At 36.6% G+C, this 72,089-nt stretch overlaps 6 protein-coding genes across 7 annotated transcripts; 1 reads left to right on the top strand and 5 right to left on the bottom strand.

Annotated features, from left to right (window-relative positions):
- Nucleotides 1–2,629: 2,629 nt before the first annotated feature.
- LOC111893442 (uncharacterized) lies at nt 2,630–3,150 on the bottom strand. Its single transcript, XM_023889496.1, has 3 exons — nt 2,995–3,150; nt 2,762–2,910; nt 2,630–2,663 (listed from the first exon to the last, which is right to left on the bottom strand). Exons 1-3 carry the CDS (start codon nt 3,148–3,150, stop codon nt 2,630–2,632), a joined length of 339 nt encoding a protein of 112 aa, XP_023745264.1.
- A 16,198-nt stretch (nt 3,151–19,348) lies between these two features.
- LOC111893446 (uncharacterized) lies at nt 19,349–20,575 on the top strand. Of its 2 annotated transcripts, XM_023889501.2 has the most exons (2): nt 19,349–20,254; nt 20,339–20,575. In XM_023889501.2, the coding sequence occupies exons 1-2, from the start codon at nt 19,659–19,661 to the stop codon at nt 20,412–20,414; spliced, it is 672 nt and encodes a 223-aa protein (XP_023745269.1). In that variant the 5' UTR covers nt 19,349–19,658; the 3' UTR covers nt 20,415–20,575. The 2 variants fall into 2 exon arrangements, with proteins under 2 accessions (XP_023745269.1, XP_023745268.1); XM_023889500.2 differs by having other exon boundaries at nt 19,349–20,575.
- A 112-nt stretch (nt 20,576–20,687) lies between these two features.
- On the bottom strand, nt 20,688–22,123 carry LOC111893445 (very-long-chain 3-oxoacyl-CoA reductase 1). The gene is made up of 3 exons (XM_023889499.3): nt 21,390–22,123; nt 21,231–21,300; nt 20,688–21,125 (listed from the first exon to the last, which is right to left on the bottom strand). The coding sequence occupies exons 1-3, from the start codon at nt 22,025–22,027 to the stop codon at nt 20,871–20,873; spliced, it is 963 nt and encodes a 320-aa protein (XP_023745267.1). The 5' UTR covers nt 22,028–22,123; the 3' UTR covers nt 20,688–20,870.
- Nucleotides 22,124–33,905: 11,782 nt separating this feature from the next.
- LOC111893464 (very-long-chain 3-oxoacyl-CoA reductase-like protein At1g24470) lies at nt 33,906–36,407 on the bottom strand. Its single transcript, XM_023889522.3, has 3 exons — nt 35,741–36,407; nt 34,437–34,506; nt 33,906–34,335 (listed from the first exon to the last, which is right to left on the bottom strand). Exons 1-3 carry the CDS (start codon nt 36,355–36,357, stop codon nt 34,093–34,095), a joined length of 930 nt encoding a protein of 309 aa, XP_023745290.1. The 5' UTR covers nt 36,358–36,407; the 3' UTR covers nt 33,906–34,092.
- Nucleotides 36,408–38,887: 2,480 nt separating this feature from the next.
- Nucleotides 38,888–42,700, bottom strand: LOC111893465 (uncharacterized). Its single transcript, XM_023889524.3, has 7 exons — nt 42,519–42,700; nt 40,094–40,365; nt 39,896–39,956; nt 39,628–39,752; nt 39,480–39,542; nt 39,211–39,335; nt 38,888–39,136 (listed from the first exon to the last, which is right to left on the bottom strand). Exons 1-7 carry the CDS (start codon nt 42,592–42,594, stop codon nt 38,989–38,991), a joined length of 870 nt encoding a protein of 289 aa, XP_023745292.1. The 5' UTR covers nt 42,595–42,700; the 3' UTR covers nt 38,888–38,988.
- Nucleotides 42,701–43,742: 1,042 nt separating this feature from the next.
- LOC111893458 (E3 ubiquitin-protein ligase AIRP2) lies at nt 43,743–45,848 on the bottom strand. The gene is made up of 5 exons (XM_023889516.3): nt 45,477–45,848; nt 44,825–44,987; nt 44,690–44,756; nt 44,377–44,611; nt 43,743–44,097 (listed from the first exon to the last, which is right to left on the bottom strand). Exons 1-5 carry the CDS (start codon nt 45,563–45,565, stop codon nt 43,887–43,889), a joined length of 765 nt encoding a protein of 254 aa, XP_023745284.1. The 5' UTR covers nt 45,566–45,848; the 3' UTR covers nt 43,743–43,886.
- Between the last annotated feature and the right edge of the window lie 26,241 nt (nt 45,849–72,089).

Here is a 72,089-nt window from a genome sequence, read left to right as displayed (position 1 = left end):
ATCCTGAACTGCAAAGAAATTTTCATTACAAGAAATTGAAGGAAATCTAATTAAACATTATGGAAGATTACGGTCATATGGTCATGAAATTCCGAGGACAAACCCTGGGTCTACTATGAGGATGGATGTAGACATCATGCCAAATTCCACAACTTTGTTTTCTAAGTACTATGTCTGCTTTAAAGTTGTAAGTGATAGGTGGAAGGAAGGGTGCATGCCTGTGATGGGCCTTGATGGTTGCTTCTTAAAGGGTATTTTTAAGGGATAAGTTTTGGCAGCTGTAGGGAGGGATGCAAACAAACACATCTACCCTATAGCATGGGCTGTAGTTAGGGTTGAGAACAAGGCCACATGGAAGTGGTTCATAGATCTCCTCATGGATCACATTGATGGTGGTATTGGTGTAGGAATTACCCTTCTTTCTGATGGACACAAGGTGAGCATTGGTTCATTTTTTCATCTGTTTTTATGCATTTTTCACTAATTTTGTTGTTGTTATTTGTAGGGGTTGCTAGAAGCAATAAAAGATAGGTGTTCAGAAGCTGAACACAGACAATGTGCCAGATACATTGTGGGTAATTTTGCTAAAAGGTTTACTGGTCAACATTTCAAGAAGCTTTTTTGGAGGGCTGTCAAAGCTAGTACTGAACAGAAGTTCAAACATGTTATGGAAAAGATCAAATATGTTGATAGTCAAGCATATGACAACCTTACAGACAGAGATCCTACTACCTGGCCTAAGGTATTTTTTAAAGAGGGAAGAGATTGTGAAGCAGTTGAGAATAGGGTGAGTGAGAGTTTCAATTCTGTTATTAGGCATATTAGAAGGAAACCAATCATCACTATGCTAGAGGAGATTATGATATTTGTGCTGAAGAGGATATACAGTTAAAGAGTAGAAGGAAATGAATGGGATTTGACTATTTGTCCAAGTATTAGGAAGCTTATACAAGATTTGAAGGTTAAACAAAGGTAACATGTAGTTGTACAATTCAACAAATGGTTTTTATTAGTTTGTGTTATTACTTATTAATTTGTAGTATTATTTCCTTATACAGATTGTGGGGGGTTACTCCTTGTGGTTATCAAAAGTATGAAGTTAGGTTCAATGATGCAGCATATGGAGTAGATCTAATTGTAAAGACTTGTGCATGTAGAATATGGAACTTACAGGGATACTATGCTTACATGAAGTAGCTGCAATCTCTTCCCTGAATCAAGATGTAGAAACATATGTGTCCCAATCATACAGTAAAGAGGTTTATCTAAAATGCTACAATTATAGCATTAACCCTCTCAATGGTAGTGATATGTGGCCAGAAGTTCCTTATCAAAAGCCTTTGCCTCTCAAAAGAAGAAGATTACCTGGTAGGCCATCAGTGAAAAGGAAGATGGATGCAGTGGAAAGAGAGTTGAGTGGCCCAGTAAGACATTCTGTGACAAGAATGGGAGACCTAATAAGGTGTAGAATGTGCAAGGAACCAGACCATAACAAGAAAAAGTGCCCATCTAAGCAGGAACCAAATACATCAGGTAAATGTCCCAATCATCTTTACATAAAACATCAGTTTGATAAGTGAGACTTCAATTTTTTTGCAGCAAGTTCCTCTAGAGGTAGTAGAGCAGGACCAAGTCAACCGCCAGCAGCAGCAACAAGTCAACCACCACCAACAGCAACAACCCAACCACCACCAACAAGATCAGCCCAACCACCACCACCACCAATAGCCTAACCACATCCACCACCACCACCACCAGCCCAACCACCTCCATCACCACCACCAACAGCAGTATCTGTAATGTTTGTCCCAAGAAAGGCCCCAATTGGTAGAAGTGGGCGGAGGCAATATTCTGACAGGATTGTTAAAATGGCATTAAGGAGAAACATACCTGGGGTTGGGAGCAGTGTAGAGAACCCTGTAGTCCTTGATTAAGTTAGTGTGTAGGTAGTGGGTGGGCACATCTTTTGTTATCAAGTTGTGATGTAAAGACAAAGTACTATGTTTTATTTATGCTTTTATTTTAGGTGTGTGGGCACATGGTGGCCCTTATTTTGTGGTCCCTAGTAGGAATCTTTTGTCCAATCTTTTGTGTATGCAGACAACTTGCCCTTTATTTAACATCGAATATTAATGGAGTATTTCTTGTTATTTGTATGCATTGTTGTCTCAGTGATTCCATTCCAGTCAAAATTAAAATTATGTATTCATTACAGTCAAATAATGGAATCATATATTGTTAGCATAGCTAATATGACAATTAATAAGTTTTAAATACTAAGGGTAGTTTGGTTATTTTCTACTTTCTAGTCTGTTACAAGTTAGTTAGACGTCTTGATGTGTAATCTTATTAATTGTACATATATGTAATAGATTAGTAGTTGTTCAGAAGAGAAATAAAAAGAAGTTTCTTTTCAATCATCATTTTCTCTCAAATCAATCTTTTGAACATGAACATATACTTCTTTGTGATTCCATTCCAAAATTACTACATTGTGATTCCAGTCAAAATTACTTCTTTGTGATTCCATTCCAGTCAAAATTACTAGTTTGTGATTCTATTCCAGTGAAAATTACTATTTTGTGATTCCATTCCAGTCAAAATTACTTAATTCCATTCCAAAAAGAAGTTAAGATAATGCCTTCATTCCATTCAAACAACATCTTTCAATACATCATTTCATCATATACACGATGATCAAAAAAGAAATCCTATGGTAAACTTATATATTTTTTCCTTCAATGCAATGGCATAAAAGTACTTTTCCTTCTTCATTTGTTCCATGTCTTCCTTCACCTTCTCTACTTTGGTCTTCAATGCTACTAATTCAGCTTTCATTCCCTCCACCACTTCCATTACAGGCATTTGTATAGGTTCTACATCCAACCATTTCCAATATTTGCATTTACTCTTCAGCATAAATAACTCATAATGAGATTTCAAATTAGGAAAATAGAATCAGAAAAGGAGGAAGATTCTAGTGAAATAGCTTACCTCATTGCATACCATGAAATGCCTCCCTGGATTCTTTGGTGTTGTTGACATTAAAATACGTGCAGGGAACCCACAATCACAAGTTTTTGGATCGTTCACTATTGATTTCTTGCTTGATCGATTGAGGGACGATGAGAAGCTGTAGGAGGAAGCCATCAGGATATTAGGGCACAATAAAGGAACCACATACACCCCTCTTTTAATAACATTAGCCCAACATGCCACATAGGATCAAACTGACACGTAAGATCGATCAATCCATTGCAACCGGCAAAAAGCAGTCGCAGGGGGAAATTTTACACAAATTAACAAGTTAAATGGCTATTAGAGCATGAAAACACATTTAGTGACCAAATGTGACAAATAATAAAAGTATGTTACCATCTCAAGTCGTTATCCCTTCGAAATAAATCCCACACACCCCTTAAGCAGGTTATTTCTCTTTTCGAGGTCTATAACCGTTTCTTTACCCTTTCTTCTTCCGGCGACACAAGCTTCCTCCGTCTCCGGCTAGAGTTCTTACTCCGACTACATTTCGTCCTTGGTAAGTTATAGATTATATATAAAATAATTGAATGCATATTACACCTATTTTTGTTTGTTGCAGTGTAGTTTATTCAGATTATCAGTTTTTATGTAGTTATGGGTAACAAAAACCCTTTGTCCTCAAATTATTTGTGTTCATATACATCAAATGAGAAGAAGAAGGAAAAGAGTATGTACTAGAAATGTCTCGTCCATCTTCCCCTAATAAATCACAGGCAAAAAGTTCTTTGTTCAATTCGTCCAACCTACACTCTTACACGTCCTTAGATTATATATCGAGTCTAAGATTCTCGTTTATAATTACTTAGTGATGACAATACTATCAGTTTGAATTTGATTTCAGTGTTAACTTTTTTATTTTCTTTTAGTTTGATTTAATGTATTATTTTTTAGGTTTATGAATTTTATGTTGGAATATGTTAAGAAAGTATAGACTCCTGTTGAGTGTTGACTTTGATCTTGCTCCTCCACAAGTTATAGACAACTATCTCTCATAATGAATCATCAAAAGGGCAAGAAAAAGAAAAGCAAAAAATACAGGAAACCAAAGTCAAAGTCCAAGCAACCAACTGGGCTCCAAAACCCTCTCCTTAGTGAAGATGGTGATCCTGTGGAATATCCTGATTCAACAGAGAACAAATCCTATTTTGATATGAATGACGCATCGATTTTTGTTACTGCTACTAGGAGAGTAAGTGAATTTACATATTATTTTTTTAATACTCATAGATCTTTTGTTAGAAAGGAATTGGCAAGCAAACAGGTTTCAATAGTCATGGAAGATTATATTGGTTCCAGTGGGCATTCACTTATTAAGTGGTCAATTTCTTCTAATGTGTCTTTTTGGTCATCTTGACTCTATGAATATTATTTTCCGGCACCATTAGCAATGAAGATACCTGATGTAAGTTCACAGTCATCCCTTTATCAAGACTCAAATTCAAACAACACCATTGAGGATGTTACAACCTCGACTGCCGGGATACAAGTAAGTTTTTTTCTACTTGATCACACATATAGCAAAGATCTTGATGAACAGAACCTATAAACGTGTGGTTATTGTTCTAATACAGGATACTCTAGATCTAATACTCATGAATTAGGGAACAGTTGGTTCGATTATAATTGAATGATTACAAATTTCACTGTCATATATATATATATATATATATTATTTTTTTACAATTTCATTAATATTGTTGGATGGGTTTAAGTTTTCGGTCATCTAATATATTCTTGTCGCTATGAACTCTTGTAACAGTTAACCAGTGGGGGCTCCTCGTCTGATAATTATCTCCATGAGAGTGATATGGCATCTAGGAGGTGGTAAAAAATGTGCATTTAATATAGTTAATTTTTGCATAAATTATTTGGAATTTTGGATTACTATCAAATGATTTTGGTTTTAATAAAATTTTATTTGGCTCTAGGCGTTTAACTTTTAGTCAATTTATTACTGGCAACGAAGCTTCCACTTCACAGACTATGATAAAGGAAGTAGAAGGAATGAATGAGGAACCTCATAATGATAAAGGAAAATGAATCTTACAGGAGCAAGAGGACCCAAAAATCCGTGGATGGTTGTAAGAAATAAAAAGGAAAACATGAACCATATTAACTATAGGACCCGTTGGCATGATGCGAACGAGCTTGGCCAAATGGCAAGGAATCTTTATACTCTGGCAGAATCTGCACATGCAAGTGGAAACCATGCTGTAAAAAACACTCTGAGGAATCAGGTATGTTCCTAAGAGAAAGAGAGTTTAAAGGTTCTCTTGTTTGATTATTAAACAATTTTTCTCTTGAATGGAAGGTTTATTTTGGGTTTTAAGCTCTAGTAGCATCTTTTCTTTCGTTTCATGGGTTTGAGTCCCATGAGCCACATTATGGTCGGATGAATCGGGTTCTTTGTGGGTACGCTCCTTTGATACTCTTCGGGGGGTTGGCATGTTTGTTGGCCATTCAAATATCGACATAAATGATGGTGCATTAACATTGAATGTTAATTTATATATGAAATGTATAATATCTGATTATTCACGTTCTGAATTTTTATGCAGACAAGATGGTATAGGTCAATGTCTTTTGAAGAGCATGCGCTGGTAGGCAATGATCTTTTCACTTAAAAGTTTGTCACTCTATAACCTCTACACACACAAAATGATATTGATATTGATCTTCATATTGTATGTAGTAACTATCCAGCTGAAAATGCATTTGTGATAAATTTACATGACTTGCATGTTCCCAAAGTAATTGCGAGGCTTCAATATCATCTCATCTTTGTTGTGGCGTGTGGTAGTTGTTGAACACGACTCTTTGTGTGGGAAACAACAATACTTTTTAAGTCACTTAAGAAGAACTTACACTTTGTGAGACTAGTACACACTTTGCTTTCTTGGATGGTTTGGATCAAATGAGCTCCACACCTATTTATAGGCCTCTTAGGAAGCTTCTAGATAACACACTTACTACTTACTAGATAGCTCTAGAACTATCTAACATACCCTATAAGCTTCCATGTGTTTCTAGAATGTTCTACCATGTTTTGGAGAGGTCTAGGTTGCTCTAGTGTCTTCTAGAATGATGCATAAGCTTCCAGGCTCTTCCATGTCGTTCTAGAGTATTCTAGACTCTTTTGGTATATTCCAGAGTCTTCCATAATTTTCCATAATGGTCTAGAATCTTCTAGAGCATTCTGGAACAAGCTAAAGTCTTCGAGGTAATATTTGTTCTATTGGGCTAGTGATGATCTTTAACACTCCCCCTCAACACTAGCCCCTATTCTTCGTACCATGTTCAGCTGACAGCGAAAACATTCACATTTTCCAGTACTCATCCCTTTGGTGAACAACTCTGCTATTTGGTCATTGGTTTTGATCTGTCGCATCTCAATTTCTTCTGTCAAGACTTTCTCTTTAATAAAGTGATAATGCACTTCCACATTCTTTGTTCTAGCAAGAAATACCAGATTTTCTGCCAGCTGAATTACAAATTGGTAGCGAAGTGGTACCGCATAGTCAACTTGTTGATGTAAGTCCTCCATTAGGAGTACCAACCATGTACTTTCTTGAGCTGCTATGGCCGCTACTTTGTACTCCGCTTCTGTGGTTGACAATAATATGGTTGGTTGTCTTTTACTACACCATGATATTGGCCCCGACCCGAGCTTGAACAAATACCCGGTGGTTGATCTTCGGGTATCATGGTCTCCTACATAGTCAACATCACAATATCCAACCAACTTGTGGTTTTCTCCTCTTTTATATAATAGACCATAGTCAATTGTACCTTTGACATATCTCAAGATCCGTCGGGAAGCATCCAAATGAGGTTTCTTCGGACTTTGCATGTATCGAATCATAACTACAACTGCATAGGCAATGTCAGGCCAAGATAAAGTTAGGTAGACAAGACTACCTACTAGCTATTGATACATTGTTACATCGTCCAACTCTTTTCCTTCATGAGCATATATCTTGGCATTTGGCTCTATTGGTGTTGATATTGGCTTACATTCAGACATGCCAAACTTTTGAAGTATATCTTTTGTATACTTTTGCTGGCAAAGGAATAACCCTTCCTTTGTGCGATCAACTTTTAGCCCCAAGAAGTGTTTAAGATCCCCTATCTCTTTCATTTGGAATCGCACCGATAGATTTTCTCTTGTTTGATCGATTTCTCTTTCGTCATCCCCAATGATAATGAAGTCATCCACATAAACCAACACAATTGACAACTTCCCTTCTTTTTCATTGACGAACATGCTTGAGTTTGCATGTGCAATTGAATAACCACTTCGGGTAAGAAATTCAGCAATCTTACCATACCAGACTCTTGGTGCCTGCTTTAATCCGTAAAGAGCTTTTCTCAGCTTGCACACATGATTGGAACTAACTGCATCCTCAAATCCCTTTGGTTGGTTCATGTAGATCTCTCGGTCTAATTCTCCATGCAAGAAAGCATTCTTCACATCCGTCTGCCATAATTTCTAGTCTTTACTAGCTGCAAGAGCTAGCAACACCCGTACAGTAGTTATCTTCGCCACTGGACTAAATGTTTCATCATAGTCTAGTCCATATTGTTGTGAGAACCCTCAATCCACTAAACGAGCCTTGTATCTTTCAATTGATCCATATGGGCGTTGCTTTAATTTATAAACCCACTTGTAGGAAATGGGTTTTATATCTCTTGGTCTTAGTACCAGTTCCCACGTTTGATTCTGCTTTAAGGTTGTAACTTCTTCTTTCATTGCCTTCTGCCAAGATTTATTCTTAATTGCTTCTTTATATGTCTCCGGCTCTTTAACACCGTCTTCTAAAATGGCCGCATTAGCATATTTAGGATTAGGCTTTCGGATTCATTCCGTCCTTCAAAGTTATGGAGGTAACGTCTCCCTTTCATCAGCGTTACTCTTTTGAGTTACTTCTTACTCAGTGACATCAGTGTTACTTGGATCTTCAGGTGTGTCAACACTTGACCAAATGTGAGCAGTTTACTCCCCCATCTTTTGTTTTAAAATTTCTTTAATATTTTCCGAGTCTGGTAATACTTTCTTCTCTGAAGACCGCCATGAGGATGCTTCATCGAACACTACATCTCTTGAAGTGTATCATCTTCCACTTGTTGGATCACAACACCTCCATCCTTTTCTTTGATTGTCATATCCAACAAATATACACATGACTGCTTTCTTGTCAAACTTGCTACGTAAATGACTAGGTACAAATACGTAGCAGACGCAACCAAATACTTGGAAGTAGATAATAGTAGTTTTCATGTTCCATAGTGTCTCAAATGGTGAGATGAAACCTAACCTTGGTTGGGGAAGTTTATTGATCACATGAGCAGTAGTTCGCAATGCTTCAGCCCAAAATCTTCTTAGGATATTCTTCACGTGTAGCATGCTTCGACAAATTTCTGCAAGATATCGATTATTTCTCTTGGCTACACGATTTTGTTGAGGTGTGTTGGCACATGTGAATTGATGACGTACCACATTCTTGCAGATAACGATTGAATTCTTCCGAGGTGAATTCTCCTCCATTGTCTGAGCGTAGACACCGAATCTTCTTTCTCACCTCTCCTTCGACCGTTGTCTTGAATGCTAGAAACTTTGAGAATGTTTCAGATTTTTCTTTCATGAAGAAAACCCACACATATCTCGAATAATCATCAATGAACGTCACCATGTACCGCATCCCGCTAACTGATTTCTGCTTGATTAAACCGAACACATCCGAGTGAATTAACTCTAATGGTTTCCTTGCTCTAAAATTTGACTCCTTGTATGGTGATTGATGAGCTTTACCATACTGGCATCCAGCAAAGACGACATTCGTTTTGACTTCAATTTGAGGTAAGCCTTTAAGCATGTATTTCTCCATTATTACCTTTAACTTGTGATAACCAACATGTCCCAGCCGTACATTCCATGGATTTGTTGTCTCGTTGTTATGAGTCGTGTCTACATAGGCAGACTCTGCGGAGAGCACATAGACGGACTCCACTCTCCGTCCTTCCATTGTTGACTTTTCTGATATTTTAAGATCTCGATAGACCTTCACATCTTGTGGGCCAAACAAGACGTAGTTGCCTGACGATGTTAGTTGCGATACCGACAACAAGTTCTTCTTCATACCTGGCACGTGATAGCCATTATGTAGTGACACCATGTCAGATTTATTACCAGTCAAGATTGTTGTTTTTCCAATCTGAGCAATTGGAAGTTGTGCATTGTTAACTGTAAGTACCATGCGACTCCCTTTGTACTTCTTCACATCTTGTAGTTTGTTCTGATCACCAGTCATGTGATTGGAGCATCCTGAATCAATGATACAGTTATTCTCATAATTGATACGCTCTCCCATCATTGCAATGAGTGCCAACTCATTTTCTTCTATGACACATAATGCCTCAGCATCCCATTTATCCTTTATTTCCTTTTTGGAAGTCACGATATTGCTTTCCACATACTTTTTCTTTGACTAACAATCCTTAGACATGTGTCCCCACTTTCCATAATTGTTGCAGTTGCCTTCGAACTTCCTCCCCCGAGAACTCTTATTGTCGGTCTTTTGAGATCTCCATGGTTGTGAGGTTCCTTGTTGACTCTTCCCTTTGTCATCATTTTTGTATCCTTCTTTAGAAGGTAGCTTGAAATTCCTCTGAGTTTTGCTTGTGTAGAGTGCTTCCTCTTCACTCTTTAGCGTGATGTCTCCCATTTGCTTAGCCATAGCTTCTTGGCTGGCCAACAAATTCTCAAACTCTACAAGTGATGGTTGAACGGGCGATCCTTGTATAGCAGTAATGAAGCTTCTATATTCCGGCCTCAATCCATGGATGATGATCTTCTTCATTCGAGCTTCTACAATGACAGATTGCGGATCTAGTTTTGTAATCTCCCGACATATCGACTTGACCTTGTGGAAATATTAAGCAATCGTCATGTCACGTTGTGAGATTAATAATAGCTCGTTCTCCAAAAGTTTTAGTCTCTTATCATTCTTCTTTGAGAAAAGCGTCACGAACGTGTCCCAAGCTTCTTTCGGTGTGTTCTCATCCCGAATATGCTCCAATATCTCTTCTTCGAATGTGGTCTTCAAGGCAAACATTGTTTTGCCTACTTTGATTTTCCATTTGCACAAAGTGCCATTAACATCTTCCTCTGGTGGCGTAGTTTCGCTTCCACCAATGACCTCCCATAGATCTTGTCCTTGTAAGTAGGACTTCATACATGTTTCCCACGTTTGGTAGTTGTTGTTGAGTTTCTTGATTCCTCCGACGACTTGGAGATCACCTATCGTGTTGGCAGTACCTCGGTAATACCAAACAAGCTAGTTTTGAAACTAAACTTGCAGAGTCACAAAATACTCACGACACAACTAGAATCACTCGTTCTCACTATCAAGAAACCTTACTCTGATACCAGATTGTTGAACACGACTCTTTGTGTGGGAAACAACAATACTTTTATTAAGACACTTAACAAGAACTTACACTTTGTGAGACTACTACACACTTTGCTTTCTTTGAGACTTTCTTTGATGGTTTGGAGCAAATGAGCTCCCCACCTATTTATAGACCTCTTAGGAAGCTTCTAGATACTACAACACACTTACTACTTACTAGATAGCTCTAGAACTATCTAACATACCCTATAAGCTTCCATGTGTTTCTAGAATGTTCTACCATGTTTTGGAGAGGTCTAGGTTGCTCCAGTGTCTTCTAGAATGATCCATAACCTTCCAAGCTCTTCCATGTCGTTCTAGAGTATTCTAGACTCTTCTAGTATAGTCTCACAAAGTGTAAGTTCTTGTTAAGTGTCTTAATAAAAGTATTGTTGTTTCCCACACAAAGAGTCGTGTTCAACAATCTGGTATCAGAGTAAGTATGTAGCTCCATCACCATATCTATTTCACCATTTATTTCGATTGTCTTCTAATCAATATAGTTTACAGTCGTAGGGTATATCCTTGTTTTCACGGGTTATGGCAGCCACGGAATCGGGGACTCAAAAATACAAGAGGAGGTATGAACTCATTCTTTTTGTATTGTAGAAATAGGCATTGCTTTTTCAACTTTGGATGATTAGTTGAGTATACATATGTTTTTGTGTATGCTTGTTGTAGATAATGAATCTCTTAGATTATGAACGTATCGTGTGGTGGCTGGCACCAAAAAAACCCAGGAGTGATCTGGATCAAATTGGTTGGGTACAACAAACATTTGTCCTTCAAAAGCGGTTATAAAATTTAGGGAATTCCATAGTTTTTCTTTTAATTGCTATTTTGGACCATTGACGTTGTCAAATATTTTTTTATTATCTCCAAAAAGATTTTAGAGTGATTGATTACATGAATGTCATATGGTTTATAAAAGTGTTTTTTGAAGGCTAACATTGAATTCAGTTATTCGGGTTCAAGTTAAGCAGTTTCGGTTTGGTAGCCAAAATAAGGTTTTCTTTGTGTTTTTTAAAAACATTAAGGTTTCACAACAAAACCTAACACGTATTGCGTGCAATATAATAATATGATAAAAGTTGTTTAAACGCAAGAAAATAAGTGAATGACGTCGTTTTGTTCCATTGTCGAACATTAGTAATAAGCAAACTCATAATTTTTACTGGAGTTAAAAGTTAGACACCTAAAATAGCATCATAAATGAATGCTTGAATGCCGTATTTTAAATGGCCAATTTTTCACTACAATGAAGAATTAGCCGTTTGTTTTTGGTTAAAACGTCAACTCGTGGTCATTACTTCATTCATGGCTTCAAGCAAACACTGGTGTTATCTGGGAAAATTATGGAAAAAAATATGGAAAGGTTTCCATATACAAGAACATAACTGCTATCCAGTATTAAATATACATGTTTAATTTAAATATTGACTAAAAGCACATCATACTTTAAAAAAGTGCATACAACTTTATACATTCTTGATTTTACCAATAAAAAAATACAAGACAAACTCAATTTCAATAAGCTTTCAAACTCACAAACACTTTCCTCTATACAATTTGCGTGTAAATATAGTAAAAAGGAAAAATAAGAAATATAATGTATGATGGTCTTGAGAGCCCATTGATTGGAAATGGAAGCAACTCAGCAAAACATTAATTTAAAATCAAGTGGCCTAATAGCAATAATTTTCAACCAAAGCTTAATAAGGAACACCCAAATCAGATCACACACATAGGCCAATAGGTCACAACCACATAGTCATGCGTACAAATATAGTCAAATACATACATAGACATACAAACAATTACATGCATACTCCAACACAAACATTCACATATATACATACGCAAAATATACATTTGACACTATTAAACTGGTGTGTATTAGTAAAAAGCATGAGCTGTACTGGAAGCAAAGAATATATACATCCATGAAGATGAACCAAGACTCTTGGTGGTCCACACGACAAACCTGAAAACATTCATCATGTTAGAGATTCTATTTGGTGAAAATTAAATGAAAAATAATAAATATTTTGAAACTCCCCTGTTAAAATAAAGATAAATAGATCCTCTATTTTCCTTAGAAACAACCATATGCATATGGTTTTATTTAGTCCTAATTCTCACCCATATATAAAACTTATAGAAGTCTCCCATAGCTGGCATGTCTTGTTACTGGAAGCAAGGAAAAAGGAAAAATTATTGCCTTTTGATAGACAATAGATTAAAAAAGAAAAGAATATTTTTTTCCTCTGAGAAGCAAGGAAATAAATATCATCTTTTGATCCTAGAATGCACCCCCTCTTTTCTTTTCGAGGCCACTGCTTCTCCTGTTGATTCTGACCTCCAGATCTTTGCATAAAAGAAAAGAAAAAATGATGAACAAGTGAGAGGAGTTAGTGGTGCTAAGAAGTGGGTATGGAGAGAAAAGAAAGGGTTAAAATCTACAATGGAAATAACAAAAAATAAACTCAAAAAGTCGATCTTACCCCTATGTTCATCTTCTATCTCATGCTAACATGGTAATGCAACCTTGTCATAGTGGTGGCATTCAGTGGACTTTACCTACAATCAATAATCAGAGTATCCCAAAATCAAAATAACATAAAATCCAAAGAATGTGTGTGACCAAGCCTTCGTCTTGCCACAGTCATCTAAAGTACCTGAAATAATAAACTGAAACACTAAGCCAAAGCTTAGTGAGTTCCCCCAAAGTACCACCACACACCATAACATATACAAACATTGCATGATGGGTCCAATCAGTCATCAGACTGTAAGCCCCTTGGGTCCACAACCATTAGGATGGATTATACCCGGGCCAATCAGTCATCGAACTGGAATGCCAATATGCAACGGGTCCACTCAGTCATCGGACTAGAATACCCTCGGGTCCGCACCCATCAGAATAGATTACCCCCGGTCTGTTAGCTTATGCACATAGCAGTAAAGCCTCAACCCAAAACATAACATGTCGACATATACATAACAGATAACATATAACCATTTAACAGACAAACATGCAGATCTACAGATCATTACCGCATAGCAACATCCTATATATCAGGACACAGATCTAACATATCACTATAGCATATCAACATCCTCTATACCAGGATACATAATCAAATGGGTCGGAATTAGTGCCTTCGATCCGCAAGAACAGTGAGAAAAATTCACCTCTCAATCTGAAAAGATCGTTGAACTACACACCGCTTCGACTATCGGCTCCACAGGTCAGCTTGAACGTTCGTGACGGTACCCTAGTTCAATCTGCGGGGGCTGTTAGCATATTCGCATAATATTATATGTATTTTATAATTAGTTATGTAGCCCATACGTGGCCTTGCTTATTGTCGGCCCATATATATATATATATATATATATATATATATATATATATATATATATATATATATATATATAGAGTGGTTCAAATGAGAACCAAAAAAAGTTAAGAACCGTAAGAACCCCAAATTCATAGTTATTAAACATGTGAATACTTATTAAATATGTAAAAATCCTGATTTTTTTTGTCCTATTTGGTGAGAAAATTGAAAAATCATAATTTTTATAATCTAATATTTTCATTACTATTTTAACAGAGAATATGTAGATAATACACAATTTAATATAGTCCATTGTAGTTTAATAAACAAAATTCACAACTTAATACAATACATTTTACACTAATTCAAAGATTCAGAAAAGTCAAACCCAAATTTTACCACCACCACCAACTACCACATGTCGCCAACAACCATTTGTGCCACCGTTGCAACCATAATTCCTTCTAAATCATATCTGCATATACAATTATTCATTGACAAGTTAAATACTACATTCACAGTTTAATATTCACTCATTTTGATTTTAATGCAAAACAATAAAAACCATTACATTCTTACATATTTATACAACACAAATAATAAATATATTCACAAGAAAATTAATACAAACATTGATACATACAAAATTCATATTTTAACATAAAATTTATAAAAATTCACAACTCAATACAGTAAATTCACAGTTTAATACAGTCAACTTACAATTTAATATACAAAATTTTACAGCTTAATACAATAATTTTACATTTTAATAAACAAAAAATTTTCATTCACATCCGTATTCTCAACAGAACACTTATAATTATATATGCATATGGAGGCTAATATTTTTTTTCAAAGTTTAATTTACAGAGTATTCATTGTTTAAATATTATGTACTTTATTCAAAAATTAGAGAAAAACATATATGTGTATAATGTTTATTTCATCTCATTGTTTAGAAGCAAACATAAAATTCATAATAATAATAATAATAATAATAATAATAATAATAATAATAATAATAATAATAATAATAATAATAATAATAATAATAATTCAAAGTTAATATAATTAATTCATAGCTTAATACAGTCAATTCGCAGCTTAAATACAATCAATTCATATTTAATACAATAAATTCACAATTTAATACACAAAAATTATATATTCACAACCATATTTTTAACTTAAAACTTATATTTATACCTTGATATTTAGATGTTAGTGTTTTTTTAAGTTTATCTTACATAATATTTATAGTTCAAATTTTATGTATTTTATTCAAAATTGGGGAAGACTAGATTTGTGTATATTGCTTCTTTCATCTCATATTTCAGAATCAAACATAAAATTCATAGCAAATTTACAGCTTAAGATAGTCAATTCACAACTTAATACAGTAACTTCACATTTAATACACAAAAATCACAATTTAATTTAAAAAATTTACAGTTTAGTACACAAAAAATATATATTTACAAAAATATTTTCAACTTAAAACTTACATTTCAAGAATTTTATTTACAATTTAATAAAATAGTTTATGAGAATGCACCACATAGATTCACAATTTAATAGAGTATTTCTAGACTCTAATTCACAGTTTAAAAAATTCACAATTTAAGACAAAAAAAATTATATTTACAACCATATTTTCAAATTAAAACTTATATTTATATGTTAATATAATAAATACACAATTCATAGATTAATATACAAAATTCATCAGATACATTGTGTGCACCACACAAATTCACAGTTTAATTCAACATTTGAGACACTAGTTCATAGCTTAATTTAATATTTTAGACACTAATTCACACTTTAGTGCATCAAAAAATACATATTCATAGCTTTATAACTTACATATTCACAAATTAATACATAAAAAACACATTCACGGCTTAACAACTTTGTGTGCACCATATACATCAAATCCATAATCACCATTAAACGTCAGATCTTACTAGATATATAAGGCGACATTAAATTAACAGTTTATATACTCATTTATAGCTTAATTTACCATATTTACTGTTTAAATTCTAAAAAAAAACTTCACTAGTAGCATTCACATTCACAACTGAATTCACAACTTAATAATTAACCAAATTTCATTGAGGCATTTCATGTAAACACCATAATTGGAGACCAGGTCTGATGCAGTGGTGGAAGCGCTGCCGACCACCATGAAATAGACCACACACACAAACACCATATCTAACATGAAAATGCACAAACATATTAGATCTAATAACGATCTGGTTGTGTTTAACAATAGATCAGAGAAAAACATATGAAGCTGAGTTGAAGAGAAACAGATCTGGTATAGATCCAACTAAGATTTTCGTTGGTGAGGAACTAACAAATAAAAAAACGAGTTCAAATAGTAGATTAACACCTGTATGTTTCCATGATGATTGTGATTTGTGAGTTGTGATGCTCCGACGACAACATCAACGATATGAGAACAAATCTGATGTGGATCTAACGACAAAATGATGAAATAGTAACAAAAACCTTTGTGAAGTAGCACCAAAATACTCAAATCTACATCAAATTTGACCAGATCAGGTGTGAAAGAAGATAGCAGCAATCATCGGTGGTGTTGCAGTCACCAATGGTGGTGTTAGCCCCCTATTTCTTCATTTCTGGAATCACTACAGAGAATGGAGCTGTAGATAATAGGGTAGCGACGAAGGAGGGGGGAGATGGACGTTGGGTTGTCCTCAACAACGATGGTGGTGGCAACAAAGTCGCCAAAGCAAGTCGTCGGTGGTAAGGACGGCGGAAATAGTGGATGTTTCCTGATGAAGGAAGAAATAAAGATGAAGATATGTTTGAAGTCAGGTGAAAAAAATGTCCGATGCTTATGTTAGAAAGATGAAGTGATGTTTTTTTAGAGGTTCTTAGGTTCTTAACCTTTAGAAGTTCTCATTTGAACTTTTACCTATATATATATATATATATATATATATATATATATATATATATATATATATATATATATATATATATATATATATATATATTGTTTAATGAAAGAAGATTTTATGGGAAAATTCTCACAGTTACATTTTCCTCTTGTATTTGATATAGTGATACGATCAGGTTTGAAAAAAAAATGCATGATATGAAGAGGGAACATTGAAAAGAAAAGAAAGTTGGGGTAGGAACTACGAAAGTTTCACACTTTGAATTACATTCCCATTTAAGGAGTCTTTAGTTTGATGCATTTACATGAATTTAATTGGATTCAAAATTAAAATGTTATAAATGTTTGTTTGATTTGATAGGAAAAGAAAGAATTTAGAAATCCAAGGATTTTAAAAAAATTGAAAAAGATAAATATGTCAAATCTTATTAATCATTTTCTAATAAATAATAAAAAATTAGTTAACTTATCAAAATAATCATCAATTTCGTAAATAGCATCTATAAGATTACATGTTATTAATGAAATTACATTATATTAGAAATGGTGATATGGCAACCAAAAAGATTTCTTTTTTAATGAAAAATTCATAGATGTCATTTGTAAAATTTAAAGTTTTATCTATGAAAATGATCTTTATAGTTTTTTAACACAAAAAAAAAAATAAAAAAAATGTTTTTGTTTTGTACTTTATTAAAAACATTTTATTTTTACTTTTCTATGTTAGAAGCTTTCTTTTGTTGTGAAAATGCTCTATAAATATTTTTAACACAAAAAAATATTTTTTTACTTTATTAATAACATTTTATTTTTACTTTTCTATGTTAGAAGCTTTCCTTTGTTGTGAAAATGCTCTATAAATATTTTTAACACAAAAAAATATTTTTTTCTCATATTTTCGTTGATAAAATTAGCACTTTTGCATATGGTGTTTACACTTTTTATTATAAAATTCTTCCCTATCGATATGACATTGTTTTATTTGCTACATCGCCGTTTCTCAAATGACATCATATCATTTCAAAAATGACATATACTTTTGAAGATATGATCTGTAAAATTGATGACTATTTTGGTGACTGAGCTAAATTTTTGCTATTTTTTGAAAAATGGTTAATGGGCTTATATATATTTGTCATTTTCTCTAAAATTATATCTAGGATTTTATAAGGATGGAAACAATAGTTGTCGTTCGTCCTAAGATGGACGAAACGATGTTCCTTATTTGCGCCAAACCCAAATCTAGTTTTAGAACCCGTCTGGATTCCCATTTTTGGGTACCGAGAAATTGGTTGGTGTTCCTGTTAGTACCCGAGTGCCACATCGGAGCAAACTTAGTTGGTGCCCTTGCTCCTGCTTCCACTCCGACCACCCTAAGGGTTAGTATCCCAACAAACCAATCCATTATTATATTTGTACTTGTTTGACCCTTATTTTTTTTATTTTTGGTGTATTCTAAGTAATTAACCTATGTCAAAATAGCCATTTTTTGAGTTTTGAATGGGTAAAGCGGTTAGAATAACTATGTGCCATGAAACATAGTATTTTGGTTAAAACAAATAGAGACATATATTTTCCATGTGGACTAATTAAAAAAAAAAGTAGACGGCTTTTTAATTTTTGAAGATTTATCTTCACTTTGTTAGTGGGATATATTTAGGAGTTCAATAAACAATTAAAAAAAAAGTAGACGGCTTTTTAATTTTTGAAGAATTATCTTCACTTTGTTAGTGGGATATATTTAGGAGTGCAATAAATATTTAGTTGGTTTATTAGACATTTTAATGAGAAAAAATAAAATTTTTAATTTTTAAATAAATGTATTACGATTTATTGTAAATGGTTTTTGCTAGATTATTTTCAAGATTACAAAAAACGCTCGATATTAGTTAGTTGATGGATTGGAGTTAAATAATTAATGAGAGACCATAAATTGCTAATTCTTTGAATTTTGAAAAACTAAATATAACTATTATCATAAAGAAGTTCGTAAATGTAACTAATAATCATAACAAAATAAATTAATATGATTAGTACAAAACTAATCATTCATTAAATAGTTTCTATTGAAATAAGAACTTTTTCAAAATATTAAAATTATATCGTTTATTCCTGTTTTACTCATTGTGTAAGCATTAATTAATCGATAAACGTTTTCTAGTTGGTCGGGTAACGTCTAAAGATTAATTGTGATTTTTACAACCTTGATTTTTTTAGTGATTCTCAATTAACATTGTAAAATTTAACGTATTATAATATTAAAATTAAAAGATTAAATAAAAAATAAAATAACGATAAATTAAGAGTGTTATTATATACTTCACTCTAATAAATTATGAAATCATAAAGATACATGTAGGGAGATACACAAAACAATTTAAGATACTTTAAATATACGATATATAATTCCCCTAAATTAACTATATGTAGTCATATGCATTGAAATTTTATTATATTTTAACTTATTTTTGTAAGAAAAACATCACAAATACTTACTTTTGTCATTTTCTCTTTATTATTATAATTAGTTAAAACAGGCTTACTTTGTATTGCTCGACATACTATGCTTCGGTTTGCAGAGTTTTCGGAGAAATTAAGGTGCCATTTCGATCAAAACCAACTCCATGCATCTATATATGTGTATGTATGTATATCTACGTTCTCCCCTTCTCTCTCTCTCTTTTTGTCTCTAGAACACACACTTGTCATGCATAAACTAGCAGTTATTCATATATACAACACAACATGTAGATAGAGAAAGAGATGAAGTTTAACACTTTACACAGAGAAAAAGAGTTACACTGAGAAATCAACACAAAAACACAGTTTAAGGATCTGTGTGTGTGTGTGAGAGAGAGAGAGAGATAGAGAGAGAGAGAGAGAGAGATGTCCTCTCAAGCAGGATCAATAATAACCAGATGTTTCTTTCTCTGTCTTGTCCTCTCTTTATCCTGTCTCGTGTTTCTCTCTCTAAAATCCACCATCTTTCTCAAGAAACCCATTTCCGGCGGCAACGTTCACGGTGGCTCCACCCTCAAGATCCGACCCAGATACACCTCCTACGACAATTACATTCACCACCAACTTCAGAAAACCACCAACCCGAAGCTCCGAGAAATATGGACCACCCGAGATTGGGACCGAAAAATTCGTGTTTTCACACAATTTTTTTCGGATCTAAAGCACAAAAACCTGTTATCCAATTCATCCAAAGCTCTCTGTGTCGGAGCTAGGGTCGGGCAAGAGGTGGAGGCTTTGAAACGGGTCGGAGTGTGTGACTCTATCGGGTTGGATCTGGTACCCTACCCGCCTCTTGTTATCCAAGGTGACTTTCATCGTCAGCCGTTCGATGACGAGACTTTTGACTTTGAGTTTTCGAATGTGTTTGACCATGCATTGTACCCGGAAAAGTTTGTGGGGGAGATCCAGCGGACGTTGAAGCTTGGTGGGATCTGTGTGTTACATGTGGCGTTATCCAGACGGTCGGATAAGTACTCTGCTAATGATTTATATAGTGTTGAGCCGTTGATTAAGTTGTTTAATGGGTCGGATTTTCTTTACTCCAGGAAAGTTGATGGATTCGGGTTGGATACTGAAGTGGTTTTTAGGAGAACGAACGCAATCCAACGGTCAGGATTTTAGTTCCTTTTCACAATTTTTTTCTTTTTGATTTTTTATCTACAAATATTCAGTTGTATGCTGTAGAAGCTATAAAACTATAAAACTATAAATCATAGAATTATAGGTGGCATTATGAGGTGTTTAGGTGAATTGAGTTATAGAAATTTTTTCAATTTGCATCATTACTTGTTTTAAGTCGTTTATTGTTTGTTAAATGCTTAAACCCTAACAAGAAAAGGCAAACAAGATACCCCATGCATCAAGATTATATCTCAAACACCAAACATATCATCCTTGAACAAATAGCCGGATTCAACCAAGAAGACAAAAGGTACAATATAAGTTACAAAATAATTTTATCCAAATATCAAAAACTTCTTGAATCAAAGTTTCACCATCATTCTACGAATGCTAAATTGCACAAACGAAACTGCAATCACTGCTAAAACAGAGCAAATATCATCATCATCATAGGCATCACTCTTTCTTCCTGGAATCCTTAAGTTGTCCCCTTTTACGGATTTTGAGACAGAAATTATAACGCCAAGTATCAACAGCAACCTCAGGCAAGGAGTAAAGCAAAGCCCAGATGACAGAGTGTGGCCAGTAGGGGGTGCATCGAGGCTCGTGCCCTAACCACCTTAACCCTGCCTTTGCATATCCACTTGCTGATGGCACAAAGAACGAAGATCTCTTGATGGATGCCATCTTTGTTGCCACATACAATGGGACCTGTGTTTAAACAGTATTCTATCAATCTATCATGTCCTTTTATTCATACAGAAACAGATCTAAACAACTCAGAATTCTCTAAAATTTTAGAGTGTAAATATTTACCTGACACTGCACATCTATGCCACTGTTCTTGTATTCCACATAAAGACACCTCGAAAACTGATCGACATACCTAAACAAATGAAGAAAAACATCAATTAGCACGAATTAAGACCCCATGTTGAAAACAAAACTTGGAAGAAAAAAAAAATGAAAACTTACGCTTTAGTAGCGGCATAAACAGCATAAAGAGGATCAGATGGAATCACAATAGCAGCACCAGAACCGATATTCACAATTGCGCCCCTTTTTCTCTTCACCATACCAGGTAACACAGCTTGTGTCACTTTTGTAGTCGCTTCAACATTGACTTTAATCAAATTATTTAATAATTCATCATCAACTTCATGGAAGAACCTAGCGTAAGGGTATGACACCCCAGCATTATTGATCAATATACCAACATCTAACCCTTCGATTTCTTCGTTAATCTTCTTGATTCCTTCGGATAAATCACCAGAGAGATCGAAAACAACTTCTTTGATTTGGGTTTTGTCGAACTTCGATTTAATCTCAGATGAAACACCCTCTAGTTTACTAGGGTTTCGACCCACTAAGATCAAGTTAATACCCTTTTTAGCTAATTCGAAGGCAAAAGCTTTGCCAATGCCATCTGTGGAGCCAGTAACAAGTGCCCATGATCCGTATTTCTTGAGATTCTTCGAAGGTCTAAAGAAATTAACATAAACCCATCTGAGGATTGAAGTCGAAGTCTTGAGGACAGATACAAAACCTAACACAAACACGAAATTTAACCATAAAGGCTGTGTTTTTAGGGTCTCCAAGAACTCGAGCACCATTTTGTTGGAGTTTGATTTGGAAATTGGGGGAAAATATTGGATCTAAAAGATGGGTTTTGTAATCACAGATATTAAATACGTCATAAAGTAGTAGGGTTGTGGGGTTTGTTGGAACCATAAAATCTTGACAAGGGCGGAGTTTTCAAGCAAAACATGGATAACAAGAATCACATGGTAAGTTTTCAGGGATAATTTCGTAAAAGGGGTTTTTGACAGGGAAATTAACTAATTTAATCTGTATGAATGAATATTTTAATAATAATTTTTTTTTTGACAGAGAATTTTTTTTTTATAATTTCGTAAAAGGGGTTTTTGACCCTTGTACTTTCTACACTGAAAAGTGTATTTCGGAATATATAACCCTTACGAAGTTGTTAAAAGTGAGGTATTTGTGTTCTTTGTTCATCCACATCCTACATGCATTATGTTTGTGTCTTTGTTCCCTAATTCGTCCACAAGCAGTGTTCTTTAATAATTTTTGTAATATAAAAGAATGAGCATGTATATGGATTTTTTTGAGTGCCAATAGCCAATAGAGGACAATAGCAGCGTATCGATGGATCTATATAATATATTTCTCCATACTACACATGTTTTGGTGTGGATATAAGCATTGATATCAACTTCATTGGGTTAATCACATTGGTTGCTTTCAAGTTCAGTTTACACTCTAATCAAATACGTCTGTCTTTTTAATGTCCTAGATCAAATATAGTGATGTTGATTCTTAACGGTAGTGATGTCAGATATTTTCTAAGTTTTGTTAATAGTATGTCTCCAAACACAGTATAAATTATTTGTTGTTAATAATGTTGGAAAGTGGTATTCAATGATTTCCCGGGGAAAATTGTTATGGTGGCAATGAGTCTTTTCGTGCTGCAAGTAACCAAATTTGTAATTTATTACCTATGATAATCAACCATTTCCTTTTTACAATGCCTCTATAGATGAGGGTGATTTTAGGTTTAGAGGTAAGACTTTTTTATGATGCTTCTCCAACGGTTGATGTTGATGAATCTGCAAATAATGAGACAAAACTAATGTTGTTGGTCGATGATTGTAATATAATTCCACAAGGAGAGTCAGTTAAACATTTTCAGAGTTTCATTTAATTTGATAGGGATGATACTGAACTTGAAGATAAGAAAACTGGGGCCCAAAACCCCGAAAAATCATTGAATATGTTTATTGTGTGTGTGTGTGTTAATGTTATGTTATTTTCTCATAGTAAGTTATCAGTTGTAAGGTAAAGGAAGATACATACATTTCTAACATCAAGAATACATACACAATCAACAACGTGTAAACGCCTCATCCTAGGGTATGCAACTGTCCGGGGGATAACACCCGGTATAGAGGAACCAATTATACTACTGTTGGGAAAAGTCTCCATGATCCAAATCTATAAATTAAGGTGTCAAACAACCGACCAACATAATAATGTTACAATACTTGTTGCTTAAAAACTATTGTGAAACATAGTGGACATACCTTAAATGCATAGACAAATTCATGCGTAGTATATGTATGTTTACTGTCGACACTTGGCTCGATGGGGATCAAATGCTCCTCAATCTTATCAAACACAATACACAACTTTTTGTAAGTGAAATCTCATATCACTATACCCCATGAGTACCTATGTTAACAATTGCACTTAATAAGTATATGTATCATTTGATATAATATAAAGAATTGTATTCCTGTTAAACTCGTCTAAACTAGAGATGGGTGCAAAAATTCATCAGTAACTGGCTATCGAGGGTATTTCCCACAAAATACCTACTTTAGTATATACAGTAGGGAGACTCTCACAACGTCTGCATCATCTAATTGATGAAGTTATTGAACACATGCATAATGTCATCCATTTTCACTGAACGTGAAGGCAACACAAATGGAAATACATGATGTCTAAACTGCACCGAAGACAAAGTAGGGTGGAAATAGTCCCCGAATCGCAAGTCGGTAATAAGGCAAAAAAAACTTTCATGTCAAAGCAAACCTGATAGTCGTGTACCGGAAATAGAAGCTCCTCTAAGTCAACTCGAGGATAACTAGTGTATTCCTTTCCCATAAGATAATTCGAGAGTAAAGGGTGACATTTGACACCCATCAACATGTTAACATAAGCACAAAAACAAGATTCGCTAAACATGGGCGCACGTTGTGGTGTGTTTTGTAAACGGGACAAAATTTACCGGTTGAGTTCAGGCTTGCAAGTTGTAGTTACAACCGCTTCGTATGTTCTGTCACGCTACAGTCAAAATAATTATAATTAGGCATTTGTCGCATGTTCCAGACTTAAGTATATGCTGTGGAGGACATTCTAGAACCCAAATCTGGATCAACATATATATTTCTGAAGGACATTTCAGAACAGAATTCCAAATCAACATTTCAAAATATCATTCTTGATCAATTCTATGCATTCCCGACATGTTCTGCATATTTTGGACATGATCTTCGTATTTCAGAGTCGTTCCGTACTTTTTAGAATAATGATATTTTAAAGATATCCCACACATATACTCATATGTAATCCGACAATACCTTTAAAACGACTAAAAATCGAAAGAAAACAAATAATAAATATATAATTGCATCAAATCATACAAAATAAACAAAATTATCTATTTTTAACATATAGTCTAAAATAAAGACATATAACTTTAAAGATAATGGAAGGATACATATAAAAATTGAATCTCTTCATTGCTAAAAGAAGAGACATGCTTTTAGTTGGACTGATATCCAAAATGTTGTTCGCAATGAAGTCTGAAATGAGTGACTTCGAAATGGGTTGGAAATGTTATTTACATGGAGCACGTTACCGAGTCGAATCCCTACACCTATTTATCAATTACGAAATACGGGTCCGGAATAAGTCGTTCAGACTGAGTGGTAATTTTTCAAAAAAACTTCTTTTGTGGTTATTTTTTTAAAAACACCATTAAAAAGTGGTTAGATTACTCAATTTCCCTTCTTTATATTTTTTAGAAAACATTTTAATTAAAAAATTGTAAATTACGTTAATGGTCCATATAGTTTGGGTCGTTTTTATATCTAGTCTTTAATTTTTTCTATTTAATTTGGATGGTATCATAAAAAATATTTTCTTTCATGTTTCATTCCCACAATATATAAAAAGACTCTTTAACCCTTATATTTTTTTATTAATTATCTATTACTTTTAATTTTATAAAAATACATTGGCCCCACCATCCCCACCCCTCCCACCTATCTTTTCATCCCCTCTAACGACGGTATCTCCGATAATGTTCATCTAATCTAGCAAGCCATCACCAATGATTTTGTAGTTTTATAAGCGTAACGTCCCAAAATTTAAGACCAAAAATTTCTTTTTAAAAACATTACTTTAGAAAACATTAATAGTTAAAAACATTGTTTGATCAAACCATAACAAAACGTAAACCATGTTTAAAAGCCAAATCATACAACCATCAAAATATCAGAGTATAAATCCCAGAGAATCTCGTAAGTGCGGAAACCAGTGTGTATGCATGATGTGCCGCTACCGCGCCGGCTCCTTCCCCTTAGACGAAGAGGTACCTGAAACCAAAATTGTAAACTGTAAGCACAAAGCTTAGTGAGTTCCCCCATCGTACCACATACCATACAAACAATAACACGCACACTGCCAGGCTATTCTGGGGTGCCTGACTACCCGGTACGGCCATTCTGGGGTGCCGACTACCCGTGTCAAGCCATTCTGGGGTGCTGACTACCCATGTCAAGCCATTTTGGGGTGCTGACTACCCATGTCAAGCCATTTTGGGGTCCTGACTACCCATCGGTCCTAACAACCGATCCTCGGGGTCTAGTCCCCTCCTACTACCACTATCGCATATAACATAATAGGCCAACATGCAAACATATCATCACGTATTGTCAGACATTTCTGGGGTGTCTGACTACCCTCCGGTCCTAACAACCGAACTCTACTATTATCACATATAACATATCATGCTAGCATATAACATATCAGATAGTAGCAACCTAGATGATATCACAAAGACAATCATCTAACATACGACTCCTACTGGTGGGCCGACATTGTAGCCGAAGACCCACCGCTACTGGAAGGTAACTCACCTCGAAGTAGCTGCTGATCTGAGCGGGAACTGACTGTCTACTGCTGCTGCTACTGCTACGGAAATCCTCCGGTTGCAATTCCCACAACATACTCAATCAAACACTGCTAACTGTCCTTTGGGTAAAATGACCATTTTACCCCTGATCATGACCTAAGTCAAAATCAGAGTCAACTTTTAGTTGACCCGACTCGCCGAGTTGGCTTTCCAACTCGCCGAGTCCCTACCCAAACGTTTGCCCTGAAACCCGTTCCTACTCGTCGAGTTAGGCGACGACTCGACGAGTTTTCCTTCTTAACAGATACTCAAGTCCTTCATCCTACTCGCCGAGTTGTATGAACAACTCGTCGAGTTCATCTTCATCCGATGAACACTTATGCTAAGACTCGCCGAGTTGTATGAACAACTCGCCGAGTCTGTTCTTGATCTAAGGAGATTGCCTTGAACTCGCCGAGTCAGGGCATTGACTCGCCGAGTACCTCCATAGATGAGTTCAGCTTCCGACTCACTGAGTCACACCCCGTGACTCACTACTCACTCGACACTACGAAAAGGGGACAAACTCGGAGACTCGCGAACAGACTCGCCGAGTCACATGAACGACTCGCCGAGTCGTTGCCATGCACCCACTAAATACACAGATCTGCTCGATTCCAGTCCATGTCATTCACAGATCTGGGCTTCTAGGACACAAATCACACGTAAAGTTTCCAACTTTACATGTAGATATTCACCAATATGGATTTTAGGGTTCAAAATGCCTCAAAAGGGTAGATCTAGGGTGAACAAGCAACATGGGTCCATAAAGCTAACAGATCTGAGCTCCTGGAGCTCAATCTTGCCTAGATCTAGAGGCCAATCAACTTATTACGAACCCTCAAGCATACACAATCTTGAAAATGGCTCAAAAAGGACTTTAATGGAGCTATAAGGGACAATAAGCTTAAAAACAGAGGGGAAACGAGCTATACCTTAGGGGAAACGTTGGAATGACACAGAGATGCTTGGCCTCCTTCTCCTCTTCTTGATTCCCTCTTCTTTTTCCCTCAAAAACTTCAAGAATACCACAAAAACACTTCAAACTCACAAGGAAGCACGGCTAGAGAAAGAAACAGGGCTCTGAGGGTGAATGGGGGAGAGGTTGGGGCGGATATGTTGTTTAAATAGGGTGCAAACCCCTGAAACTTAGGGTTTCATCCAACAACTCTGACTCGCCAAGTCTAGGATATGGACTCGCCGAGTCGACAACTTAAACGTGTCCCGGGTCCCGCATCTACTCGGCGAGTCGGACCTGTGACTCGCCGAGTCCAAGGCTAAAAGAAGAGAAATACTCAAATAAGATTTACGTACCAGGAACCAGGTGCTTCAAATCTCCCCCACTTATTTTAGACTTCGTCCTCGAAGTCTGCTGCTCGATCCTGAAACAGCTCGGGGTAATGCTCCATTATCTCATCCACCGGCTTCGAAGTCCATTCTGAACCCTTGCGGTGTTGCCATTGCACCTTCACTAGCTCCACTTTCTTGTTCTGCATTTCCTTCGACTTCCTGTCGAGGATTGCGACTGGGCGCTCAATATAATTCAGGCTGTCATCGACCTGAATATCCTCTAACGGCATTACCGCTGAATCGTCCACTACGCACTTCCGCAGCTGAGAAACATGGAAAGTGCTGTGGATCTAGCTGAGCTCGGCTGACAGATCCAACCTATACGCCACCTTGCCCACCCGGGCTACAACCCTGAACGGTCCGATGAATCTTGGGCCCAACTTGCCCCGCTTCCTGAATCGAATGACGCCTTTCCAAGGCGACACCTTCAGGAGAACCATATCCCCGACTTGAAACTCCAAGTCGGATCGATGCTTGTCGGCGTAACTTTTCTGCCGACTCTGAGCAGTCTGAAGCCTGCTCCGAACCTGTTGGATCTTCTCGGTCGTCTTGAGCACCACTTCGGTGCTCCCCATGACTCTCTGGCCAACTTCACCCCAGTATATCGGGGTCCTGCACCTTCGTCCGTACAACATCTCAAATGGAGGACGATCAATACTCGCATGGTAGTTGTTGTTGTATGAGAACTCGGCCAGGGGAAGATAGGTATCCCAGCTACCACCGAAGTTTAGCACGCACGCTCGCAGCATATCCTCCAGAGTCTGGATGGTCCGCTCGCTCTGACCATCCGTCTGCGGGTGAAAGGCGGTGCTAAAATGCAGACGAGTGCCCAACTCGTCATGGAATCTCTTCCAAAATCTGGAAGTAAAACGCACATCCCTGTCCGAGATCACCGATACCGGCACCCCGTGCCGCGCCACGATCTCCCTGATATAGATATCGGCCAATTTCTCGGCCGATATGCTCTCCTAAATCGAAATAAAATGAGCACTCTTGGTCAATCTATCCACGATGACCCAAATCAAATCCACTCGACGTGCGGTCCTGGGAAGCTTCGTGATAAAATCCATCGTGATATCTTCCCATTTCCACAGTGGAATATCCAACGACTGCATCTTGCCATGCGGTCTCTGATGTTCGGCCTTGACCTTCCTGCAGGTCAAACACCGCTCGATGTACCATGCCACATCCCGATTCATGCAGGGCCACCAATAATCTAGACGAAGATCCCTATACATCTTCGTTGCCCCGGGATGAATAGAGAATCGGGACTTGTGCGCCTCCTCCATCAAAGTCTGGCGCACACCTCTGTGATACGGCACCCACACTCTACGGTGTAATGTCAATAGTCCTCGGCTATCATAATCAAAGGAGGAAACCTGACCCACCACACGCTCGCTCTTCCGATGTTCCTCCTTGATAGCCTCCTGTTGAGCCTCCTGGATTTGCTCCAACAGGGGAGTCACCACGGTCATCCTCATGCAAGCGTCCCTGATCGGCGCCGCCTTGCGGCTAAGCGTATCGGCCGCCACGTTGGCCTTCCCCGGGTGGTAAAGGATCTCGCAATCATAATCCTTCACCACATCCAACCACCGACGCTGCCTCATGTCAGATTCGGCTAACCCATGAGGTACCTCAAACTCTTGTGGTCCGTGTAGATGGTACATCGAACCCCGTAGAGGTAATGTCGCCAAATCTTGAGGGCAAAAACCACCGCCCCCAACTCCAAATCATGCGTCGGGTAGTTCGCCTCGTGAGGCTTGAGCTGCCTCGAAGCGTAGGCAATGACATGCCCCCTCTGCATCAGTACCGTGCCCAACCCAGAAATGGACGCATCACAATAAACCACAAAATCCTCTACGCCCTCTGGCACGGCTAAGATCGGCGCCTCGCACAATCTTTGTCTCAGCGTCTCAAATGCAGCCTGCTGCTCGGGTCCCCACCGAAAGACCACGACTTTCTTCGTCAGCCGCGTCAGGGGCACGGTTATCTTGGAGAAATCCTAAATAAATCTCCGATAGTAGCCTGCCAATCCCAGGAAACTCCGAATCTCAGATGGAGACTTTAGAACCTCCCATCTCATCACGGCCTCGACCTTGGCCGGATCGACCAGAATCTCGTTCTGGTTGACGAGGTGTCCAAGAAATTGCACCTCGTGCAACCAAAACTCACACTTGGAGAACTTGGCATACAAGCTCTCCCTCCTCAGGGTCTCCAACATCTCTCTCAGATGCTCCTCATGTTCCATCCGAGTCTTGGAATAAACCAAGATGTCATCGATAAAGACTATCACAGATCGATCCAGCATCGGTCTGCATACGCGGTTCATGAGGTCCATGAACGCGGCAGGAGCATTAGTGAGCCCAAACGACATCACCACAAACTCATAATGGCCATAGCGCGTCCGAAACGCGGTCTTCTGCATATCCTCCTCCCCGACCCTCATCTGATGATAACCCGAACGCAAATCAATCTTGGAGAACCAAGATGCTCCCTGAAGCTGGTCAAAGAGGTCATCAATCCTTGGGAGCGGGTAACGGTTCTTCACCGTTACCTTGTTCGGCTCTCGGTAATCTATACACATCCGATGCGACCCATCCTTCTTCTTCACAAACAGAATCGGGGCTCCCCATGGCGAACTGCTCGGGCGAATAAATCCCTTGTCTAGCAGCTCCTGCAGCTACGTAGACAACTCCTGCATCTCACGAGGAGCCAATCGATACGACGCCTTGGCTATCGGAGCCGCACCAGGAACAAGGTCAATCCTGAACTCCACCTGTCGCTCCGGAGGTATCCCAGGAAGCTCCTCCGGGAAAACATCTGCAAAATCTCGGACCACCGGAACCTCGCTCATTGTCGCCTTACCCGCCTCCCGGGTATCCATCACATACGCGACATATCCTGCGCATCCCTGCCGAAGGTAGCGCCTCGCCCTCGCTGCTGAACATATTGCAGGTCCATACTGCGGCCTCTTGCCATGAATTACTAACTCTCCCCCGCCTGGGGTCCTGACCCGCACTAGCTGCTGCGCGCAATCTATCACCGCCCCATTAGGGCTCAGCCAATCCATGCCTATAATCACCTTGTTCCCACGCAACAGAATGGGAACCAAATCTACCAAGTAGCGCTCCTCAAACAAACGCAGCACGCAATCTCAAAATACCATCGATGCTCGCACCGATCGATCATCAGCAATCTCCACCTCCAAAGGGCAATCTAACTCGCCTGATGACTCATGAAACTTCTTGCTAAGCGCAAGGGAAACAAATGATCGGGACGCACCTGAGTCGAATAACACCTGAACTGGAAGGTCGTTCACATGGAACGAACATAATGCATACATATCCATAACATAACATCATAAAAATAAGATAGAGGGAAAGAATCATACCCGTCACCACATCGGGTGCGGTGCGTGCCTCCTCGGCAGTCAGCTGAAATGCTCGGCTCCTCACCACTGGAGCCTCTGCCTTGCCCTGCCGGCCATCCGTGATCCGCAAGGTCGCTGGAGCTGGCGCCTTCACCGGCGCTGAAACTGTCAACTGGGGGCAATTGGCCTTCTTGTGGCCCCTCTGGTTGCAGTGGAAACACATTAACTCTGATGTCTGAATAACTATTGCCGGAGCAGTGCAATCCTTGCTAATGTGCCCAGACTTGCCGCACTTGTAGCAACCTGATGATCCCATCCTGCACGCCCCCTCGTGCGACCTGCCGCATTTCCTGCATCGGCTCGGTCCTGACTGGCCTTTCGGCCTACCATCTGATCCTTTGGGCTTCTTCCCCGAAGCCCCTCCTGTCTGTCCCTCCTCTAATTTCCGTTTCCGGATGTGCTCCAAATCTATCTCCCTCTCCCTCGTCCTGGCAATCATAGAGTCCAAGGTAGGGCAAGCCGAAAAGCTAACATGCTCCCGGATGTCAGCTCGTAGCATATCGTGATAACGAGTCCTCCTCATATCCTCGTCACCAACATACTGGGGCACCAACAAGGCTCGTAGCATATCGTGATATTTTTTGAGATTGGTAGCTGAGCAATTATTATTTTCAGCAGACCGATGTAAGTCTCTTCCAGGTAGTACTTGTCGAAGGCACCAAGGCCGGCCCATTATCTGTTTATGCAATATGTTAGTTGTTGTGTGTTTCAGGTTGTGAGCGGATTGAAACACACCCAGGGCGGGGCCTGTTGCAACATGTTTGGGTTGAAATATACCCCAATGTGAGGCCCCAGGGCGGGGGCTCATACTTGTGTTGGGTTAGAATGAACCCCATGGCGGACCCATTGGTATAACTAATATGTCTTATTTTGGGAACACTCACTAAGCGTTAGCTTACAGTTTGTATTATGATTTCAGGTACTTCCGGTTCTAAGGGGAACGACTCGGCTTGATGGCGCAGCATTCACTCTCCACTATTTTCCGCATTTCCTATTATTGACACTCTGATGACTTTTTATGATTACATATTGGATTTTGGTATTGAACTTATGATTGCAACCTTATATTAAAATGAAAAATTTTCTCTGATTTTTGAGCTGTTACACTTTCAAAACGTATGTATTCTTAGGAAAAGAAGATATGGAAGCTTATGCTCACGGAATAAAGTTGTGTCGTTACAATCACCTATAGATTTGTGAAGCAGTTATATTAAGCAGTCTAGCGTTGGAGGCATCAAAGTATTGTAGCGCTAAACAAGTATCAATGTAATTCAATTTAAGTGATAATATATCTACTGTTATGTTGTTGTTGTCCTTATTCTATGTATGCAAATGATTGTGATCCATGATGTCGTCTCACTGCCCGACGTTTCCGCCATCGGCGGGGGTGTGACAGGTGCAATTTCCATTAAATTAAGTTTTGATTCATCAATGTGTTTTACTCCCTTGAAAACTTGTCTAGATGGCATAGATGGTTTGAGGCAACATTTACCGTAAGGTTTTGGTGACAGCTCATTGAAGATCGATCGAGAAGAAAGGGAATGTAAATGGAGATGAGGTTTGGTGGGTTTGCAAATATTTATGGGAGTGAATATGTGTATGTGTGTGTGTTTTGGGGGTGGAGGTGTTCAGTGATGCGTGAGGGTCTCCGTGAGAGTCACCAAAGGGGATCATCGCAGATGAGGAAATGTGATGTGGTGGTGAGGCCCTAATATAACAATAGTTGTTCATAATAATATATAGAAGGGTTAAGAAAAAATTATATATGAGTATGACGGCCTAAATAACAATGTTCATTCAATGTGACAAAAAAAACTTTTTTAAATAAGATGAACATTAGATTCTGAAAAAACTTATACCATTTACATAAAAAATTACTAAATACGATAAATGTAATTTACCCTTATTTCTAAGTTCAAAAAATATGTATCCCAAATGTGTACTTCTTCATCTATAATATAGATAGATAATTTATAAAGTTGTAACATTTTAAATTCTGGCCTTTTCTTTGAAACGTGGTATGGTGGCCCGACCCCTCAAGTACATAACTATTTCTCACCCACATAATTTGCAAGTGACCTAACTACCGTATAGTTGAGCTACTTGTTTCATAATTAACATTTAGAAATCGGAAATTATTTTCAAATTTATTAGAGATGGGAAATTGAGTGGGACTTAGACAAATCCTAACGAGTAAATAAAAACTAATATTTTTTTATATTTGGTCACAGTCAAATTTTTTTTTCTTAATTATATAAAATTGTGTTAAACATAAGTGCAAATTATATGGCAGGGAAATGATTATATGTTTCACGAGTTGGGCTACCATACCATCTTTCAAAGAAATGGCCCGAATCTGAAATGTTACAAGAGTTGGGCCACCTGAAATATAATTTTTAATGCTTGCAAATTACTAAATCTTTTTGTCTGAATGGCTGGGTTTGAGGCTAACATATACCTTAAGGGTTTTGATGTCGGAGATCGATCAGAGAAGGATAAGGGGAACAGAGATGGGGTTTGGTTGTTTTGCAATTGGGAGGTGATTTTTATATTTAAGAAAATAATTTATCCATATTTTTAACTACTTGCATGATAGTTATAAGAGTTTTATATCTTATGTGTGGATGAGTTAATTTATTAAGTGGAAAAATCACCTCTCAATTGCAAAACCCTTAAGTGGAAAAATCACCTCTCGATCGACTTCGATGAGCTATTGAGCTCTCACCACCCTTCGGGTATATTTTAGCCTCAAACCCAAGCTATCAAACAAGAAGATTTAGTAATTTACAAGCATTAAAAATTACATTTTAGGTTACAATTTTCAACTCGTTTAAATTATTTGTCCAACTCCAACCAAACCATTGACATTTTTCCTTTAGCTAGACTTTTTATCTTTTACACATGTTACCTATTAGTTTTATAATCTAACTTGAGTCAACTCATTCAATATTGTAACTTTTAAAATATTATGAATTTCAGTTTAATTCATTCATTCACATCAACATTGGGTCGTTGTGAAAGATTCAGACAATAGAGTCTTCCAGAATGCAGTTCCCACAAATCCCTTAATTATAATATGACAAGGACCACAATATCCAAACAAGTGATTGAGATACAAATTCAATGTATAATTACTATGCCAATTGTCCCCTACGTCGAATGCCAATGGAAAGGCGCCATGTGTCAAGAATTGAATCAAGAGCCAACGAAGCGAAGAACCATTGAACCGAGTGAGCCCAATATGGCGTGCAACGAGATTTGTATCCTATTTGTCTAATTGCAGCCTTCACGTACTCGTCAGCTGTTGGTATGAACAAAGATGACTTCTCAACCGATGCAACTTGTGATGCCATGTTTGTAGATACATATAATGGCACCTAGAACAACATTACATATAGGAAAAATACACAAATGATACCAAATTAGCATAACTAAGTGTACAAGAAAAAAGATTAATTATATATAAACATGTACATACTTGACATTGAACATCTATACCAAGAGACTTGTACTCCACATATAAAGACCTTGAAAGCTGATCAACATACCTATCATTACATAAAAACGACCGAGTTAATATATCATTAATATAAAACTCGATCTATTAGATAATATTTTTTTATACAAAGTTTATTCCAATTCTACCCTTGTTTTAATTTGCATGTGGTCCGTGTTATCATATGCTTCGGTTACATTCGCCCATCACTATGAATTTGATTTTGACCCCTGCAACCCTCAAACTCAAACACCATTCCATGGTCACTTTACAAGTGACCCACCATTTTAATTTTTTAATGCATGACTCCAACTTCCACATTAAACTAAGTTGGGCGATCGAGCTAACTTGTTCACCCCATCAATGAAAATCTTCGTTCGTATACCGTTTTTGTTTATCTTATAGTATTTGTTAATAAGATTTGATCACTAAGAATCTTAATTTATCACAATATATACCCAAATTTGGGTTTCACGTATTCCTTGATGCATTTTTACCGACTTTTTTCATTTCTCACCTTGTGTCATGTACGTAAATAACTTGTTTTCATTACTCAAAACCATACTTTCATTTTGGTCGTAAAACATCCCTAATGCATGTTTATCAACTCAAATTTAAACCATATATGCCATGTTTTAAAAACCGGACCGGACATGTCGGTTCAACTAGGAACCGGTCCTAGATCCACTTCTTAGAGGCCAAAAAATCAGTTGTCATGTGAACCGGTAAAAAGCGGTGAAAACCGGTCCGATTGAACCGGTAAAAATCAGGAATTTTAAAAAATATATATTTTTTCATTTTTTTGTATTTTTTATATAATTAAAATTAATAATAATATTTCATCCATTCCAAAATTATAGTCAATCTTTCATTTTTGGTTTGTCCTAAAATAATTATCTACTTGTAAAAATAAATAACATTTTTACTAAAATACCCTCACATTATTACTTAACAAACTAAGCATTTAATGAAACATTAAATGCAGGACACAAATGTCATTTTATTGTATAAATTTAGAGGTAATTAATGTTTCCATAATCTGTGTGTTTTTTGTCCGTGGACAATAATTTTGGGACGGAGGGAGTATGATTATGATATCATCCAGTTTTTCAGACCAACCCAACCGGTTAGACCAACTAAACCATCAAACCGGTAAGACGGCTGGTTCGGTCTCTGGTCCGGTGTTCAAAACCTTGCATATATGCCTTTAATTTGATCTTAAAACAGAAAGCGAGAACCATGCATCGAATTAAAATAAGAAATAGATATATAAAAGATCAACTTACGCTTTGCTGGCAGCATAGATCGCATAAAGAGGATGTGAAGGTACGACAATGGCAGCACCCGAACCAATATTAACAATGGCACCTCTTTTCCTCTCAACCATTCCTTCAACCACAACTCTTGTTACCAAGGTCGTAGCTATCACATTCACTTTCATCACATTCATCCAAACTTCTTCTTCAACCTCATGAAAAAACCTAGCCGCGGGATAAGTAACCCCAACATTATTCACCAAAACACCCACGTCCAATTGTTCACTAGAAATCACCTTCTGCATTTCCCTAACTCCGGCCACCACATTTTCGCTAGAAAAATCGACAGTGAAAATCTTGATCTTGGTGGTTGGGTGAACTGATGCAATCTCATCAGAAACTTCTTTAAGCTTGGATAGGTTTCTACTAACCAAGATTAGGTGAAGACCATTTTGAGCTAGTTGGAAGGAAAAGGCTTTGCCGATGCCGTCGGTGGCTCCGGTGATGATAGCCCATGAACCATAGTTTTTGAGGTTTTTGGGTGGCCGGAAGAAAGTGATGAAAACCCATTTGAAGAGAGTGAAAATGAGTTTGAAAAGAGAAAGGAAACCAAGTGCAGAAAAGAAAAGAAGCCATGAAAGTTGCATGATATATCAGTAGGAAAGGTTTAGACTTTACATGATTCTCTACCACCACCAAGAAATGCCCTCTTATATGTACTTCCAAACACAGCACTTTGACTTTTTTTGAAGTCAAACATATATATTCGATCTTTTTTATTCTATTATAACATATATTTTATTATATTATAATACAAAAATAATAGTGTATTCACTAAAATAACCAAATCATATTTTTCATGATTATCCACATATTTTGTAAATGTCTTTAAATTTCATGATATGAAATCTTCTATATCTTGGTATTTATTGTTTGAAGTCAAACATATATATTCGATCTTTTTTATTCTATTATACATAAGCTTGATAATTATTGTTTTGAATTTAACTTGGGTGATACTAATTTTGATATTTAGTTTTGTGAATTCAGAGTTCTTCAAAATTGCTTGAATTTCCCTTCAATTTTGCAAAATTTCTCATTTAATTTTGTGAAATAAATTTACAAAAGCTTTTAACTGGTTGAAATAATTATATATGTGATTATATTATGTATTTGAAATAAAAAAGAACTAGCACTTATTCCACGATATAACAACTTCCATCATGGGATTCTCATAATTAACACCACAAAATAATAACTTGCATAGTTAATAGTTAGCAAAAATGGGGTAGAAGTGTAGAACCATGTGACCATGCATGGACCATCTAAATTACTTTATTGTCGCCCTTTATCTTAGGTAAAGTATTGCATGTCATGTTGCCCTATTTATTATTTAGTAGGTTCATTATATAGGAAATTATAAGGGTAGCTTCTCTATTATATTAAACGATCCTTTACTGCAATTTATGGCACTCGAATAATTGAATGGATCATATAAAATTTAGGGTGGATTCACCTAGGGATGTCAATTGGGGCAAAGAGGATGAGGATTGCATCTTCCGTCCCCACCTCCGAAATTTCTCCATTCCCCGCCCTCGTCCCCAAATTCCTGGATTACACCTACCCCCGCCCCTGTTTTTAGGATATTGTTTTTATTAGGCTAAAAGAAGTTGTTCTTTGGGCATAAAGAAGCTATTTTGTGAGTTAAAGATAGTTATTTATAACAAAATTTTACATGTTAAAAACAAAAATGTTACCACATCTCAAAAACGTTATACTAACAACTTAAAAACATGAGTTTTGTTGATTTTTGGAAGCTTAAAATCATTGTTGATATTTATTATATTTATATAATTAATATATATAAATATCTATACTATATTAACGGCCCCCATGGGGGTTCGAGATGGGACTGCCTACCCCCGTCCCTGAAATTAAAACAGGAGTTAACTTTGTCCCTGTCCCCGTCCCTAATTTTTTTAACAAATATCCCCATATGGGATCGAGGCCATAGGTTAAGGGTCTCACGAGACTTTTTGACATCCCTAGATCCACCACCTAGTTTTCGGAGTTTTCATTTTAAGTCAAAAAATGAAAAATTTTCGTTCTGTATTAAAAGCTTATAGCTTTCAACCAAAAAAAAATTAATTCAAGTAGGCAAGCTTCTAGCTTTTAGATAAGTTTTTCATGTAGGTTTACATGTTTTAAAAGCTTCTAAGTATTTTTGCCAAAATTCATACACAAATAAAAGTTACAAATTTCGATTACCAACTTACAAATAGTTTTATCGAATACATCCATAGTTCAAAAATGAATAAACTTAATTACATTTAGTTTTCTATTCATGAATCTCATAATATTTTAATATCTTACACAATACAACCATACTCGCCCCTTTAACTTTAAACTTTTCTTTCATCAAAATTTGTGTGAGCGAAGCCCCCAACGAATACCAAACTTGCTACATTTATTATTTGCATAAAAATTTCGTGGTTCTACAAACTCAAAAGTTCTTTATCTACCTATCTCCATCAGTTTGGTTGTTATAAAAAGATCCAAAATATAAATCAAAAACCATATTCACATATAACATCAAATCCTACATAATTTAAAATAAATTTAGTATGCATCAAAACAAGGTTCGACTTCACATCAATCTTAAATTATTATTATAAAACTAAAATCTCAACCATTTACACATTTCCTCATAAATGTAATGTTTTTTCCTTTGTTTTCATGTTCAAGTTTCATTAAATAAGTTTATGCTATCTAGGCCATACGTCCCAAATAGTAAATAATGGTCCCAAAATGTGATAATCATATAATAACTTGTACTTCGTTCATTAAAACTTCTTGCTTAATAGAAATCGTGTCACCATACTTACCAAAAGTAAATGGTCCCATAAAATGATATGATAATAACTTGTACTTTGTGCATTAATAATTTGTACCTTGATCAATAGAAATCGTGGCACCATACTAACCAAATGTCCCATAAGTAATTGGTATTTGGTCCCATAATGATATGATAATTACTTGTACTTTGTGCACTAAAAGTTTGTACCACCCTCAAAATGTGTGATTTTACAAACCAAATCTATGCATTACCTAACCCTAATCGAATAATGTATTTTGTGTAGTGCTTGATCTGAGAATACTAAATCTACAAGTACAGACTCAAAACAATAAACATGTCTTATATTATTAATAAAATATATCGAAACGTAACAGATAATTACATATCAATTTTTTTTTTGTCAAAATTTATATAAAAGTGTTTATACCTCTTTGTTTTGATTATTCGGTTGTGAAACGCGCCATATAACACCTCCTATCAAGTTATTAATTGCATGAGAAGCCATGGGCACAATAAGGCTGGAGGATAAGATCGTGGCATAACCATAAGCAAGTCCAACAAATGTGGCCCTAAATTTCAAAAAATTAAAATTATAAACTTAAATTAATAAAATTCAATTAAAAAAAAAAGACCAAGTGTGTACCAAATTGCAAAGGAAAATTTTCGACCATTTCCCAAATGCAAAATCCCAAATAAAGCAGCAACTGCTGTGGCACTGATGAAGTTGGTTCCTAAAAGCGGAAGCAACGCACCTCGAAAAAAAAGTTCCTAAGAAATTAAAATATTTTAGTTTTATTATTATCAATTTTATTTTGTTATATCATATTACTGGGATTGTGGATCCCACTTACATATTTGGATGGGCCCCACAGTATGGTGTAAAAAATAGCGACCAAATTTCTCTATTCTGACCTCGCTAATGCCGGGAAGAAATGCCACAAATGCATAATCTAGTGGCTGTAGTGATGTTAGAACCTGCATGATTTAACGTTTAGATCCATAAATAAATAAATAAACGAGTTAAATGCAATAAATAGATTTTTATTTTGTGCATTTAGACCTGTTGATTGGATGCCTCGCTAGACTCAGCAAAATCAGACCATGTCCTCAGTAGTAAGAACCGAGAAGAGGATATGAGTATGACTAAACCCGCAACCAATTGCAGATGCCACATCTCAAAATTAACTGTGAACACAAAAAAGATTGTGAGTAATCAGTTGTCTGCTTTGTGGGTCCCATTCCCATCTCAGTAGATGGGACCCACAATCAGATATATTTTAAAACAAACTAAAAATGTTAAATGATATATGAAGTAAACCAAACATTACATGATATTTCGGAAGAGCAATCAACTATAGGCCATCCTTGTGACGATGCCAAATGAGAACCCTGCACATTACAACAAGATGTTGATATATGTATAATTATATATGGTTACTAATTATGTTAAAATTATATAATATATAATCATGAGTTTTATTAAATTAATCATAAAGAACTGAAGAGAGTGAAAATTAACATTTTACCTGTCGAATTATTACGCCCCCAAAGGCTATTAAACTAGAAGTGACGGTGCATGCCTGTAAAACTGAACTTCTAGAAGCAATAGCAATTAAAGCCGATGACTCCAAATTATTAATAGGATTAACTGGAGAAGGTTTTTTATCTGGAGCTCCATTGGGTTCATCTGGTGGACCTTCGGTTAGCTGTGGGTTCACAATTTTTTGTTGTTCTTTTGCTTTCCTTAACCTTTTAGCTGAGCTTTTACTTGCATAAACCCTTCCATTAGCTTGAAATCCTTGTGAACGGAAGGCATGAAATAAGAAACAAATCGTCAGCTTAAATTGAAACGTATTCTCCCTCTGTCCCACGAAAATTGTAACATTTTTTTATTTGGTTGATTTCTATATTTATATGTATACTAATGAACTTGCAAACTCATAACCAACTCATCATTTTCAAAACCAAAAACGTCAGTCTTCTCCAAACAGTGCGTCTAAGCCATATCTAGGCTAAAAAAAATTGACGATTTTTTTTCTTTGGGTTTTTTTTGGAAATATGGACTTATGCAAAATCAGCAGTCATATGGACTGCCGAATGCCGATGAGCACAATCAGCAGTCATATGACTACTGATGAGCACAATCAACAGTCATATGGACTGCTGATTAGCACAACCAACATGTTGATAAGCACAATCAGCAGTCATATGGACTGCTGATGAGCACAATCAACAGTTATGACTGCTGATTGTACATACTACATACATGCAAATTTCCAAAATGAATAAAAAAAATTTCAAATCATTTTTTCGAGCCTACATATGGCTTAAACGCACCATTTGGTGAAGATTGATGTTTTTGGTTTTGAAAAATGATGAGCTGATTATGAGTTCGCAAGTTCACATGCTTATTTTAGTTCTCACAATAACTCAGCCCTATATATATATATATATATATATATATATATATATATATATATATATATATATATATATATATATATATACACACACACACAACAAGAGTGCAAGCCGGCTAAGCCACAATTTATACAAGACTAAGGAATAACTATACGAGTGAAACAAATACAAAATAAATCCTAATATTCTCCTGCAATTTGATAGTGGGAAGAAGATCAAACTTTCAAAATGGACCAAAAATCGGTGAATAGCAGAGAGAGAGGCCTTTGGTGAAGATATCTACATATTGAAGCGGCAATGAAAAATGAAAAACACGAATGTCAACCGGATGCCACTTGCCACTAACGAAATGAACGTTCGATTTCAATATGTTCAGTCGGTTGTTGAATTGGATTGATGGGAAGATAGACCGCACTCACATTGTCGTGGTACACGATAATGGCTTTGACAATTGATGAGTGAAATTCAAGAAGATGATTTCAAAACTGCATTTGGCAACTGTGCAATAGTTGGCTTCGACACTTAACACTGGAGTGAGAAATAGTGGGTTGTCGTCAAGGTGAACCCGGTAGCCTGATGTGGATCTGCTCGTGAAGGGGCTCCAATCAGCATCAGAATACGCGATGAGTTTGCAGGTGTAGGAAGCATAGAGGTGAAGACCAAGATCAATACCATAAAAAATGCATTCGAGATCCCAGAGTAAGGTTCTTGTGAGTCATCCGAGGAGGAAACTAAAGGGAGAGTTGTGTTGTGATTGATCAACCGAAGGAGGAAATTAAGTGATTGTGGGTTCTAGCTAGGAGGTGGTGATCGTTAAGGCATCATGCGCCATGCCATGCCATGCCATGCCGCAAGGGCAATTGTCAGCTGCATGTAGGGGTTGTCAAAGGTGTTCGTATAAAAAAAGATTCATCCTTTGTATAAGAAATTGTCCTAAAAAACTTGTCCTACTTCATAACATCCAATGAAACAAATCCGGCCTAAGAGTCAGTACACTATAGACATTTGACAGATAGTCAACATAAAACTATGTGTACAGTCAAATATTTTCATGGGACAGAAGAAGTCGAAGGTATGAAATCAGTGAAAAAAATTTGTAAAAACATACCGCAAATAATTTGGTGGGTACAACACTTTGAAAGTATGGGAGTTCATACTTCGTACCTAAATAAAAACACAAGTGAAAATGTCAACAATTCCTTGCAAGTTTTTCTTAACTAATAAAAGGTTGTCCGAAGCACAATTTTGACCACCCGTTAGCTGTAATAACTTCCCCCCTCCTCCTGCTGTCAAGTTGAGAAGAACACAAAAGGTGTTGAAAATGTGTGTGTGTGTGTGTGTGTGTGTTTCTAACTTCAATTCTTCATCAAAATTCAGTGGAAAACAAGAAGAAATCTAAAACCCAATTGAAATTGTTAACGAATAAATGACTTTTTGGAAAATTTACAGAAATATACAAATGAGAAGAATTGAATCGGTGCGTTCAGCGACATGAATCGTGTATATTGAAATTAGAAGAGTTAAATTTACCTGAGTGGAGATAAGGCGAAGATGGCAGATTGCGGAGTTTGATTCTACACCAACAATCCATTGCGAGATAACACATCACTCATCGGTCAATTTTGCATCTATAAAGGCGCCCATTCCTGCTAACTAAAAAAAAATAGAGAGCACTTCCATTTCCGCCTTTAAAGTTTAAACCCTTTGAGTTTTTTTAGGCTAATATCTTTAATTATATAAAAATGAAGCAAAAGTTGTCAATAAAAAAGGGTAAATATGATTTGGTCATTTGGTGAGTCGATTCTTATATCTTATTAGGCTACACACAATGGGTTTCTTTTTCACCTCCAAAGCCCAAAGCCCAAGTCACGCATAACTTAGAGAGGAACACGGCTCCTGTCTTATGATATAGTGAGTTCTAGTCAATGTTTTAAAAACCGGTTTTTTAATTGAACTGGTCGGGTGACGTTTTTCGGTTCAATCGGATGGTTAAACCGGTTCTATATTTTTATATATTTTTAATTATCCTGCATACATTGATTACAAAACTTGTCATCTTTTTAGTATTACAAACGTAAATAGAATGCAACATATAAAAACAATCATTATAGAAGTCAAAATCAAACAAAAAAACCCAAAACAAACACAAAAATCCAAGAATGTCCGGTTTGAATCGGTCCATTCCGGTTCAATACAGCCGGTTGAACCGGTTTTTTACCAAAACCGGCTGGTTCAATACGGTCAAGAAATCATTATAAAACCGGTCCAAATCGAACCGTCCTCACCTCCGGTTTCCGGTTCGACCGGTTGAAACGGCCGGTTTGAACCGGTTTTTAAAACACTGGTTCTAGTGAGTCTCGATCATCATTTCCTATTAGTAGTGATTTGATTTTTTAGATGATGTGGCATACCTTTAGGCATCTTCCATTTACTGGTTGTATCTCCATATATAAATGGTCAATGTGTCTGTTTGATTTTTTTATATGAACAAGAGCTACTGATACATATATTAGCATCCGATTTGTTTTTTGTGTTATTTTTTGGACAATGAGTTTTGTTGGTTTTGATAATTATTAAAAGGAGAATTTCATATATAGGTTTCTTAAACTTTAAAATATCGTATTTAGGTGTAATCTCTATATCATCTTTATTCTTTATAAGTTTTCAAAATATCAAATTTGCCCTAAAATAGTTACACTCAACTTGCACACAAACATAAACCGACAAACACTTCCCTAGAATTGACCCATTGCGCATTTTAACGGTCGTTGTATTTCACTTCATGTATATTTTTTCAATAATTCCTTGTTGCCAAACTCTATATACATTTTAATGATCGGTGTATTTTTCGTCTCTCTCTTACATTCTGTAACACAAACTAGTGTGTTTTTCTTTACATTATATTAGATATTCATAGTACATAAAGAAAATAGCTTCGTGATTATCTTTAGGGAGATTATTGATATAGAGGTACAAACGCACCAAATCCTCACCCACAACAAGATCCGCATCCACAACGTCATCATCACACGTCAAAACCCACAAATCCCGTGATTTTACTCTCTTTAAGTTACCTCGACAAAACGGACAAGATGCCGACCTTGTATTCCTAAACACACAAACAACACAACAATTTAGCAACGACCAATGTGTTATTTCTTTTTACTTGGTGAATGTTTTAACTTAATGCATAAAGAACGACTTAATAGTAAAACACTACGAAAAAAGGTTTTACTTTTCCCCGTTAAGTCCTAATTTTTTACAAAATTGCCCTAGGTTGCTTTTTCTTTCCATTTCCCAAAGAGTACCACCTCATATATATTTTTAAAACATCATTTATCCACACAAACATCAAACATGACCTAACTTTCAAATATCAATGGCATACCAGTCTCGATAACAGTTGATGCACATTGCGTGGCAGCAATTTGGCAAGACGATTTTTGTACAAGGTTCTAAGCAAATCCCGCATTCATCTTCTCTTTTTAAATCAAGATTCGAGAATCCAACTTCGTTTTTCGTTTTCTTGTGGTCAGATGTCTCCATCCTCAAGCAAACTCCTGCAGAGTCACCATCATCCACCAAATCGCAGTGTAGCCTTCTCAAAGATGGCAGTATGACAGCTGCATTCATCGGTCTCAATCAGAAAAGAAAATATGTATTGAAATTCTTTGAATGTAATCGATTGAAATGCCACAAACCATAGAAGTCGTTTATCGTTGCCTTTCTTCCACGTCTAGAAATCTTTGGTCTTCCATCTGTATATACCTGCAAATAAAGATTCAAGATTCAAGATTCAAAGAACTACCAATCACATAAAAGATTCAAGAACCAACCTTGTAGACTAGAACATGAACGAGATTCAAGTATCTAGGCAAGAGGCAAGTGCAAGAGGAATCAATCCATTGTAGCAAGAACATAACAAGAGGTGCCAATTCATTGTAAACTAGTTTCATTTGAAATCTTGCACCATCGTTGGCTCTAGGTATTGCAGCTGCCCTGAAAATCCGACATGAATCCACACACAAAAACAATCAGTAACTGAAGCGATGCCATTTTTTTTTCTTCCGGAAAACAACTTTGAAGATTCTATATTAGTTGCGTAAACAGGTTTAAGTTCGCAAGAAATAAATCCCCAAGAGGGTTTTGTTGATTGCTTAGTTTTTGTCCGAAATCCCTTAAAGATTCTAACATTTAAACATCCAGAATCACATTAAAGATTTTCGAGATTTTCAGTTCCCAGAACCTAAAGATGACTGATGATCATACAGACTAGCAGAAACATGGAAACCCCTTTTTGCAAAACGAAAAAACAAAAAAAAAAAAGAACTAAAAACCCACGAACCTATTCAAATTACTAAACTTTTTTGCTAGCAAAGATGACTGATAGTCACAAACAAACACAGAAACACACAACCCCTTTTAAGAAAATTAGAAAAATCAAAACCCACATCAAGAATCGAAGGAACTGAGATAACAATAGCTTACAGAGCATTGGCATGTTGTATATCAGCTTCAAGAACCTTCATGGATTCCTCATAAGAGCATCTCCCAAGTGGGTAATACATCATATCCATTTTCTTAAACAAACCTCAAACATGTGGCCTTCTTCACACGCTATATATACACACACACGTGTGTGTGTGAATCAATTTCTTTGTTTTCTCAGAAGCATTAAACTTGGACCTCTTCTTCTTCACAGAAAATTTAATGGTGTAGGCTTGGTTTTAAAAAGGAGAAAATTTTAAAAGGAAACAGACAACAATGGAGGAAAAAGGGAAGGAAAAATTATCTTTTGTTGTATCTTTCTCGATATGGGCGGCTTCGAGTTGGATAGTTCTTGATGTCAATTAATGAATCCAATAGAAATTTGGTGAGCTAAAAAAATTACAATTCTAATCAGACAAATAAGATAGGGGTTTGTTGGTTTTGGTGGGTTTTTGTTAAAAAATGCTTGGTGTTACCTTATTTTTATGACAAAATTACATAAACGTCCTTGTGGTTTCACATATTTTTTTGTTTTCATCTTCATTTTTTTTGTTAAATGATAGTTCCTATGGTTTCTATTCTTTGTACTCGCTCGTCCATAACCTATATTAAAATGACATTTACAACTTTATCGTTACCTTTTTTATTCGATTATAATTTGTATTAATCTTTTATATTTTTATTAAATTATAAATGTTTCATAATAGCCAAAGCACCTCCACCATCGCTGCTGCTGCAACCACCTTCCACCACCACCATACTCTCCCACCATGTGCACAAACACTTGAAAAATCTGAAATCATTGAAAAAACAGATAAACTTTTATACTCATTTTATCTTTCACTATTCTCTACAACTTCAAACCTCATAAAATATGTGTTTTTGTTTTATCTCATACTATTTTCTACAACTCCAACTCTGATAAAATATGTGTTTTATAAATAAATTAATAGAAAATGCAATGAATATAGACTCTAAACTTGATATAATTTGTAACTCAAAACCGTTCTTTGTTTCTTCATCTCAATATCAACCTTATTACAAATCCAGCCTAAACATAAATACACACATAAAAAAATAAAAAATAAATAAAAACATTGCAAAGAATCTAAAGATCAAGATCACATCTCTAGCCCCTTAACAAGTTTCTAAGATATGATTGGGTAGAGTACATTCAGCTAAAAACGGTAGTGTTCGTCAATGTTTTAAAAGTTCATCATGGCTACAAGGCTTGCATCCAACGTCATGTCATTAACATCATAAGTGACAATCGGAGTCCCAATGTGGAAGAGGGTGCAACAGAATGGATATTAAGGTTGATGATAGCATGGAGAGAAAAGCCTTCTTATATAGGTCAAAGGAAGAACCACGCAGGAAATAGAAGCCGTAGTGACTATCCATGTAACGAAAAAAATATGTTAGGAACAAAAGCCAAGAACTTGAAAACCCACATGGACCATTTATGTAATTTTGTCTATATACATTTCAGATAGACAAAATTTCAAAATTGATCTTTATGGTTTACAAAAAGCCTCACTTTGAGGAAAACGTTGCAAAACGTAACACCGGTGGTCCTTGTGATTTTGTTTTTTATGTGGTTGGTCCTTATCCATGCAAAAAGAATATTTGGCTCTTGTTAGCATCTTTTTTTTTTCTTTTTTGTTTTACATATTCTTAATTTTTGATAATATTAAATTTAAAACAAAAACACACCCTACCCCACCCCATACTCAATCGTTCTTCATTTAGCTCGTTCACCATAACCCCCATTTCAACTTCGGACACCAACTTCACCATCTCTAACCATTTTGATTAAATTACATCCCAAAAACTTCAAGACCATATTGATTAATTTTTTAAATCCCCATGTCATCACACCTCCGCTAGGGCAATAAAATTTTCATACTAAAAAGGTAGATTAACACTTTTTATATATGTGAGAACCGATACAAAACTAATCAAATCATTGGGGGATGTAAATCATTCAAGAGAGGAAGGCTTGGGTGGAATCAATTTAGAAAACAACTCCGCCCCATTCAAGGCAACTCCGTTAAAAAATTACCATAGAATGATATTTTTCATAATTCAAAACAAGGTTGGTCTCAATACATCTTTGCAAAATCTTTTTTAAATCACCCAAACATTCGTGAAAAGAATTACCATAAACAGTGAAATCGCCCATAAACACTTCAATGATTTCCTCAACGTACTCCGAAAAAATACTTGTCGTGCACCTTTGAAAAGTGGTGGGAGTATTGCAAAGTCCACAAGGCATCCGCCTATATGCAAATGTTCCGAAGGGACATGTGAAAGTGTTTTTTTCTTGATCCTCAGGTGCAACGGGTATTTGGTGGAAACTGAAATATCCATCCAAGCAACAATAGTGTGTTTTTCCCGCTAACATTTCCAACATTTGATCAATGAAGGGAAGTGGGAAATGATATTTTCGGGTTGAGGAATTGAGTCTTCTATAGTCTATGCAGACTCTCCACCCATTTTTCACACGAGTGGGGACTAATTCACATTAGTCATTCTTTGTAACGGTAATACCTATCTTCTTTGGTACAACTTGGACCAGGCTTACCCATTTGCTATTCGATATTGGATAGATCATTCTTGCATTCAACAATTTCATAATCTCTTTCTTCACAACCTCCATCATTGGGAGGTGATGGACTAAACTTGACTTCAACTCCGAGCCTCCTTCCAAAACGGGATAATTGATACCGGTTAGAGTTTGTGTAACATCGGTTTCCATCATTTGCCTCAAAGTTCTTTCGGGAGCTTCTCCTCCATCCGTCATTGCAATTGGTTCAATAATGGGTGGATTTTGTTGTAGAGGTGGTGTTTCGGGAATTTCTTGGCGAGGGTCGAGACTAGAATCGGGTTCCGTCTCACTTGATGAAGCGGGTTCAACCTCCGGATCCCCATGAGGATTGGAAGTTTGACCGCGTTCTATTCTTTTTTCCTTCGCCAAACGCCTTGCTTCTTTTTCAATTTTCGGGTTGTAAATCAAGTCACCTGTACGTTGAGATCTGGGCATAGAGAAACAAATTGATTAAAAATAAACCGATCCCCGGCAACGGCGCCAAAACTTGGTGGTTGTCGAGGCCAACAAAATTAATACCCAAAATATTACACAGTAAAATAGGGTATAGTGGTAAAGGGATCGTATCCACGGAGATTGGTTCAATTTAAATATCTATGTAAATCATTTGTTCAAGTACTTGTAAAACTAAAGTAAAAGTAAAATGGAGGGGGTTTAATTCTTTTTGATTGTTTGACAAAATTAAAACTAGCTTGAATGTAAATATTACAAATAGGCAAGTAAACAATTTGATTAAATTCAATGAAGTGAAATTGGTTGATTTTGGGATACACCACATGGATGACATAGTTGACTTATCATTAGACTAAAAGGAACAATACTTGTGAATTGGTTTAACTTGGCTATAACAATTCATAAGCACAAATTACCTCAACTCTTCTTAGATATTAAAATGGTTAGAGGAGCTCTAACACATTCCCTTAATTAAAGTCACAAAATTAATGAAGCATATAATCTTGTGAAAATCAATTAGCTTTGAGTTCTAAAAGTTACCAAGTCCATAAGATAATTAAATGCTTACATTATCAGTATGGAGGAAACATTCCCATGGTTTAAATGAAATGAAAACAAACATAGAAACCATTTGTTGCTTACCAATCTCAAAGTCCATTACTTAACCAATAAATTGATCAACAAAAATATATGTTTATTCATCTAAGCTCATGATCAAAGATAAACAAACATAAAAAGATGTTTAACTAGAGAACATTTCTATAAACTTCAAACACAAGGTAACAATAGTCTTCAAAACAACCAATCATCCATGGGATTAAACTCTAATCAACCAAATGAGAATTTTAGCCAAGCATGGCCAAAATAAAAGAAATACAAGGTAGTTTAGAAATACCAAACATTGTTCTAAGTGCAAGATGGAAAGAAATAACACAAATCTTCAAATTCTTCAAGTTCTTCCCAAGTGTTCTTGAGAGCAAAAAGAGTTGTTCTTCAAAGTGTTTTCCCCTTTTCTTCCTCAAAAAACCAGTAAATAGGTGTAAAAATTCGGATCTAAAAGTCCCCCAAAAGCATTCCACCAACCTTCCCAAAATAGATTCAAAAAGTCAAAAATCCGGATTCTTCACAGTGCAATCCACGCGGATCGCGTGGATTCTGGGCCATTTGGCCAATTACAAATATCATCCAGCCTAATCTTCTAATTTATGCTCCAGCCCACATGCATAATTCTTGGTAGCCCAATTGTGCTATTCCAAAGCCTCTAATGATGGCCCAATGCTCCTTCAATCTTCTATAGCTTGAATTATCATCGTCTCGCCTGAAATTTAAGTCTGACGTGCTTTCTTGTTTATGTGGACACCAAGCCCAATTGCACCACTTCAAGTCCATGAACAAATTGCAAGCCTCCAGCAGTCTCGCACTCCTTCCACACCTCCAATAACAAACAGTCTTCGATAAATCCTGCAAATAAGCTCAAAAGACGGGAAAGCACCTAGTAAAGGAGAAAAATAACAAAAAGAGATAATATGCATGAAGATTAACTAAAATGAGATGGTTTTAACTAAAAATAAACTATGACAAGAAGTAATAAAAACGAAACTATCATTCTTTAAAAGTCTAGCTTACTTCCTTCTTTGTTTTGCATATTTCTCTATCTCCAAATCAACTGGTAAAGGTGTACCTATCCGAAAAGATATTGGCATAAACAATTAGTACTACCGTATCCCCGACAACGGCGCCAATTTGTTTGATTGTCAAACCAACAAACAATGGGATAAAATAATAACAATAAAATAGAAGTCACTACTACTACTTACACTAAAGATAGTATAGAGTAAGCAGGGTCGGTCCACAAGTGTGACAACCCGAAATTTCTATCTTGTACAAGAGACCAATTGACTCAAAGTTAGACTCATTTTACTAGCCTTTAGCACTGTTTGGGGTCTATTTGAGTGTTCTAAACCTAGTACAATTAAGGTAGGAACCTAGAAATGGGATAACATGATGCACATCAAGCAAAATCGGGCCAAACACTCCAAAACATGGAGTGTGCGGCCGCACACCCATCCCAGCCACACACTCTTGCCTATATATTCCATCCTTAGTCATTTTTGAACACTTTTCCCACTCCTTCAAAGATGGAACACATTTTCTCTCAAGAATCATCCAAATCTTCATCTTGATCTTCATAAAAGTAAGTAATCCCTCCTATGACTTGTTGCTTCTTGAACTTAACTAGCCTTCTTCCCCACTTAGATCCATGAAAACACGTTTTTGGTGTAGATCTTCAAAAACACCAAGAACACACACTAAGTTTTGGACCCTAATCACCTGTTTCAAGCCTCTATAACGTGTATATACTTGTTATACCTGGTTATATGTTAAGAACACTTGATGGTATGCTTGAAAAACTCGAGTTTATTATCTTCATGAAGGGTGTGCGGCCGCACACCTTCATAGTGGCCGCACACACCCTTTTTAGGTCCTAAAATGGCAATGAACTCCATATAAGAATAGAACATGAAGTGAGAAACCTTCCTAGATGGGTCCTAAGGCCTTAGAATACGTTTTGGCACACTTCATGGGGAGTGTGTGGCCGCACACTCATCCTGGCCGCACACACACCAATATGGTGTATTTTGACCATAAACTCCCTTGTATAGCCATACACCCCTTATATACAATCATATACGATGGTAACACTGCAATATAAGTGTTTACTAGTCCCTAAGGTGGTCCCAATTCAATAATTAGCTGTTACAGACACTAATTATATACATACATATGTCATAATATGGTTAATAGGATTCGTGGGTGCTCAAGTCCACAATTGACACTCAATCTCCTAAACTGATCCTACCGTCGCATCACTTACTAACAGGTGAGTTCATACCCCCTTAATTAACCTTTTATATGTTTTTAGATGCTTTTATGGGTAAAATATAAATTGAATCATACTAGATATTATATCAACCACATGTGATTAATGACTAGTACGCCAATGGATTTACTATGTTTTAAACTGTATTGTCAACAAAACTGCTTCAAAACGATTTCCAAACACTTTTACATGTTAAACTCGTTATAAAACTTAGTTTCAGTTTCCAATTCATTACTTTCAAAACTCTTTAAACTTATATACTGTCAAATCATGTCCAAACATATATGGTTATATAAGTAAGATTTGAAGGACTTAGGACTGATAATGCGCTCTATTTCTTGTTCCTTGTTTGGTTGTGGACTTAGAGTCCCCTCCGAGTGTCATTTGATCCTTAGTTATATATCATGTGTATATGTATAGACATAAAAGCTTCTTGTCTTATTTTAATAAACTCAGTTATACAAATGACCTTATTAGTAAACTATAATAGGTATAGTTTGGTGATATACTACTTACCACTTCTAGTACAATGTAACATACAGTAAGTCAGTACATACATGAGTCAATACATACTGTAAACAATACACTACACTATACAACTGAACACACTATAATGAGAGTAAGAGAGAACATACACTAATACATACTATAATTACACTATATACTACACTAAAGAGCTCACGATGATGGGGATCAGGAAAGACATACACTACACTATTACTTACACTATATACACACTATGTAATAAATGTGAGGCACTACTTCGGGGCACGACATCTCTGTCATGACTCGATATGTATCCAGAATCTCCTGGAGGGAGAACGTGAATTTGTGTATAGATCTATACTAGATTGACAATCCTACACCTTACTGCTAGCTACAGTGGGATCTGCAGATCTTCGGGTGACAAATGTCATTACTGTTCGACGTATTACAACGTCGTGATTTCCCCTAGTCAATTAGTATGGTTACAACTATATCACATTGTACCTTAATTAACAATTGGATTAAGGTAGTTAGTACAATAATAATTATAATATTATGACACTATAATACCTCGTTATTTTCCCTTTACATCTACTTTGTGATCTCCTCACATAAAGAGTAATGTAAAAACTATATTTTCTAATAATAGTCACATTTGGGAGAGGTACGCACTCCTACAATGAACAAACATACATTACACTTGATGCCTTGGTAGAAGGTTGCTTTTAATGGAAAACATAGGGTTTTCTAGGAAATACAAACAAACACTTACAAACATTTTACGTACTATTACACTCGAATACTTACAAATATTTTTCATACAAAACATGACACTAAATACTTATGGACTCACCAGCTTTAATGCTGATAAACTCTTTCAAAATAACTTGTATTCTCAGATCATCAGTAGACAGGTACCGATGCCAGCTTTTGAGAAGATGGAGCGCTTGTGAGACTCATCTTTTATTTTGATTCATATTTTTGGTGTCTATAACTGTATAGAACACACTTGTATTAAAATACATTATTAATGCAATGGATGATGTTGTTTGCTTGTTTACTATATTTATGTGTTGTGATACTGTACATGACGTCCTCCGCCCCAGAACGTTTCCGCCGTTCTTGGTTTTGGGGTGTGACAACAGGAATATGGGACTTCTTATTTAGCCATATTCTCACAACTCATACAATCAATGTTAAAATGGGGGGTTGTGTTTGAATTCAAATTAAATTTCATAAACAAACAAAATTAATACTAAAATTCAATAACAGAAATACATTTCTGATTCTGATTCCTATACATGTGTTGTATTGTAAGGTGTAATATGATTGTAATTCATATTCAATCTAGGTTGGTAATTTAGATATTAATAAGCTCTAATATCCAAGGTAACAAAGGTGTTTCAATTAAAATATGTTCTTCGAATAAAAATTCATTTAATTAATTCAGTTCAAATAAGCTCTTGCATCAAATCATTAAATGACATTAAGTTCTTACAACAATGTCCAACATTCCTCATAAGTTCGGGAATATGAACATATAATCTTTGATTACACTAATTTTGATCTATTTACAACCAATCAAGTGCATGTTACTAACATCAAATCATAAAACATATACTGATTTCACAGTTTGACTAACTAGATTGATAAGAACCCTAATTCATTGATCAAGTGAAAAGAGAAACAATCAAACATATATTTAATACCAAATCAAAGATTACTAGATGATAAACATAAAATCAAGTGCAAATTACAATCTAACAACAAACACTTAGAAATCTAGAATTAGAAATGATAGAGAAGTTAGCCACACATGGCTAAATCAAACTACAAATTCAACAAGTTTTGATCTTCAAATCAACTTACAAAAGACAAATTAAAGGGTTTACAAAGTGCTAAGTAGTGATATGATCTCCCCAAAATCTCCCCCTTGAAGTCCCAACTCGAAGTTATGTCTTTTTGTGTCAGCCACCAAAAATAAATCAGAAGTTACAATTTCAAATTCCATCAGATCACGTTACACGGCCCGTGTACCGTATGCCTTGTTGTTAAACGGACGTGTAATAGACCTCCTATGTTGAATTACATGCAAAACACGACCGTGTAATGTATGCCTTTCCAAAGCGCGGGTCGTGTAATGCAATACAAAAGAGTCATTTTCTGATTTTCTTCATTTCTTCAATTTCGCTCCGAAAATTCCGAAATTTCACCGAGAGCTTCCCTTGACTATCCTAAGCATGCTCCAATCTTCAAATCACCCTAAAACATCCACAAAAAATGGTGAAATATCGAGAGATCCTCGATAATGCCCCTAAATGCAAAAATGCATGAAAGTTACACTAAAAATGCAATGTAATGCTATAAATAAATATGAAATTTACCTATGAAAATGTGAAATTTATGCACCTAACTGTCTGATCATAAGGAATTTATCTCCAAGGCAGAAGAACTTATTGAAGAGGTGAAAGAGCGCTGGACCGAACTTCAACAAACCTTGCAGGCTCAAGAAAGAAAATCAAAATAGCTCATCGATGAAACCCACACTGCTTATAAATCAGGGTTTTCGGTTCTTCAAGAAACAATCAAAGTATTGCGACGATCATTAACTTCCAAAGAAAGTGTCGATGAAATCCTTCATCTCACCAAAGGAATTTATCAAATACTTTTTAACCCGAAGATTCCAACTAACAAGGTCGTGTGTGCTCAGATGGAAACAGAGTTCAACACAACTTTTAGAAAGCTTGATGATCTGAAGACCTGGTTTGAGGAGCAGATAAAGCCTGCTTCCTCAAAAGGGGGGAAGTGATCAGAACTAGGAAATAAGAAGTGAAACGGTTTCTGAATCGTCAAAGTCAAAGACTCCCTCGATTAACCAATCTATCACTCTTCCTCAGGATCCACCCTCGTCAGTGCACCTCAAAGACCCAACTCCTCAGGGTTCTTCTTGGCAGCAACACCTCATTATTCTCCTCGGAACCTAACTCCTCTTCACATGCAGAATCTATAGGATGATATGTCATCAGATCACACCGATGACTCCCCTGCCACGACTTAAAAGAAACAAGACTGGAGGGTTTCGAAATTCGTAGATGAGACCTGGAGAGCACAAGGGTTTGATACCACCTTTGATGAAACTCTAATTAATTCATGGGAAACCCTACCCGAAGACTCCTGGACTCCGATTATATTCCAGTTCTTATATATGTAGGACCTCCTTCAAATAGCTACTGGGATATTCCAATCTCTCAAAACTCCAAATACTTCCCAGTGTTTCAATATTGTTGAGCTCACCATTCCAAAAGATAGAAGTCTCTCCATGGAGTTTGAGCGACTGAACCTTTTTTTTTGTTAAACATGGTTTAAAGACATCTGGTCAAACGATAAACCATAAGGGGTTAAGAATTACAAGGTTAGGAAATAAAGAGTAAATTCTTTCAATACACTCTGTCCGGGAGATGATGTGATTACGTCGGGTCACAAGCAGACTTTGTCTGTATGAATCCTGAAGAAATCTTCTTGATTGCTCGGGTGTTCCAACTGAAGGCAGAAAAGTATCCCAAGATGAAGATTGCTTTCGAAAGGGTGTGTGAATTCCTTAAGGCCCTTGTGTGTGACTTTGGAAAGATAGACGCATAAATTCATCCTATTCTTGCTCACAAGTTTGATTTTCCTCCCTTCGATCATGTTCTAACCATCACTGAGGGATTTCAAGAGACGAACCTTGGTGGAACAAGCTTTCCAGAGCTCGGGATAGTGTACAAAAAGTCACAAGATAGTTTAAAATTCTTCATTCTTGTCACATCCATTCATCGCTTAACTTGGGTTTAGGGGTAATATATTGTCATCCCTGTGAACATCATTTCTAACCGGGGAAGATGAATTTTTTAAAGAGTTCAATTTAACCACCCTAATATTCATCATAAAGATGGAGTATATTGTTGTTGCGGGTAAAACATTATAAGTTCATTGTTGTCTTTGTTTTATTATGAGTGAAAAAAATTATAAATATGTTGTTATTTTTAGCTATGTTTAATTTTGGAGATACGTTATTTTTTTCAGTTATGTTTTATTACCACTTTAAAGAGTAAATTACACGAATGGTCCCTATGATTTGTGGTAATTTGCATGTTTGATCCTTAACTTTTTTAATTCGAAAGATCCCTACAACTTGTTTTTGTTGCGCGTTTGGTCCCTGTCTTACCCAGAACGACTATTTTTCCCTTAATTTTTAATTTATTTAAATAAACACACCCACAACTTCATTTTCACCTCACCTTACCTGCCCCACCTTATTAAAATAAATTAAAAAAATCAAGGGTAAAATATTATTTTTTTGGTAAGACGGGGACCAAGCACACAACAAAAACAAACTGTAGGGACCTTCCGAGTTAAACAAATAAATTAGGTACCAAACGTGCAAATTACCCCAAACCATAAAGATCATTCGTGTAACTTACTCCACTTTAAATTACATATATTAATTTGGTTATTTGAATATATTTTTGGAATTTTGAAGGACGTCATTTTAGTTGTACTTCAGGTCTCAAATTCAGTATTCACCACCTGCAACTAATATTTCAAGATGTGAGACAATAAGAGAAGGAGAGTGGAGAACGGGAAGATAGTAACGATAATTAGAGCAACTTGGACCATCTTATCAATAATCATTTTGATAGAAAATTTAGAAATAGAAGAATGTGAGTTCATGTTTTAGAGAAAAATTAATGATTTGATAAAAAAAAAAAGTGAAAATTTTAAAGGTATATACAATATAGGAAAAGTATATTGGAGATGGTTGATGACTTTAAAGCTACAGAAAGTTCGTCGTAAGTGCTAGAAAACCGGTTAGACCAACTATTATCTGTAAAGAAATGTACACACTGATAACAAATATTCAGTTTAAAAATGTATTGTATAAAAAAACAAAAATAACCAATATATATATATATATATATATATATATATATATATATATATATATATATATATATATATATATATATATATATATATATATATATATATATATGGTTAGGTTAATGTGAGACCATCATATTTTGTGAGACATTGAAACGTAATTCTAGTCATTCATTTTGAAGATAAAAAATATTTTTAAAATGCAAAATAAATGAAAATTTTTTATTTTTTAAAAAAATATTATTTCATCATTTTTTATCCAAAAAAATAAAATATATATATATAAAATAAAAAAAATTACTATTGTTTTCAAAAAATACATGAAATATTCCAATAGAATATTATACTGTAAATATTCAAATGTATTTTTAGAATGTTAGAATATTCTACTAATATAGTAAAACATAAATATTCAAAAAATTCTAATAGAATATTAGAATATTGTAACAAATCTAAAAATTCTAGAATATTATGATATTTTAATATATCCATCAATTTTAGTAGAATATTAGAATATTCTAACAATCTAAAAATTTGATTTGATTATTTACATTTTAATATTATATTAGAATATTTCACTCATATTTCGAAAAATAACGATGATTCTTTTTTATATTTTTCTATTTTTTTGGATAAATTAAATAACGAAAAATAATACTTAAAAAATGAATTTTTGCATTTTTCTTATTATTTTGCATTTTATAATTTTTTTTATCTTCAAGATGAGTGACTAGGATCGCGTCTCAATATCTCGCAAAATTAGCATGGTCTCAAATGAACCTCCAAATATATATATATATATATATATATATATATATATATATATATATATATATATATATATATATATATATATATATATATATATATATATATAAGTGTGTGTGTGTGTGAGTTTCAATAGAGAATCATTACTAATAAAGAACCACGGAACCAATCATGAGAGTCGGAAATCATAATGATCTACGGTCAAGGAAATGGATGTATACTTCTATATTGAACGCACATACACTTGATTGTACCATAAAACCCACATCTTTTTTTCGTTTAATTTTTTTTAAGCCACGTTTTTTATCAAAAAAACCGAATATACTGTTGTTCATGATTTTTTTCATCATCTTTTCCATAGAGATCCAATGTGATATAATAAAAACAAACTTTTTGTTTTAAAAAAACTCATTTTGTTTTGTTTTTTTCAATATGTAAGTTTATTTTTATAAAAAAAAATTAATTATATCAAAAATCTTAGTTTTTTGTCCTCTATTAATAAACATCCTCATCGATTAAAAAAACGCGATCAGTTATAATTCACACTGTGAATCTAAACTATAAATATTTGAATTTTGAACATTCACAATGTGAATTTGACATACTATTTTAACTTTTTGATCATTCACAAATTAAGTGAAATTTAAATATGAATCGAAATATATTTTATAACGACCGCATATTCGGGTTGGTCAATTTAAAGATAATAAGCGTTAAAAATAACTTTATTATAAAAGATTATTTGGGATAAATAATCTTAACCAAGTTATAGTATATGTCATAAGGATTCCGTACATATAAAGATCACTGAAATCTGACTTATAACGAAGAAGTTATGACCCGTCGAAGTTTCGCGATTAAATCGACACGACTCCGCGTATCGTAAAAAGTAAATTTTTGATGAAGTAATTTTTAGCTTTAGCAATATAAACAAAAGTTGTAGTAGACGTTAAACCGAGAGCGTGCATATAGAGAACATCCAAATCTGACATCATTAGAGGAAGTTATGAATTTTCTAAGATTCAGCGTGACAGTATACAGCCTGGAAATCGAATTTTAGATCGATCGATTTTTAGCCAACACAACCTAAACGTGAATTGAAGATATCGTTAATAGGATCTCAACGATATAAATACATTCGTAAACGGACCTCGAATAATAAAGTTATGAATTTTTAACGAACTTTAACTGTCTAAGCTTGTTAAAATATAACTATAAAAATAAAGTCAAAATTACCAGACATAGTCTAAACGAAATTTGTAGATCACGTTGTTACCTATGCGTGGATATAAATAACGTCAAAAAATGAGCTCGTATGCTAAGGTTACAGATTTTAGAAGATAATTAATTTTTGGACTAAACCAACGAGTGACACGTGGCAAGATCTATACCACTACTTCTTCCCCCACGGCTTTGCACGAGATTACGACACGTGGCACATTACGCCCAGCGTAATTTTGAGTATGCTCACCGTAACCCTTAAAAACCCATTACGTTCAGCGTAATTCTTGAGTACCCTCAGCGTACTCGGTGCTGGCAGCCTATAGATAGAAGATGTTTTTCACTCTTTTTCTCACATCTCTTCACCCATTTCTCTCCCAAACACCCCCAAACCCTCTAAGCCTTTCCTTAGCACCTCCTAGGTGTTAGTAGAGAGTCTCGAAGCGCCAGAAGGCCCCGAGAAGAATAACTTTCGGCTCATAAGTTCTGCCCGCGCAGAGCCCGGTTCCTCGCTAAACCCCCTTGTAAGTATAACTTATGTTGAAGTTCATTATCATTATTATGACCCTATAAACAAGATATCAGTGATTCCAAGTAGTTATATTAATTGATCTACTTACGGGGATGATGTCTAAGCTGTGATTTAGTGATGTGTTTAAAGTGGGATTACCAAACAGTATACTTCGTATACCAAACGAACCCTACCTCCGATATGATCCTACCTGGTGGTTCCTTACTTGATAGATCTTTAAGTAGACTTTGAGTTAATGATGAATCTAGACTAATACTTAGTCGCAATAAATATTAGACTAAAACTTAGCGATAATAATATTAGGTTACGTTAAAGGAAAAGCCAATTGCTAGAAGCGAAGCGTTGTCCGAATTTCGAGTCATCGCTTTGAAAAGTGAGTACATAGTCCCTTTCATGAACATTGTTGAAGCAAAAAAGTGACCCCCTTGAACAATCAGCTACCGCAGCCTCCAAGCCACCGCAGTCAAGCAAGCTTCATCAGCAATCATCAACCGAAGTCTTCAGAACCGCAGTCTCTATCTAGTTTAAATTTGTCTTTTCTGTAAAACACTCTATTGTCCAATATGTCTTGCATGACTACTCTTAGATTTGTAAATCTGTTGTTTTTTCGAGTCTCTATAAATAGAGCTCATCCTCATGTATTAAAAAAATCGCATCCAATTCTAATACACATCTCAAAGTTCTCTTTCTATCTTACTTATTCAATCTTCTTACTCTCTTAATCAATCACAATCTCTCCTCGGAGCAAGTTCTCTGTGACATAATCACTAAGTTTGATCTCACTTATTAACCTGGTTTGAATGCACTCCTCGTTATGAATCAACTTATGTGTATACTTGATATAATAATTGTTGTCATTTACATTTCATTACTTTTCCACAACTAACTCTCTAACTTCTAACTCTTAATATTATTGTTGAGCTTTTAGATCCTTCGAGATTAACTATTGCGCTATATACTTGTTCTAACATTTGTTCAAGTGTGTCTCAAAGTTTTTCTCTCAACAATTGGTATCAGAGCCATAGTGGTTGCTTTTTGAAAATCGGAACTCTGATTTTTCAAAGAGCCTTCTATACCACTGACTCATTTCTAAAAACAAAAAAAAAACTTCAAAACATGGCACAATCATTATCCCTGAATGTTTCCAACAGTGTTGGTGGTTCAAATCGATCCCCAATACTGGTTGCAAATGAATATCATCATTGGTCACAAAGAATGGAAAGATACTTAAGAAGACTTGATAGAGATGTATGGCGATCGATAGAAGAAGGACCACATGTTCCAGTCCTTACACCAGTCTAAACTAACAGAGCTACAACAAGACTTGGAGGAGGTCAACCAACCATGAGTCGCCTCACAAAGTATGATCTAGATAAAATGGAAAATGATGTTGTTGCTTTTTATGAAATCTCATGTGGAGTTGCTCCTGACAACTTTGATATCATCATAAATTGCAAATCTGAAAAAGAGATCTGGGATGTTCTCAAAAATCTATACGAAGGCTCAGAGCAAGCTCAAGACAAGAAGCTCACAACTGCACTCAACAAGTTCAACAACTTCAAAGCTCACACTGGCGAAAGCTAGGAAGACTCATTCAAAAGATTCAACCTGATTGTCACCAAGTTATCCAATGCGGGCACCATCCGCAGTAACCATGAAACAAATCTTCAGTTCCTTAATGGCTTGGGAAGACATTTGACTACAGCCAAAATGATAGTCCAAGGTGATAGAAAGATTCGTTCCTTATCACTCTACAAAATATATGGGGAACTCCAAGCACACGAATCCACGGTACTCAAAGATTGTGCTGACTTCGGAGGACCTCTGGCTCTCATAGCACAAACCCCACAAAACCAATCTTACACTCCCCCGTATGATACTTCACCGCAGTCATACGAAGCTGATACGAAGTATGTCGATGAAGAAGAATTTCAAAAGGCAATCTCTCTTGTCAGCAAACAATTCAATCGACTACCACCTCACTCCTTTCGCAAAAACCAACTATTCAACAAACCACCTTTCAATCGTAACTTCAACCCACAAACAAATCACTCACATTATCCTAAAAATCCTCATCCACCACCGTAATCTCACAATACTCAACCTAAGGAAGCACGGCAACCTACTCAAACCTTTGACTCTGGTACTCCCTCAGAAGACAAGACTGATGTTGTTGTTTGTCACAAATGCAACAAAGAGAATCACTTCGCAAGAGATTGTAAGGCCAATGTAGTTAAAGAAAGAGCATTCTACCTTAGAATGGCTCAAGAGCTGGAAGAAAAGGAGAAAGCAAGGGCATACGTAGCCCATGTCAAGAGAGACCATCAAGTCTGGTCATCCGGAGATGATGGGTCTACAAGCATGAACAAAAACTACTGCTACATGGCAAAGGATGGAACTCTGAGCATCGTTGAACATGTAAAACTCATGATCCAAACTCTAAATTATAGCATGCATGATTGTCAATCTTACATAGATAATCTTAATGACACATGTGCTGCCGTCCTTACAGACTATAACAAAGCCTTAGATGAAAAGAACATTGCGTCCTAGGAGATGTTCCATGTGAGAGGACGACTGGACAACAAGAGACTCAAGATGGCTATGTTAGAAAGAGATTTAGAGTTAGAAAAAGATGCAAGAATGTTGAGTAAAACACAATTAGAGATAGTTTTGAATCAGATAGATTTAGCTCAAACTGAAATTGTACGTTTAAATCTTTTAATCGAAAAATTGTTCAATGAAAGTGAAGCTATTGAAAATTTGGTAAATAATGGAACTGTGGACAATACATATAATTGGGGTTGGTCCAATGGATATCCTACCACAATGGATTCCTCACCCCGGTTCAACAAAGACAGACTTTATGTCCCTCCAGACCGAGAATTCCATTTCCCAGTCAATGACAAGACTTTTCCCGAAGATATCAAAACTCACTTCGGTAGACTGCACAATCTAAGCAATAATTGTGTCATTGAGGAAATTGTGCTTGCGGTTTCTGATCACACATGTGATCAAACTCCTATCAGTAGCACTACTTTCCCAAATTCTCAAAACTCGTCCGTAGTCGATGAAGAAATTGTCATTGAGGACACCGAAATCTCTAAAGACTTTCCATCTCTGTCCTCATAACGCAGTGTTCCTCACTGTAGTCAAAAGTCTCACATGAGTCCCACTGAAGTGCCAACTAAGACATACTCTGCGGTAGTCAAGTCATCCTCACCGCAGTCTTGAAACAAAAGTGATGCCACTCTTCAAACAATTTTTCATGAATTACCCATAGAAAATTTTAAGTAGGTCAATGTTCCCAAATCCCAGAATCCTCAAGTTCTGATGACTCAAGCCCACGTTTTCACAAAATTTCCAAGGATTCCAGGAAACCGCAGTTGAATAACAAAGACTACGGTTCACCAAAATCCTTAGCTAAAAAGGCTTTCAAAGAAGAACTTTGCTCCCGAGGCACAAATAGACAAATATTTTCAAAAAACAAAAGGCATGTCAAAATCCAGAAGTCCAGAAAAATTTGTTTTCTCACACTATTTTTCAAAAGATCCCACCATCAAGAAAACATCAAAAAAGGAATGTACAGTTTCAACAGTTATTCCTAAGTCATCTGACACGACTAAAAAGGGTTCAAAGTCTTTTTAAAACGGTGTTTTTCAAATCTATTCCTCAGATGATCCGAAATGGAAAGGTATCTTACCCACTCCAACACATTTGAAGTCACATCAAACTTTTCACAAATGGAAGAGTATTTTACCAAATCCAACAAAAAGGACACAAAGATCTACACGTGTTAAACCTATTTCAAAAAAAACTTTTCAGAAAAATGACAACACTCATATCAGATCTTTTCAACCTCGGTCTAGCCAAAAAACAAACAACTCCTCCTTTAGACCGCTGACCAAACGAGGTATCAGAACTAAAGACAAAATCTCAACCTGTGATTGTCAGTGTTGTTGCAAAAATCAGAAACCTCATAACTTTACAAAAACAGTACACTCCAAAGTTAAACAAATGCCCGGGACTAGGCTTAAAAGTTGACACGAAACTAGTCCGTGGATCACTCAGAAACTCACCTGTTGTCCCAAGCTCCAAACTAGTTTGGATGCCTAAACTAACTGTGTAATTCTCAGGCTTTGTGCAAGGAGGAAGAAGAAGATGAATGGTTAATTGACAGTGCCTGCTCCTTGCACATGACCGGAAGGTTAGAATACCTTCGGGATTTCAGGATTATATGCAATGGTGGAAATGTTACATTCGGAAACAATGATAATGGAATCATCCGAGGTTACGGTGTACTCATTACGGGGAACTTTTCAATTTAGAAGGTTGTTTATGTAAAAAGCCTTAAACACAATCTCATCAGTGTTGGCCAACTATGTAAGGCAAGCCATCGAGTTGAGTTTGATGATCAATTATGTTACGTTATGACGAGTGATAGGAGCACCTGCTTGATCAAGTCACGATCCGAGGGTAACATGTATCCTCTGGATGTCTCTCTCATCATTGGAAAACCGCAGCTGTGTTTTCTCTCCAAAGTTGTATCCGAAGTGAGCTGGTTATGGCATCGCAAGCTCGCTCATCTCAACTTCAAGTATATCAACACCTTGGTTACTGGAGAGATGGTCAGAGGATTACCCATTCTCAAGTTCAACAATAACACTGCTTGTGAATGTGGTAAGCAGTCCAAAGCAAGTCACCCCATGGTGATTGACTCTTCAATATCTGAACCACTTGAGCTTCTACACATTATCTCTGTGGTCCATCAACCGTAGCCAGTCTTCATCATAAAAAGTACATACTGGTTATAGTTGATGACTTCACTCGTTTCACTTGGGTATTCTTCCTCAGACTCAAATCCGAAACACCGCAGATTCTCATCAACTTCATCAAAGAAATAGAACTCCAGATCAAGTTGTCTGTAAGACGCATCCGCAATGATAGCGGAACTGAATTCTCTAACCATCCACTCAATAGCTTCTTGGTGTTTAAAGGTATCACTCACAACTTCTCAGCTCCTTATACACCTAAAAAAATGGTGTAGTAGAGAGAAGGAACCGTACTCTAGTTGAAGCAGCCATATCCATGCTCAACTTCGCACACCTTCCTCTTTACTTCTGGGCTGAAGCCGTAGCAACTGCATGCTTTGTTCGAAACCGAAGCATCGTGTGTAAACGCCTCAATAAAACACCATATGAGAGTCTCAACAATCAGAAACCAAATGTTCGTTTCTTTCACATCTTTGGGTGTAGATGTTTTGTGATCAATAACAAAGATCAGCTTAACAAATTTGCACCGAAGTCCGATGAAGGCATTTTTCTTGGGTATTCTACGAACAAGGTTGCTTACCGGGTTCTTATCAGACGTACGAGGCTAATCATTGAGAGCTTCGATGTGAAATTCGATGATTCTTACATCCGCAATGCTCCTTCATCCAATGAAACCACCGCCATCATGGAACCTGCTTCTTCAGGTCCTCTAAACCTGGTTGAAGTCAGTTATGATGATCTTTTCGACCCTGTTGAAACTGCGAAACTATCCGAGGTTCTTGTGTCACCAACTGCTCAACAACAACACGCTGATGTCTCTAGTCCGTGTCTATCCGAAGTAGCATCTCTCAATACTTTCACCTCTCCGGTTGAGGGGGAAAGCTCTACTCCGGATCAAGCAACAACCATCGAGGTTCTAGTATTTGATGATGCTCAAGCTCCTCTCCTCAGAAAATCACTACCATCAAACGTATCTTTGGATTCGGATAATGAAATCATAGAGACCATTGACACTCGAACCGATTCAAGAATCATTTCTCTCCCATCAGCAGTCCATGGGGAACTCTCTCAGGTTCCAGAGGAACTACCATCAGCAACCCAGGGGGAACCTCTCCAAGCTACTCAAGAAAATTTCATTCTCGCTCCAACAAGCCAAGATAACTCTGCAGGAGGTTCTCAAATCCAGGGTGAACTGTCATTCCCATCCGAAGAAACCTCTGATATTGAAGACATTCCTTCTACCGCAACCGCTGACCATCTGATGCCTCGTCTACACGTATGGACGAAGGACCACCCACCAAGTCAAATCATTGGCAATCCATCCGCAGGTATCCAAACTCGATCTGCCAAGGACTTATCTGACCATTGTCACTATGCAGCATTCATGTCCGCAGTCGAGCCCCGATCAATCAAAGAAGCATTATTGGAACCTGATTGGATTTCTGTAATGCAAGAAGAACTGGAAGAATTCGAAAGAAACAAAGTGTGGCAACTTGTTCCCATACCGCAAGGCCATACTATTGTTGGAACAAGTTGGGTGTTCAAGAACAAGTTAGATGAATATGGTGCGGTTATCAGAAATAAGGCAAGACTAGTTGCAAAAGGGTATAGTTAACTGGAAGGTGTTGACTACGACGAAACATATGCTCCCGTGGCAAGAATGGAAGCAATTCGAATCTTTTTAGCATACGCTGCCCACAAAAACATCAAAGTTCACCAAATGGATGTTAAGAGTGCTTTTCTCAACGGGGAATTGAAAGAAGAGGTTTATTTGCAATAACCTCCCGAGTTTGAAAATATTGAATTCCCTAACCACTGCTACAAGCTTCAAAAGGCAGTCTACGGTCTGAAGCAAGCTCCAAGAGCTTGGTATGAGACTCTTTCAGGATTTCTAGTCTCTTCAGGCTACAAAAGAGGAGTGATTGATCCCACGTTGTTTAGAAAAGCAAACGGTGACCACCTTATGCTTATACAAATATACGTGGATGATATCATTTTTGGATCGACTAATCAAGGAATGGTGAATGATTTTGCTAAGCTCATGACAAACAAATTTCAAGTGAGTATGAATAGAGAGATTAACTTCTTTCTAGGATTTCAAGTCAAACAAATTCAGCAAGGGATATTCATTCATCAAGAGAAGTACACCACTGAACTTTTGAAGAAATAATCTATGGACAACTGCTCCTCGGCTAAGTTCCTTATGGCCTTCGGATATAAGATCTCTATTGATCCCTCTGGCGAATCTGTGGATCACAAGACATATAGAGGCATCATTGGCTCTCTTATGTACCTCACCGCAAGCCGACCGGACATTGTCTTTGCTACTGGTGTATGTGCAAGGTATCAGGCTGACCCAAAAGTGTCACACATGACCGCAGCCAAAGAAATTCTCCGGTACCTGAAAGTAAGCAAATCTCTTGGTCTATGGTACCCCGCAGGCAATGATTTCAGTCTGCAAGCATTTACCGATGCGGATCATGTCGGATGCAAACTTGATCGAAAAAGTACATCTGGTGGATGTCAATTTTTGGGAGGTAGACTCGTCAGCTGGTCCTCAAGAAAACAAAGTTGTGTTTCTTTGTCTACCGCAAAAGCAGAATATGTGGCCGCAACCAGTTGTTGTTCTCAAGTTCTATGGATGAAAACTCAACTGTTAGACTACGGATATAGAATGTTGCGGATACTAATCTACTGTGATTCTGAAAGTGTCATAGCAACTTCTCATAATCCTATTCAGCACTCCAAGACGAAACATATTGAACTACGGTATCATTTCATCAAAGAGCACATTCTGAAAGGTAACATCGAACTCATTTTTGTCGCTACTCATGAAGAGATTGTTGATGTATTTACAAAAGCACTTGAATCGACCAAACTCAATGCATTCTTACAAATGTTAAGGATGATGAATTCGGACCCTCAGTTCTTCTTGAATTGATAGGTACCGCAGACCCTCTTGGTCTCCATTGCGGTCCAAACTGAAAGACATTTATAACAGATGGTTTTGATATATCTTGTGTATCGCAGTCTGTATACCGCAACCATATGCTATATCTATCTTTCATGGGTCTTTATTGCTTTTAGTCACTAAATTTTTGTACAAGTGCTCTTCTCAATTTCTCTCACTGCAGTCATCCGCAATGACGTGTTCATCCGCAGTTACATAAAAAAACATAGTGTGCTATTTAATGATCCTTCATTAAATAAAACATTAACTAAAAAACATTCCTTTGGGATACTGTCTCATTCTTTTTCTCTAAACCTCGTGTCAGACCTATTTTAGGTATGATGACAAAATAAAAGATTTTCCAAATCAAATCCTCTAATATGTCTTTTCCTATTACCCCAAACCATCACATCCGTTACAACTTCTACTTTATCAAACGGATTTTTCTCACCCCCTCCACACGTTCTCAAGACGTGATACAACATCTGACATTTCATTAAATGCAGAGTCCTTTTCTGGTTAATCCCAATTTCAATCTTTATCTCTTTTTGTCAATCTGTGGTTAAGATTAGAGATGCTAATTCAAAGATAAACCCAAACGTTTTTACCCAATTTCTCTTAGGTCAAAAAAACGTTTCCCGCTCCAATAAACCACTATAAAACCCTTTTCTTCTCCACAAAGAAGCGTTTACGCTCTCAAAATCCTTAATCCTTTTCTGCATTCTTCAAGCTCTTTCAAACTCAATAATGGTGAAATCTGGCGCCTCAAACAAACAATCCAAAGCTTCTGGATCAGTGAACCCAACTGGTTTAGACTCTCCCACCATTGCCTCTAGCAATTTCATAGCAGTTTTTGAAGATCAACCCACTTACAATGCTCCCACAAAATTGATGATCAAATTCTTGAAGAATCATCCTCTATTTGGACCATTCGATGCTTTCACAGACGTTGTTCCACTCTCGACTCTCTACAAATGTGCTTTCTCTGCCTATCGCCCAATCAATAACCCCCAGGAAGTCCACCTAAATCTTATCAATGATTCTTTGGTCATTCTGTCCAAAGAAAAATTTCTCAATGCCATCAATCTGCTTGTTCATCCCTCCATTAAATTCTTCACACCATCAATGGCGGACATCACCTCAGCACTGTATCAGATGGGCTATTAGAAGCAGATCAAAGGAATTGGTGAATTCAAGAAGAACCAATTGCCTGCGGTATGGCAGTTTGTATTCCATTTTATCATCCGCAGTCTGTCTGGCAGAACCGGAGGCACGAATAACATGGGCCTAAAGCTTTTGGAACTGGTTTGGAGCATCTACACAGGCCACGATGTGAACTACGGTCAGATCCTTTGGGATGACTTTCTGCAATACATTCCCAAAGAGAGCCCAAGGCAGAACCCATCCGAGCTTACTTTTGCTAGGTTCTGGTCTCTCTGCATATCTGACTTGCATGCGGATGGAAAGATTGACATGGGTGATGACATCAACTTCTTCGTCACCAAAGATCTAAAAAGGTACAACCCTTCCTCTGATCAAACTATTTTTGGTCCAATCCGCAGACTCCCCACTCATATTCTTTCTACCCTTGGTCTCGAGATTGCTGATGTCTCATACCACATTGAGGCTACGGAAGGTACTGAACCATACCTTCCTACCCCACCTCTTCCATCCACAACCTTAAATCCTGAAGGTACCGTAGTCCCTTCCTCTACAACTCTTTCTAATGTCTCTCAAAGACGCAAACACAAGGTTTCTTCTCTCCATGGTCCCCGCAACACAAAGAAATATGGAACTCCCAAAAAGGATGCCCCCAAACCTTCCAAACCCTCAAAGAAAAGAAAAACACCACCCATAATCACAACTGCTGAACCAAGTCGCCATGAATCCAACAATGATTCTGAAGAGGATAACCAACCCATTTCTATCCACAAGAAACGAAAACCTGATCCTACTAGCCAAATGCATGACCGGACCGATACCTCAGCCTCTCAACATGCTTCGGTAGTCCTTGGGATGCCTGCACATCCATTCAACACCACTGTCTTTTTCCTTTCAGACTCATAAAGTGAGTATGAATCACAGCAAAGAGGAGACTCCCCCAAGTACATTCCCAAAGGGATAATACTAGTTCTCGCCCTAAAGTCTCCAGGGCTTCCCGACTGCACATCTTTTCACCCGAGGAGTTGAACTCCATCCTGTTGAACGTCACCCAAACACTACAAACACCTTCCCATCCGCAGGGCACTTCTTCCGCCCATGCCAAAACTGAGCCGAGGCCAAACTTGACTACAGGTCAAGGAGACCAAGGAACCTCAGGAAATACTACTCCACTTTCATTAGAAACGGGTGGTTTAGGCACGATGAGCACAAATGTGCAAGGATCCGTGAACCCAAGGGACACCTTGGTGCGATTTACAGGAATTGACGGTGAAGACTCGGATGATTCTTGGAGCAAGTATCAACCCTTAAATGAGGCTGAAGCCAAGAAATATGTCGCAGGGATCAGCAAATCAAACAACAACACCTCAAGGAACAAGAGATACAAGCTGTGGCCAAGTATTGGGCAGATGCCATAAATAATGCCAATACCATAGCCACCATCCTCAAAGGTTCAAGACTGGATGTCCGCAATGGCCGAAACACTTCAGAAAGCTCAGGAAGCTGTTGCTAATCAACATGTCTCTCAAGCTCCCCCCTCTCCCACTGCTGCAGGTTCACAAGATGACGAACCGGAAATCGAAGTGAGCTCTGCTCCCATTTTTGGTTTTGATGATGATGAACTTCAAGAGGTAAACAAACCCTCTCCTTCGGATGACAATCTAATGATGTTTGATGAAGACAAAGAATCGAGTGGTTCTCATCACTCAACGTCCAAGCCCAAGGAGAAGAAGAAAAATGCGGTGACGATGAAGGAATTTCTCAGTCTACAGGCCAAAGTTGATCAAATCTTAACTGCGGTCAAGCCTAATCAACCGCAACCAAAAGAAATTCCTGGACCGCAGTCCCTGATGGAAAGAATTGAAAGGCTGGAAACTAGAGAGAGAATGGCTGCGGAGCGTATCTCTCTGAAGGTCGAAATGGGGATCAGGTCACTTGACAATAATCGTCAAGCTGATCACAGAGAATTTATGGCTGCTGCGGAACGCCTCATTTCTGAGGTTACCGCAATCAAAACTGATCTCCAAGCAGCCATTGCGGATCAAGCCTCACATTCTGAGAAGTTGATTGCTAAGACTCATACTGCTTATGAGTCCGCAATCTCCGTTCTCCAAACAACAATCAACAGAATGCAGCGATCTCTGTCTGCCAACTTCTATGGTCCAAAAATTCTTCAACTCACCAAGGAGATCCACAAACTACTCTTCGATCCCACCTGTACTTTCCTTAAGGAAACAGTCTGTGACTTCTCCAAGATCGACGCAGACATTCATCCCATCATTTCCAAGATTGCTGATCTGCCACCACTTGACTCCGCACCGATGCCTACCGAAGGCTTTGAAGAAAGATCTTTGGGTGCAACAAACTATCCTGAGCTTGGAGTCATTTTCAAGAGGAAAACTGACAATGTTAAATATTTCATTCCTATGACTGGCATACATCGTCTCACCAGAAAGCAACTTGACATCTGCTGAAACGCAGTTGAAAAATCCAAGCACACCACCGCAGAGGTCAAGTTCGAAATACTTAAAAGAACTAAATGGTTGGAGAACATCAGGAAGTTTTGGTGGATCCTGATCAAGTTCTTTAAACTTGATAGCTGATCAAGTTAAAGAGGTCACTTAGGGGGAAATTGTTGAAGCAAAAAAAGTGACCCTCTTGAACAATCAGCTACCGCAGCCTCCAAGCCACCGCAGTCAAGCAAGCTTCATCAGCAATCATCAACCGAAGTCTTCAGAATCGCAGTCTCTATCTAGTTTAAATTTGTCTTTTCTGTAAAACACTATATTGTCCAGTATGCCTTGCATGGCTACTCTTAGAGTTGTAAATGTGTTATCTTTTTGAGTCTCTATAAATAGAGCTCATCCTCATGTATTAAAAAAAATCGCATCCAATTCTAATACACATCTCAAAGTTCTCTTTATATCTTACTTATTCAATCTTCTTACTCTCTTAATCAATCACAATCTCTCCTCGGAGCAAGTCCTATGTGACATAATCACTAAGTTTGATCTCACTTATTAACTTGGTTTGAATGCACTCATCGTTATGAATCAGCTTATGTGTATACTTGATATAACAATTGTTGTCATTTACATTTCATTACTTTTCCGCAACTAACTCTCTAACTTCTAACTCTTAATATTATTGTTGAGCTTTTAGATCCTTCGAGATTAACTATTCCGCTATATACTTGTTCTAATGTTTTTCTCTCAACAAACATGATTTTAATACAAATATTAATTAAAGTATTAAATATATGTTTATGTGTGAAATATTTGATACTTCCTGAAATACGTGTTAAGAGCATATTTGATAATATATGATGATTTAGGGTACAGAATAAACCTGAGTTAATTAAGGTGAATATTGAGTAGTATCTTCTTATGAGTACGAGTGAGATATACATGGAGGGTAGAACTTTAAAATTTGTCATTGATCTGAGAGCATGGGTTGGACATAGTTATTTTTCCTTAGTCTGAGAGTATGGAGAAGGCATAGTCATTTGTCATTAATCTGAGAGCATGGATTAGACATAGTCATTTGTCCCTAGTCCGAGAGCATGGATTAAACATAGTCATCCGTCCTTAGTCCTAGAGTATGGAGAGGGCATAGTCATTTGTCCTTAATCCAAAAGCATGCATTAGACATAGTCATTCGTCCCTAGCCCGAGAGCATGGATTAGACATAGTCATTCGTCCTTAGTTCGAGAGTAAGGAGAGGGCATAGTCATTTGTCATTAATCCGAGAGCATGGATTAGACATAGTCATTCGTCCCTTGTCTGAGAGTATGGATTGGGCATAGTTCTTTGTCATTGATCCGAGAGAATGGATTAGACATACCTGATCCAAGAGTATGGA

This window comes from Lactuca sativa, chromosome 4 (genome assembly GCF_002870075.4).
Source record: "Lactuca sativa cultivar Salinas chromosome 4, Lsat_Salinas_v11, whole genome shotgun sequence".
In the NCBI taxonomy this organism is placed as follows: domain Eukaryota; kingdom Viridiplantae; phylum Streptophyta; class Magnoliopsida; order Asterales; family Asteraceae; genus Lactuca; species Lactuca sativa.
The sequence above is the reverse complement of the archived record's forward strand: the minus strand, read 5'-3'. Positions and strand labels throughout refer to the sequence as shown.

Coding starts and splice junctions, on each gene's coding strand:
- LOC111893442 (XM_023889496.1), bottom strand. CDS start 3,150: ATGGCTTCCTCCTACAGCTTCTCATCGTCCCTCAATCGATCAAGCAAG. Junction 2,911..2,994: donor ATTTCATGGTATGCAATGAG/GTAAGCTATTTC, acceptor TTTATGCTGAAG/AGTAAATGCAAATATTGGAA. Junction 2,664..2,761: donor GAACAAATGAAGAAGGAAAA/GTACTTTTATGC, acceptor ATGTATTGAAAG/ATGTTGTTTGAATGGAATGA.
- LOC111893446 (XM_023889500.2), top strand. CDS start 19,659: ATGTCCTCTCAAGCAGGATCAATAATAACCAGATGTTTCTTTCTCTGT.
- LOC111893445 (XM_023889499.3), bottom strand. CDS start 22,027: ATGGTGCTCGAGTTCTTGGAGACCCTAAAAACACAGCCTTTATGGTTA. Junction 21,301..21,389: donor GTTTATGCCGCTACTAAAGC/GTAAGTTTTCAT, acceptor TCATTTGTTTAG/GTATGTCGATCAGTTTTCGA. Junction 21,126..21,230: donor GCATAGATGTGCAGTGTCAG/GTAAATATTTAC, acceptor GTTTAAACACAG/GTCCCATTGTATGTGGCAAC.
- LOC111893464 (XM_023889522.3), bottom strand. CDS start 36,357: ATGCAACTTTCATGGCTTCTTTTCTTTTCTGCACTTGGTTTCCTTTCT. Junction 34,507..35,740: donor ATCTATGCTGCCAGCAAAGC/GTAAGTTGATCT, acceptor ATGTAATGATAG/GTATGTTGATCAGCTTTCAA. Junction 34,336..34,436: donor GTATAGATGTTCAATGTCAA/GTATGTACATGT, acceptor ATGTTGTTCTAG/GTGCCATTATATGTATCTAC.
- LOC111893465 (XM_023889524.3), bottom strand. CDS start 42,594: ATGTGTTATCTCGCAATGGATTGTTGGTGTAGAATCAAACTCCGCAAT. Junction 39,957..40,093: donor GGGGCGTAATAATTCGACAG/GTAAAATGTTAA, acceptor TGTAATGTGCAG/GGTTCTCATTTGGCATCGTC. Junction 39,543..39,627: donor GCGAGGCATCCAATCAACAG/GTCTAAATGCAC, acceptor TAAATCATGCAG/GTTCTAACATCACTACAGCC.
- LOC111893458 (XM_023889516.3), bottom strand. CDS start 45,565: ATGGATATGATGTATTACCCACTTGGGAGATGCTCTTATGAGGAATCC. Junction 44,612..44,689: donor AACGATAAACGACTTCTATG/GTTTGTGGCATT, acceptor CGATGAATGCAG/CTGTCATACTGCCATCTTTG. Junction 44,098..44,376: donor ATCAACTGTTATCGAGACTG/GTATGCCATTGA, acceptor TTGTGTGTTTAG/GAATACAAGGTCGGCATCTT.